Raw genomic sequence first — 60,948 nt, 5'->3', positions numbered from 1 at the left:
AAATATCTATTGAATTTCTTGCTTGAGACTTGCAACTTCTAATATTCTAACGATATATATCAAACATATTTGTTAGATTTCACTAATTGATGTTGCCATTATCTACTCAACAAATCTACTATATTTTCCATAACAACTAATACATAATATTGTACTATTTAATGTCTATTAATTATAGATTTCAAAGAATATACTCTCTACAATACCCTAACTATTTAACTATCTATAAATAACGACGCTAAGAATCATACTTCGAAATATTACAATATTTTCGAGGTAACAATAAAAATATATTTACCAATCTTTATATATAATTACGAGTTAAAAAATGAAATAACAATCCAAAAAACATAATAAAAAAACCTGACATATGTGACAGTTTGAAACAATTTATTTAATAAAAAACATATATAGTAAAATTATTACTTTTTAAAAGTGATAAACACACTTTATATATATTATAATATATTCCAATTTAGAATTGTAAACAAAATGTTTATATAAAAAAATGGAAACAAACATCCGCGCGGTTGCGCGGATCGAGATCTAGTCTATATTATTAAAACTGAAGTACCTTTTGGTACTGTTTGGAAACTTAGATAGTAGATTAAATGAAAGTTATTTGAAAACAAAGATAACATATTAAATACTTTTTTTTATTTACATATTTAGTCACTCTATTTATTTCTCATTTACATATTCTGTCGTTTGAAAACTTGGATAACAGATTAAATGAGAATTGTTTAGAAACACAGATAGCAGATTAAATATTTCTTTTTATTTACATATTTAGCCATTGCATTTCTTTCTTATTTATAAATCTGTCACTTCACTTAAAATCAAATTTTTTAATTAATTAATTACAATTAATTGTTATTTCTTTTTGTTGAAAATAAAAACACAAATTGTAATATATAGTATATATTAATCTGCTACAATACAATTTTTAAGAAAATCAAATATCATAAAATTAATAATAATTCATAAAAACCTACTGTAAAAAAAATTAAATCATTTTTAAATAAATAAACAAAAAATCAATAGGTTAATATATGAATATTACAATTACATCAAATTGCATCAAGTTATAAAATTATAAATATAATATTACGTACAGATAAAAAATTATTATCAAACATTTATATTATAATATAATATATTCTACTCTAAATATATTTTACAAAAAATAAAAATATAAATGGACATTTTATAAAATAAATAGTTTATAAATTTACATTGAACACAAATTAAATCCAACACCCGCGCGGAATGGTGAATATTTGAATTGAACGCAAATTAAAGATTAAAAACCCTAATCAGAGCTTTGCACGCCCTAAATTGACCAACACGCTCCCTCTTTTTGAGTTTGTGAATATCTGAATTGATGATTGGAGGAATGGTGAATTTGCAGCGTCTAAGGATGACGAGAAAGATCTTCACCTCTGCTCTTGGTTTAGCTTCCCTGGCCAGTGGTGCAGGAGTTACATCTCATAGTAATCTTCTTGCATCCTTAAACAACCATTATTCTCACAATGTCAACACTAATCTATTAGGGAGAAGAGTTTAGATAAGGATTACTTGCTTATACATAATGATATAACTATGTTTATCTGCTGTTTTATAGTACTTTAGGAGTATCTTTACGGTGTTCTCCCTTGTATAAATAGGCTCCTCAATGATCATGAATAAACAAGTTGTTTTGGTATCTAATTTTACATGGTATCAAAGCTATTCTGCAAAATCAGATAAATTTTTCTTTTCAGTCTCAAGGTGATACGACACCGAGACAAGCACACGTGTTGTGCCTAATTCACGATGGAAGTAGCCATCGTTTCTCCTTATACTTTACCTAACTCCAACAATCCAGGAGCACTTATTACTTCCGTTCTTCTCAATGGTGAAAACTACAACGAGTGGTCCACCGAGATGCTTAATGCTCTTCAAGCCAAGCGCAAGTCAGGTTTTGTCTAGGGCACTATCAAAAAGCCGGCTGATGATCATGCCGACTATGAAAATTGGATGACTGTCAACTCTATGATCATCGGCTGGATTCGAGTTTCCATCGAACCAAAAGTTAGGTCAACGGTGACTTTCATCGCTGATGCATCTCAATTGTGGAGCAATTTAAAGCAGCGTTTTTCAGTTCACAATAAAGTTCGACTTCATCAACTCAAAGGTCAAATATCAACGTGCAGACAAGAAGGCCAATATGTCTTAGACTATTTCGGCAGGTTGAGTTCTTTGTGGGAGGAATATGCTCTTCACAGACCTCTTTTGACTTGTTTGTGTGAGGTTGCAGAGACCTTGTCCAAAGAAAGAGAAGAAGACAAGGTTCATGACTTCTTGCTCGGACTTGATGATGCTAGATACGGGAGTCTCTGTACAACTATTATCGGTCTTGGTCCTTTGCCATCTCTAGAATAAGTATACTCTAAGGCAATTCGTGAAGAGCAACGGATACTATCCTCTCGAAGTCGAGAATCTCAACAGGACACTTTGGGGCTTACTACAAGTGCAAACTCCTCTGTTTTTCCAGAGTTCACACAAGAACAATGGCGAGCTCTCTCTCTCTCACTTAATTCAAGAAAAGTCAAACACCAGTAACAAGCTTTCTGGTAAGAAACGATAAAGTGATGTTATCCTCGACACATGAGCCTCTCACCACATGACCGGATACGTTTCCTTGTTAACTAACATTGTTTCCATATCTTTGTGTTCTATTGGATTTGCTGATGGCAGTAAAACGTTTACTGTTAGTATGGGCGATTTCCAATTGTCCTCAAAAGTTTCATTTAAAAATATGTTGCTTGTGCCATCTTTAAATTGCATACTTATCTCCGTTTCAAAGATTTTGAAGCAAACGGGATGCTTTGCGACATTTACTGATACAGTGTGTTTTACAGGACCGTTTTTTGAGGACTTTGATTGGAAGAGGTGAAGAGCTTGATGGGGTATACCTCCTAACTAAGGTCGCCACTGCCAAAGTTCACAGCGTCAACATCTCTGCGGATCAGGCTCTTTGGCACCAACGCTTAGGACATCCAAGCTTTACTGTTTTTTCGGCTTTACCTGTGCTTTCTTCTTCATCTAGTTCTGTTAACTCCAGTCTGTGTGACATATGTTTTCGAGCAAAACAAACTGGAGAGGTGTTTTTTTATTGCAATAATAAATCAAATGAATTTTTTTCTCTTATTCATTGTGATGTATGGGAACCTTATTGAATCCCTTCAACATGTGGAGCTGTCTATTTCCTTACCATTGTCGATGACCACTCAAGAGCAGTCTGGACTTACTTAATGCTCGCCAAGTCTGATGTTCGAACTATTCTGAAAAATTTCATCACTTACGCTGAGAAACAATTCAGTAAACCAGTCAAGTTAGTTCACAGCGACAATGGAACTGAATTCATGTGTCTATCTAATCACTTTCGTGAGCTTGGGATTATTCACCAAACTTCATGTGTCGCAACACCTCAACAAAATGGGCGTGTTGAAAAAAAGCACAGGCACATCCTCAATGTTGCTCGAGCACTCTTGTTTCAAGCGTCTCTACCTATCAAATTTTGGGGTGAAGCCATTCTTACTGCAGCTTACCTGATCAACCGTACTCCATCAAAACTCCATAAGAGTCTTTCTCCATACGATATTTTTCATGAACAAAAACCAGACTATGGACAACTCAAAGTCTTTGGGTCAGCTTGTTATGTTCATAAGACTTCACGCTCCAAAGATAAATTTGATTCACGCAGCCGCTTGTGCGTTTTTCTTGGCTACTCTCTTGGTAAGAAAAGATGGAAAGTCTTTGATTTGGAATATGAAGAGATGATTATCTAACGCGACGTTTTCTTTCGCGATGATTCACGTTTTCCATTCAGTGAGAAAGTGGCATTGCTTCCATCAACATCTAGTTCGACTCCACCTGATGATGACTGGGCTGTTACTCCGAGTGGGCTGTTACTCCGATTATTGTCGACAGGAGGAGCACATATACGACATCATCAGCAGTTGAAACCATGCCACAACCCACGGTTCTCGCTTCCTCTGCTCAAGAACCAGAGGTTTCTACGGATCAACCATTACATGTAGTTCAAACCACAGCACCTCCACATGAGATTTCAGTTACTCCAACTGATTCATCACCTAAGTCACCTCGTCGAGGACAAAGGGAACGGGTTCCCTCGGTCAAACTTTGAGACTATGTCCTTTATAATGTTCAAGCCTCTACTACCCATCACGCTCTTTCTCTCTCATGTTAGTCCTCGTCTACGGTCTCAGGTACTACACTTTACCCTTTATCAGATTTTATTTCTGATTCTAACTTCTCTCCAGGATATCAAGTTTTTCTTGATGCCATAACTGCTGGAATTGTACCTAAACATTTTAAGGAAGAAGCTCAGTACGATGTTTGGAATGATTCAGTGTACGAAGAAGTTGATGCTTTGGAAGAGCAACATACATAGGACATTACCACACTCCCTCCTGGTAAAATTGACATTCCAAGTCAGTGGGTCTACTGCATCAAATATAACGCCAATGATACTATCAAATGGCACAAGTCGCATCTTGTAGTGAATGGAAGCAAGCAAGTCGAAGGTAAGGATTACTCAGAGAATTTTGTTCCTGTTATCAAGATGACAACGATTTGATCTCTTCTATGACTTGTTGCATCAAAGAACTGGGAGGTCTTTCAGATATATGTTAACAACGCCTTCCTTCATGGTGACTTGGACAAAGAGATTTATATGTTGCTTCCTCCTGGCTTTCGTCACACGCATCCATGCAAGGTTTGTCGACTTCGGAAGTCTCTGTATGGTCTGAAACAAGCTCCCAGGTGTTGGTTTAAAAAGCTTTCAGACTCTCTCTTGCGGTTTGGTTGTTCAGTCCTATGGTGATTACTTGTTGTTCTCTTACGTGAAAAATGGCGTTGAGATGCATGTTCTCATCTACGTAGATGATCTTTTAATCTGCGGCAACAACAATCACATGCTTCAGAAATTTAAAGATTATCTCAGTTGTTGCTTCTCCATGAAAGATCTTGGAAAACTCAAATATTTCCATGGTCTCGAACTCAGCCGTGGACCAGATGGCTTCTTTATATCTCAATGCAAATACACACTCGACATTGTCAGTAAAACAGGTAATCTGGGTTGTAAACCAGCAATTACTCCTCTTGAACAAGGACATCAACTTGACAATCCTAAACTTCAGAGCCCTTTGCTTGCCTATCCGAAACTCTATCGTAGACTAGTCAGGCGGCTAATTTATCTTAGTCATACAAGATCTGAACTGAGCTATGCAATCCACATCTTAACTCAGTTCATGCACACTCCGAAAGAGGCTCACTGGGAGGCAGCACTTCGCGTGGTTAGGTTCATACAGGGATCCATTGGCCAAGGAATTCTTCTCAAATCAGATTTTGATCTTTCTATAACAGTCTACTGTGATGCCGATTGGTCCGGTTGTCCTCGTACTCGTCGGTCTCTGAGCACTTATGTTGTTCTGCTTGGAGGCTCACCTATTTCTTGGAGAACAAAGAAAAAAGATACTGTTTCTCATTCATCAGCCGAGGCAGAGTACATAGCCATGTCAGATGCACTTAAAGAAATCAAATGGCTGCGACGTCTTTTGAAGGATTGGGTATTAAACAACATGTGCCATCACGTTTCTTTTGTGATAGTAAAGCTGTAATACATATAGCTGCAAATTTTGTTTTTCACGAGCGCACAAAACATGTGGAAAATGACTGCCATGATGTTCGTGATGCTGTCAAAGCTAAGCTCATTGAGACAATACATGTTACAGCTCATTCTCAGGTCGTAGACCTTCTGACAAAATCTCTGGGTCGTGCTAAGTTTCAAGAGTTATCATCCAAATTGGGTGTTACGAATCTCCACACTCCAACTTGAGGGGGAGTATCAGAGAGAAGAGTTTAGATAAGGATTATTTCCTTATAAATAATGATATAACTATGATTATCTCTTGTTTTATAGCACTTTAGGAGTTATCTTTACAGTGTTGTACCTTGTATAAATAGACTCCTCAATGATCATGAATAAACAAGTTGTTTTGGTATCTAATTCTGCATAATCTCACAAGATGCTCCGCAACTACACCAAAAGATAAAACAAAAAGAGTGAAGAAGACAGCTAAAGCAGAGGAGAAGAACAAAATAGTCGCAGCAACAAAGAAATGTGCAGCAGTATTGGATCCCTGGATTCCTGAGGAAATCAAAAGCAGTTTCCATGTTTTACAAAGGGTCACTACTAAACCCTAATTCAACAAGCCCAGCTTGAAGCAAGATTTTTCATGTTTCCGTTTTTCTTAAGTTTCAATGGATTTTGAGATTCACCATCTTTCTTTATCGATGAATTGTGTAGGAGAGCTATATTTACGACGCTACCTTAAGTCAGACACTCAGACTCATCTTGGTGAAAACAAGAACAAATTCATAATCAAGCAAGTCCTAGGTATGTATATATTCTATTGTAAACCAGTGATAAACAAGGCCGGTCATGAGATTTAATGAGCAGTAAACATTTTAGGTAAAGCTTAATAAAATACATCTTTTATAATTTGGGGGCATTAGTCCTATGTATTTAAGCTATTAAAAGTTGGGGACCAAGATAAAGATGTTTCTCAGGACCAGCTCTGGTGATAATTAGCCAAGTAGGTTGCTTAATCTTTTGTGGTTTGTGCAGAGTCGGATCCCTACACAGTTTCATAATAAGCAAGCTTACTAATTATACCAGAGATGGGGAAGAGTTGGTGTGAAAGGCCAAACCAAACTATATGGCCCTTTTAATCAGGAAAGTTTTGCTCGTGTATCGTTTACTAACAAGTTCTATGAGAAGACAAAGACTAACTTTAAACCGTCGAATGTTCAGACGTAGTTCATTCCTTCTTCGATTTGTCCTAACCTCTATACACCGTTTATAACCGACTACAATAGCAGTGCGGGGGGAAATTTGAGTCTTTTTGGCGAATCATTAGAAGTTGATAAACCTTTGGAATGATCAAGACTTGATCCTCACGTCGCCAGTTTTGTATCTCTCATTTTTAATGACAACATGATGGTTAAACAAATGGCTGAAATAGGTTATGATGCCAATAAGTTGCCACTTGGTAAGCTAAGCAAGTCCACAATTCTAAAGGTATCTGAAATAACTGCTATACTAGTTGCTTTTGTTATATTGCATTTTTAGAAAAAAATAAATATTTTTCTGTTTACAATTTGGAGATTTTTAAAACCTATATATATTCGCTCTTTACAGTTTAAAAGCCAAAGCTAATGAACCGGCCCTCTTGAAGATAAATTACTACATAAAACAAAAATCGGATGATTAACTGCTCCTCTTGAAATAGGGTTATGAAATACTGAAGAGAATATCAAAAGTGATTGAAGGACAGCAAAACAAGATTATAAACGAGGAAACACAAGCTAGACTTGAAGAACTAAGCGGGTAAGGTGTTTTACATATTGATTCTGTCAGCATCTGTTTGCGGTTACATCCTTCTAACTTTTTTTTTCGCTGTACACATCCTTCTACCTTCTTTTGTGGTTACATTATTATTATTAATTCATGTGTTTACATTAACGGTGTTGTTGTTCCGCTTGGATGATGGTGTTGTTGTTCCACTTGGATGTCCCGTGTATCCAGTGGCGGAGCCACCCTGACCTGAGGGGGGTCATCTGACCCACATGAAATTTATAAAACTTAACTTATAGGCTGATAAACATTCATGTTCTCGTGATGATTTGGTAAAAATCCTCCCCTATGACCCCCATGTCTTGTGTTCAAACCTCACACATACCTTTTTAGTTAGTATAATATGAATAAATGACCCATGTAAAATTAATATCTAGCTCCGCCACTGCGTGTATCAGATGGATTGTAAGGTTTTCTTTTGTTTGTTTTCATAATTATAATTCAGGTTTTGTTTTTACCTTTACGCCAATAAAATTGTTTCATTTTGCTTACAGAGCACACCGAGTACATTGTTTATGATCTGAGACAGATTAGGATGCGTTATCTCGTCCATATCAGAACACAACCTGGAAACTATAAATATCCTATCATCATCTTCTTCTCTTTTTTTTTAATCATGTGATTATTCTTTTACAGGAAAGTCTACTAAGCAAAAAGAAAAAAAAAGAAACTCTACTATTAATTAAAGTCAAATTGTTTTTTGGTGGTCATCGTTTATAGGACAGCCATGATTATAGCTACGTATTAAAAGTATAAATTAATAATGGAATTTCCTTTTATATTAGTGAATCGGTATGGTTTAGTTGGATAAAGCTAATTTTTTTTTATAATGTCAGAATCGAAGCATGCCAATGCGCATCCTATAACCCCCTCCCAGTGTTTATTATGTTTACGTAGTTAATTAGCCTTTTTTCTTTTCTGACATCAAACGACTGATCTAATACTCAAATTTGAAGTGGTCTGGAGAATCAGATCGGAATAGAACAACCAATGTAATACATATTCCTATTGAAGGATTTCACTATCTTAGCTAATGAATCAAACAATACATTTTCAGATCAAGAAATAAAAACAATAGATAATTATGAGAATATGCTCTTCAGCTTCTGCAGCTCGTCCAATTCAGTTGAGAAGTTAGGCCATGTTCCTGGGTCTTGAATCATCGAGATTAGATCCTTACAATCTGTGCCAAAAGCTTAACACGTCGATAGCTGAAGCATGTGCTACATCGCACACGAGAGGGCCTCGAGCTTCGAGTGAAGTGGTGAGATTCTTCATCACTAGTTTCGTGCTCCCAATAGCTGAGTTGTTTCTCCTTAGGTCTTCCATGTTCATCCATAACCACTATAGTGTGCATCATGTGTCCATGATCCATCTATCATGCATCTCTCAGAATTTGTTAACTGCTCAAGGTTTTGTGCAACTACGTGTTCCTCTTGTTTGCTGTTTGTTTAGAACCAAACATAACATTCTGACTTAGCATGTCAGACGGTTTCCAAAGGATCTCTGAATATTCTTCTGAATAGTTTATTATTTTTTGCTTTCCAAATAAACCATATAATCCAAGGATATGGATCTTTATCCACCTCAAGATCTTCTATATCATTCTTTCTCTAAAAAAGATAGTCTATATTCATGTAGTGGCTCGTGTTGGGGAAAATTGATGACGGAGTTGGGGTTGCTGCATGTGCTCATGTTTGTAGCGCTGGGGGACACTCGAAGATGGCATGGTTTATAGTCTCATCATCTACTCCACATCTAGGACAATGGTTATTGCTTCGCATATGACGATGTGTTAGATTACTTGTTACTTACTGTTAGTTATCCAGAAATTGTTTGCGAGATATAATGTCTTAGTTTTGGTAGAACTTTTATTTTTCAAGCAAAAGCTTAGAGTTTTGTAATACTCGGTTCTCTCTGGGTTTCTACCATCTCTTTGTTAAGAATGTTCAATATCTTGATTAACAGTGTACATCCCATTTGGATATAATATACATTTGAATAGTTAGTTTCAACTTTTTTACCAATAATATACAATCAATAGGTCTAAATCATAAATATTATTATATACATGCGAACCCTGAGCTAAAACTTATGAAGCACCATATTTACGTGCCAAACTTTATACATAAATTTACAAAGATAAATTTTTTGTAGTGTTATAGGTTTAAATACAATTAAAAATTCATGCTTCATTCGGTCAAATATACTGGATCGAATTTGATTATTTAAATATAAAAAATAGTTTTACCATATATATATAAATAAATATTACACACGAAATTATATAGTATTATGAAAAAAATATTTAGAGGTCTAAGTTATGAGTTATGCACAGCATATTTATTCCGGAAAAGGAAAAAGAAAATGTCAACGGTCAAACCGTAAGAAGGTAAGGCCCCCCATGTCCATGTGCACTAATCGTTTTGTGTTCGTTTTCAAATCCTTGGAGAAGGATCGACATATATCAGCCGCCGATCACGTCCAAAAATATATTTTTGGCCACTTTGATTTTGGTTTTGATTCCCATTTTCTCTTCTCTAAGAAAATTGATTAACTTATAATGCGTTGTATTTTGGATTTCCATAACTATCTTGGAGTTCAGTATAATATATCAATTTATTAATTTTTATTCAAAATTGAAAGATACGAAAAATCTGAAATTTCGATGATTTTCAAATCCGACTTCTTATAAAATATTTACTAGTTATCCCTGATTCTCTCAATACATATTATTTTATTAGACAGTAGAATGATGTCTTTAAAAAACTTATAAATGTACATATCGCCCACTTGTCTATAATGTTCGCAAATCTTGTAATAATACAGCCAAATTGATATTGACCAGCTATTTTATTTTGAGTTTGTGTTCTTTTTAAAGTCGTGGTCGTCTCTCCAGACACAGTTTTACTGGTGCATGTATTAGCTAGCTCCTCACCAACCAATCTCGTTCTGACTTTCAAAACTTAATGTTTGCTTTCAATTTTAGTTTTCAGAAAGAATTACAAAATTTAACATGAGAAGATAGTAAAATTTCATTAAATAAAACTATTAGTTAATTTAATTACAATTTATGTTCTCTGAATTAAATATGGTTAGTCATTGAAAAAGAAAATAAAGATACTATTATTTTGTCAACATCCGCAAATTTTATTTAGATAAGTTGGAGCTTCATCACAAAAAGACAACCAATCATATCTTATATAATTTCTGATATTTATTTTAGAGATAAGTTTTGAGAGATTGTTTTCTTTTATATAATTTTATGTATATTTCATTTTCTGGTGTTCATATTTCAACGATTTTTTATTTTATGTTTTTGCTTTACAAAAATATATATAATGTTTAAAAATTCTCTGGAGACAAGCTCTAAAAACTGCAACATATTCTCCATATTATTTATATACTGTAAAGATTTTCTCTAAAGATAATCTCTGAGAAACTCTCACCTATTTAACTACATAAAAATCAAATCTATATGCATAAAACCAAAAGAAATTAATATTCACGTAGTTGGAAGCAATATAAATCGGAACTGATGGTGAGATTAACAAATTAGCAAAAACTTCCTTCATATGTAATTATCATTTTTTTTTTCAAAAAAAAAAACAATGTAATTATCAGCATATACGACTTTTTCATACGTCAACGAATTAACGTAAAAAAATTGCAATTGGTTACCTCTACCAAAAGGTTTGACTTTGAGTTCCCAATAATAGTAACCAGTACCAAGTATCAACGCGGTTTAGACAAGAAAACAATTCCCAGTTTCATTTCTTTAGTTGCACCCCATATATGTTCATTTGATTCCTAATTTTATAATCTGCATAATCAAAAGACGAGAGAAACCTAAAGTGACGAATGCTAATGGCGTTTTCTGCTTGTCTTCTCTTAGTTTTTCTCGAAATCTTCTCCGTTTTTTTCCTTAGTCTTGCCCAAGATCAGTCAGGTAAAAGCTAGTTATAACATCTTCATCAAACCGGGTATGGTTTACTAAACACACTCTTCTTTTCTTCTTCTGTAGGGTTCATCAGTCTGGACTGTGGTTCGCCGAGGGGAACGACTTTTCGTGAGGGAACAACAAACCTTACTTACATCTCGGATGCGAGTTTCATCAGTACCGGTGTTGGTAGAAGCATCAAACAAGCATACCGGACCCAGTTTCAGCAACAAGCCTGGTATAGATAATATTCTCAGTATCAATTAATTTTAATAGCTTGAAGCTCAAGCTACATATTCTTTACAAGTTATTTTTACTTACTTCACAAGGAACCTAAGGAGTTTTCCACAAGGCATAAGAAACTGCTATACCCTAAACCTAACCATAGGCGATGAGTATCTGATCAGAACAAACTTCTTACACGGCGGTTATGACGATAATCCCACCACGCAATTCGAGCTCCACCTCGGGCCTAACCTATGGACTACAGTTTCAACCACAAACGAGACCCAAGCATCAATCTTTGAGATGATTCATGTCTTGAAGGCCGACCGTTTACAAATCTGTTTGGTCAAAACAGGAGACTCAACGCCTTTTATCTCCGCTTTAGAGCTTCGTAAACTCAAGAACACTACTTACTTGTCTCGACAAGGATCTTTGCAGCTCTTCATCAGAGCAGACGTTGGTGCAACTCTTAACCAAGGCTACAGGTATATAAGTTCATGTCAGGTCAGACAACTTAAAAAATGGTACTAAATATGCTTTTTTTTCGTTTTAGGTACGGAATCGATGTGTTTGATCGTGTCTGGACACCGTATAACTTTGGAAACTGGTCACAGATTAGTACCAACCAGACAGTGAATGTCAACAATGACTACCAGCCACCAGAGATTGCTATGGTCACAGCCTCAGTTCCAACAGACCCGGACGCACCTATGAACATTTCCCTAGTTGGCGTGGACAGCACCGTGCAATTCTACGTTTTTATGCATTTTGCCGAGATTCAAGAGCTAAAGTCCAATGAAACAAGAGAGTTCAACATCATGTACAATGACAAGCATATCTACGGACCCTTCAGACCGCTTAACTTCACAACTTCTTCCGTATTTACCTCTAACGAAGTTGGTGCCGATGCGAATGGAAAGTACACGTTTTCGCTTCAAAGGACAGGAAACGCGACGTTGCCTCCTCTACTCAATGGCATGGAGGTTTATTTGGTTAACTTGCTTCCGGAGCAAGAAACCGATGGAAAAGAAGGTTGGTAACTAACTACTTTTGGATCTATATATATATATAGTTGATCAAGAACCAAAAATTTACATGAGAAGTTTATTTATCAGTTGATGCAATGATGAACATCAAGTCGGGTTACGGTGTGAACAAGATTGACTGGGAAGGAGATACTTGCGCGCCACGGGCTTATAGGTGGTCTGGTGTTAATTGCAGTTATATAGACAATGAGCAGCCTAAGATCATTTCTTTGTAAGCATAGAGTTTGCTCTCTTTATAGAACAGAGTTTGATTTGTTCTTAATATGATTTTTTTTTTTAGAAATGGTTTTAAGAATCTTTGATCTTTGAAAACAGGAACTTGTCTGCAAGTGGCTTGACTGGAGAGATATTGGAGTCCATATCAGACCTTACCAATTTAGAAGTTCTGTAAGTAGTTGTACTCAAGTCGCTTAGAAACTCCAGCCATGTTGTGATTTAAAGTCATATGTTTTAATATGTGATTGTTTTTTTTGGCTTTGATTTTCTTGCAGTGACTTGTCTAACAATACTTTGACTGGTTCGGTTCCAGAGTTTCTAGTGAACATGGAAACCTTAAAAGTCATGTAAGTTTAAGCACAAGGTGGCTCAAATCTAAAACTTGGTCAACAACCCATCCTCTCACTAGGAACCTAGATTCACAGCGTTGCAGTGCACCGACCCTAATCCCTCCATTATGAGTTCTCACTAACTCCATAATTAGGTTGTTGGTGGGCCTCGAACCCAGGGGCCTCGAACCCAGGTCCTCTTGGGTTCGAGTAACGCCAAGCGCATCAATAACCTACCGGTGGATGTGGAAGCAGTTCCTCCCACGGTGAGGGATTAGGGTCGGTGCGCTGCAACGCTGTGAAATCTGGGGTCCGCAAGACAGGTTGTCACATAAAAAGTCGACTTTTTTTGTGACAACCCGCCCCGTGGGAACTACCTGCCCCGCAGGCCCCAGGCTCACAGCGCTGCAGCGTACCGACCCCATCCTCTCTATTATGAGTTCTCACTAACTCCATAATTAGGTTGTTGGTGAGCCTCGAACCCACCTCTAACAACATTCTCACAGGACAAGCTGTCACCAATTGACCTGCAGATCAATTGGTGACAGCTTGTCCTGTGGGAATGCTGTTAAAGGGTGAGGTCCTGGATTCGAGGCTCACCAACAACCTAATTATGGACTTAGTGAGAACTCATAATAGAAGGATTGGGGTCTGGGGTCCACGGGACAGGTAGTTCCCACGGGACGGGTTGTCACAGAAACCAAACATATTGTAACCTCTGTTCACTCTGTTTCTCGCAGAAACCTATCAAACAATGAGCTAAATGGTTCAATCCCTGCAACTCTCCTTGATAAAGCACGAAGAGGAAGGATTTCACTAAGGTAATATATATATCCCTTGCGTGTGAGCCAAGTAAAAATATCATTAAATCCTTAGACCTTTCTAATCATTTTTTTTCCTTTCAATCACATATACGAAACTCTAGTCTCGAAGGAAACACCGGGCTCTGTTCGATCATTTCATGCTCCACCACCAAGAAGAAGAAGAAAAACACGGTTATTGCACCTGTTGCAGCCTCACTTGTTTCAGTCTTCCTCATTGCAGCTGGAATCGTTACTTTCCTTGTCCTCAAGAGGAAGAAGAGAGTCAAGCTTGGTCTTAACCCCAATTCAGGCACCGGTACAACACCGTTACATTCGAGGTCTCATGGCTATGAATCTCCAGTGATAGCCAAGAACCGCAAATTGACTTACATTGATGTTGTTAAGATTACCAACAACTTTGAGAGGGTTCTTGGTAGGGGAGGTTTTGGTGTGGTTTATTACGGAGTATTGGATAACCAACCTGTTGCTGTTAAGATGCTCACTGAGTCTACTGCACTTGGTTACAAACAGTTTAAAGCAGAGGTAATAATTAACATACTGAACCAATCTTTCTCTAAAACATTTTTAAAAAGGTGTTTTGATTTAATTCTTGGATATGTTTCTGTTTTGTGTATTTGTTAGGTTGAGTTGCTTCTTAGAGTTCATCACAAAGATCTCACATGTCTTGTTGGATATTGCGAAGAAGGCGATAAATTGTCTCTCATCTATGAGTTCATGGCGAATGGGGACTTGAAAGAGCATTTATCAGGTCTGGTTTTGTCATACAAAATGTTCTTAACGTTTTGGGGTCTCAAGATTCTGATCCTTTTGTTTCAAAATATGATTTTCAGGGAAGCGTGGACCGTCGATACTAACTTGGGAAGGAAGGCTTCGTATAGCAGCCGAGTCAGCTCAAGGATTGGAGTATTTACACAATGGATGCAAACCACAAATAGTTCACCGTGACATTAAGACAACTAACATCTTATTAAACGAGAAGCTCCAAGCTAAGCTAGCTGATTTCGGGCTTTCGCGGTCTTTCCCACTTGGAACTGAGACTCATGTCTCCACCGTAGTTGCAGGAACTCCTGGATACCTTGATCCTGAGTAAGTTTTAATCTCTACTCTCAACAAAGTTATTGATTTTTTTTTTTTTCTTGTTAAGTCTTTAAAATTGTGTGTTTGTCTTTCTTTGATTTTCAGGTACTACAGAACAAACTGGTTGACAGAGAAAAGCGATGTGTTCAGCTTCGGTGTTGTTCTACTTGAGCTAGTAACAAACCGACCGGTGATAGACCAGAAAAGGGAAAGGTCACACATAGGTGAATGGGTTGGTTTGATGCTATCAAGAGGAGACATTAATAGCATTGTGGATCCTAAGCTTCAAGGAGACTTTGATCCGAACACGGTATGGAAAGTTGTTGAGACCGCTATGACTTGTCTGAATCCGTCTTCTTCAAGGAGACCGACGATGACTCAAGTAGTAATGGAACTGAAAGAGTGTCTGAACATGGAGATGGCAAGAAACATGGGTAGTCGTATGACGGATTCGACTAACGATTCTTCTATCGAGCTGTCCATGAATATCACAACAGAGCTTAATCCTGGAGCTAGATAACTCAAGTCTGTATAAACAAATCTATTTGAGGCTGCAAGTTTCTTTGTACACACGTTTCTTTTGCTTTGTTTGTGATGAACAGTGTCAGCCTTAGTCGTACTCTGTTGCGCTTAATTGTTTATTTAAATATCATCGTTTAAAGAAAAAAAAATGTCATCGTCTTTATATAAATGAAGAAAGTAATTGTGAATTAGTTCTGATAACAAATACTGGTTTTTTTTTTTTGCAGTTGTAAGATCAAATTGGTTACTTCAGACAAACGTTTCTGAATTATTTTATCTAAACACAATGAAAATGCACCAAAAGATTGTTCTTTAAGCAAGCCTAGCGAGCCGTGGGGTTCACTTCAGTTCCAAATGTCATGGTCACTTCTCTTGAACCCCTGGATTCCATGTCACAACTCGTTCCTCCTCTCGAGTTTTCAAGTGTTAAACATTCGATTAGCTCAATAACAACTTGTGACATGGTCGGTCTACTCGCTGAAGAAGCATTGACACAAGCCATTGCTAGCTCAACAAATTTCCAAACAGAATCAGAGTGGTAATCGTCTTTAAGTCTTGGATCTATAATGCTTTTAATATCTCCTTTGGTGACCATTAATCCCACCCATTCTGCTATGTATGGTGTTTCACGACGCTGGTCAATCACTGGCAAATTTGTTATGATCTCCAATAAAACGACTCCGAAACTATAGACATCACTTTTTTCAGTCAGCCAATTTGTTTGGTAGTATCTGCAAGCGAGAATATACAGATATTGTCAGGATTTTTAATGATTTGAAGTAAAAGTAGAACACACATGTTTTCAAAATGATAGTTAAGTACTCTGGATCAAGGTAACCAAGAGTTCCTGCAACGACTGTGGATACATGGCTTTCTCCATCGTTTGGGAATGATTTAGAAAGCCCAAAGTCAGCAATTTTGGCTTGGAAGTGTTCGTCCAACAATATATTTGCTGTTTTCACATCTCTATGAACAATTGGTGGTCTGCATCCTTTATACAAATATTCCAATCCTAGTGCAACAATTTCATTTTTTGTTGTTGAAGTTTACCATATAAAAACTAAAGCTATTGAGAGGAAAAGGGTCATTAGACTTCTTCACGAACCTTGTGCAGCGTCTACAGCTATTTTTAGTCTGGTTCCCCACCTTAAAACAGAGGAGTGATGCTTCCCTAAGTTTTTTCATAAGGAATTAGTTTTTGTTCAATAAGGACATGTTATCATTGGATCCGCATGTGATTGGCTTACCTGACAAAAGCTCTTTCAAGTCTCCATTGGACATGTATTCGTATACGAGAACCAAGTCCTTCCCTTTTTCGCAATATCCAACTAGGCCTACCAAATTCTTGTGATGAACTCTCAGAAGAAGATCAACCTAATAAACCAACACGAAAGAAAAAAATACAAATAAGTGGTTCATATCCAACAAAACGTGGTAAAAGATTGTGTGTGTTTACGAGTACCTCTGCCTTGAATTGTTTGTGCCCCTGATCTGATCCCTGAGAGACTACTTTAACAGCAACTTGTTCTGTACCATTAACATATCCATGATAAACCATGCCGAATCCTCCTCTCCCAAGAATCCTTTCAAAGTTATTTGTCATTTCAGTAACCTCTGCGTAACTAAATCTTTTCTTTTTCGTTATTTTCGGTGGCTCCGGTCTTGGTGTTCTTCTACCCTTTTCTGCAACACAAAATATTAATATGATTTTTTTTGTTTGATATGTAGTGTTACTGTATACATGAAAATTAATAAATCTGTTATGAATACCTCTATTGTTTGATGATTTTTTCCTTTTGAGAACAAAGAATGTAACCAATGCACTTCCAATAATAACCATTGAAGCAACTGATGCAACAACTGGTACAATTATACCCTTTTTGGGATGCCCACTTTCTCTAGGTTTATTTACACATGAACTTTCTGTGCAATTAAGGTTAGGGTTGCCTTCAACACTGTGAATTATAAATGCTATTCAGTATAAAGTGTATGGTATTCAACTAATGAAGATAATAATATGAGAAGCTGCCTACTTCAGCTTCAGTCCTTTCTTTTGTAGAAGCTTTTGAGGAACTTGGCCACTAAGATTGTTTCCACTTAAGTTTCTGTTATGGTAGAAAATAAAACATAAAAGACAAGTAGGAAATTTATAAGATTGCTACCTAAAAGACCATTTTTTGCTTCATCTATACAGTCATATAAAGTACTTACATGATAAAAAGAGATTTCATGTCAGCTAGAAATTCAGGCACATCACCGTTCAAGCTGTTGTTTGATAAGTCTCTAGCATTTGATGAATACAAAATATCCATCACAGTAGAAAAACCAAAACATTGTGAATATTATTCATTTATGTTTGACACGTACAGTTCTTGTAGATTGGTTAGATTCTGAATGGCAGGCATAATTATATCGGTCAATCCACTTGAAGATAAGTTTCTAGTAATACATATATAATAAATTTAGAACAAAGAAATGACTTAACCATGATGAAAATATTGTAAGACCTTACAAGGAAGTGATTGTTGGTGGAGTGGAAGTATCTGTGTTGTTACAGTTTAGACCAGCCCACAAGAACTCTCTGGGGACACATGGATCTCCTTGCCAGCTAACTCTACTCAATCCGTAAGCACTTTGGATCTTACTGATAGCAACCACTGGAGGCATTACATAGTTAATGATATTAAGAACTGAAAATATGTAAGATCTCCAATTCATGTGTATCACAAATGTAAATTTTTGTACACACCTTCATCTTGGTTTGTTTCTGGCTGTGGAAGTTCAACAACAGTAAAAATCTCCATAGCATTGAGGAGAGGAGGAAGAGTTGAATTTGTTGTTTTCACCAGCTGCAAAAGGCAAGCCCCACTTTCGCATCTCAATGTGGATTCGGGTTGAGTTATCATAGTTACAATGCCTAACATTTTAGGACTAAAAGGTTTAGAAAATTCATTTCCATTGAGGAAAACGCTGAATTCTCTGGTCTCATTGGCTAACAAAGTTTGAATCTCTGCAAAGTGAAGGTAAATGTGAAACCGTGTTGTAGAATCCTCCATGTTCCAAGGAATATCCCACGTCCCATTATCATTTACATAGGTTGCAGCTGAGGCCATCGCACCTTGAGGCGGATCAAAACCATTAGAAGTGTTTACATTGAGTGTTGTAGTTATTAAATTCCAATCCTTCTTCACCAATGGGAACCACCTACGGTCATAGACATCATCAGGGTACCTGCCACAAATCTTGCATTGAAGATATAACAAAACCTCATGTGGTACTACTAATGTAAGTATCAAAAACAGATTCATTGTTTTGATTTTTCTTTTTCTTGTTTTATGACATTTCTCTATCTAGCTTTTTTTTTTTTAGAAAATAAACTGTATGAAAATCCAAGATAAAGAATCCTTGTCACAAGTCAAAGCTTAATTACCGTAAAATGCTACCAGAACCTTTAAGATAAGTTCTTGATAAGAACTGCAAGGAGCTCCCAGTGTCACTAATGTAGATATCACTTCTCAGTGGCCGTAGCTCCAAGGTTGATATCATCGGCGTAGTTGTTCCAGTCTTAACAAGACAGATCTGCAAAGAGCTTAACTTGGACATGTGAATAATCTCCCTATACTGACCACCTGGTACAGTAGCATTCAAATTCACAGTTGTCCACTTATTAGGGCCAAGAAACAGATCAAAGTTTGGGAGGGTTTGAAGACCATCATAATTTCCATAAAAGAAAGAAGCTCTAATAAGATATTTTGTTCCTTGCGTGACCTTCACGTTATAACAATTCCGTTGTCCTTCTGGAAAGTATCTCAGCGTTACAAACGCCTTTTCGAAGTTTCTCTCAAAATCCTTATCAACTCGACCGTTCTTTCCACTCTCGACGAAACTAGTATCTGAGGTGAATGTTAATCCAGTAGATGGATCGGTGTACGGAGAACCATCAGGTAACAAGCCACAATCCAAAGTGATGAATCCTAACAAGATCAGAGGAAGGCATAGTCTTAATCAATCTGAGACTTTGAAAGCAGAATACAAGATTTACAATACTTATACCTTTTTGATCCTGCGCTTGCACAAAATGTATAAGAGAAAATGTGATAATGAACACGTACAAAACTCCATGAAGATGCCTCTCCATTTTCTCAAATTCTTTGAGGAGTTTGATACCAACATCGTGTCAAGTTCCTGAAATATTAGTTTTCAGATAATCAAGTTGACATTGAAAAGTATTCTTGCTTAGAATAAACTAAACTCACAAAGTGTCAACTGCTAAATTAAAATAACAAAATTTTAAATTTTGTTTAAGTTTTTCTTAGTGGAGATGATGATATTATATAATCTGTATTAGCTTTGTATTTGTGATATGGTTATATAATACAATTATAGATTCTAATATTCTAGTATATATATACATAATGGAATATGAATGTTTTGATTAATATCAACAAAAGAATGACAAACGATTTCATACGTGGCAGATTTCTTTCAAACTTAATTTGGGACGTCGACTCACGAAATCCATTTTTATCCATACCATTTGATCTTTTGAGAATCAAAGTGTTGTTTATAACTATGGTATCACCATACTTGAAACTTGAATCTTTGTTTCCTTTTCATGGTTGAACATTTACTTTAATCTGAAACAAGAAATCAAAACGTTTTAGTCATGATAATTAAAGCAAATAATTATCTTTAACCAAGTCTAAGCATTAGCACATTTTTGACTAATTTTATAACAAAAGTCAAGATACCAAGGCCAAATCTTTAAAGTCTAAACCATTAAAGAAATTAATATTGCAAAAAGATCAAAGCAGCAAACAAAGATGCTCTTCCAATAATCTGCTAAATTATGCAAAGATTGAACGATAACAATACTTGCTAAATTATATAACGTCTGTAATTTAAATCCAATTAAATTCTGAATTTCAAAAAATGAACAATTTAACACAAAAATCTATGCAAGCTATAGAGGAAATCTGAACGCAAGGATTAAATAATAAACTGCAACCGGCAAAAAAAAATGAATCTTAATTCCCTGCAGTTAAACAATCAGATAAAAATAAAAATAAAACAAGAAAAAATATATTTCTTTTTTCTTTCCGGATCAATTAGAAGAATAATGAACACTTTCATTATAATGACTTTTCCAATTCATGTTCAGAATATAGATCAACATATTCTTAAAAAAAACTTTTAACACATATCAGTATTGTTAATGCAAAAGGATAAACAATATTTAAAGATTTAAAAAATAAAACCTTATTTTACTATTTCAGTGCAACTGATACTTTTAAAAATAATAAGAACATAAAGTTAAAACTACAATACCGAAATAAACTGATAAAAAAGAATTGTAGAGTTGAGATGATAGATTTGTTTCCTTAAATTTTTAAAGGCCTCGTAGTGAAACGGTTTCGTAGTGCTCAGATTCCCATGATACGACTACAATGTTTTTTTCTTCCAACACCAAAGATAGAATCTACAGACCCCTTTTATGTGTTGTACTCTAAGACACAACAAAAAACTAAAAGAATAAAATCATATGGAAGATTTGGTATGAGTTGATAACTTAGTGTCCTTAGAATGAAAAGAAAGTGGCTCATATGGTCAACATGAACCATAAATTGGAGATTTGAGAATGGATTCTCACATTAATCATTTTGAAAAATATTAAGACTTATGTTACAAAGAAATCATATCTGATTATATGTATGCTTAATTGTTCATAATAATGATACTAATATCATAAACTAAAATAAATATTCTTTTTACTTTGTCAACAAAATATAAAGTAGAATTTGAAAAAAAAAAGAATAATCTTTTGGCCCATAAGCCATTAACCAAATCCCGAAACCTGAAACTCGGGTTCGATCCAATATCTCTTTTTTACAAATGTCATTTTAAGTTTTACAAGAAATTTATTTTAAACTTTCATTTCTCATTCAAACCAACTCAGGTTTTGACATATGGTTATACTACTTCATAATGTCTAACATTCAGTTATTCCGACGAACGTCTTCACTCATAAACTTACCGAGAAATGGTCATAAACTATTTTGTCAAAAAAGAGTTCCAATAGCAAATTTGTCCTCCTATAGTCTCCTCACGTTTATTTTTAATGCCTATAAGTTGCAATGACTTTAGGAATTGAAAGTTAAACCTAGATTAGAGTGGGAATCTCCCCCAACCAAACTAAACCAAATCACATTAATATAGCATATAATTTTGCATATTCCATATATATTAATTGAGGATCATTTAAAAAGTTGTAACCTTAATTTTATACTAATTAAAAAGAGACTCTTCTTAGGTGTCACTTAATTAGGATTATAATTTAGCTTACGTGTCACCTTAAAAATCAATTGAAAAAATATCGGTCCAAATCCAATTACTAGAAAACATTATATTAACCCAAAATATAAGAAGTGTGTACTTTTTCCTTAAATAAAAGCTACAGAACTACCTAATATCATTAACATATATATGGTAATTAATGCCTATGAATATAAAGATTTGATAACAATTTTTGCATCCTTCTTCATTTTTTTTAATTTTATATAATAAAAAAAATATATTTTTTCTAGTATGTTATATTTGAATTTTTTAAAACGACTTTAAATTAAAAAAATGAGGAAACCTTCTATGTTAAATTTTAATTTTTTTAAAACGACTTTAAATTACAAAAATGAGGAAACCTTATATTTTATATTTTTCTTATATGTTAGATTTTTTCTTATATGTTATATTTTGAATTTTTTAAAACGACTTTAAATTACAAAAATATAAGTTTTTCTTAAGCATACGACTACAAGAATTAAAATGACATGTATCAATTCGATGGTTGATCTGAAACCTTTCAAAACCATATGGAAGATAAATGTCAAAATATTTCAACTGTGGAAACAATACTGTTCACTTTTTTCAAAAATGTGTTCGGTGGGAAAAATAAGTTTTGTGTCATAATTTGTTTAATGTCTAATCCGATCAATCCATAATACATTAATTATATTTTAGTTCCACAAATTTTAATAAAAATTGATCCCGTCCATCTGAAAAATATATATTAACAACAAAAAACATTGTATATGTATAAATAAAATAATCAAATATATAAAAATATTGTCGATAATATATACAAATAAACTCACTCTGTGCAAGGTACATATTTTATCATAGTCTAATCTATTAAAAGAGGAGTACACATTTGACTTATACCTCAGTTTTGCAAATTATTTACAGTTCCATGCCGTTGAGATATTAACTAAACCTATATTTAAGGAGATTTTGTCTTTTACTGTTTAATTAATGCATTAGTTAAATTAATCTATTTTAATTAAAAAAAATTCCACGGCTCCATTAATATTAAAATATTAACAACTATAAAATTAAATGAAAATTATGGAAAATATATGTAATATTATACATAGATATATATATATATATATATATATATAATATTAACAATTATAAAATTTAATGATAATCACTATACACAAATCAATTTTTCCAAAATCATAATGTTAACTTACGGATCAGTCAGGTTTAAATTTCAAAAATTAATGTATAATATCTATCAAAAAAATAACACTACTTAATTGCAATATTAGATCCTATTATTTCTATATAAAAATTATATAATTAATGAGTAATATTTATTGTAACAATAAAGATTTGGAAACTAAAACATACAAAACAATAATTATCTTACATGTTACTAAATCACATAACTAGTTACCACAATTATTCATTCCCTTTGACTTTTCCCTTGACCTGCGGACAAACAACATAATTTTTTTTTAAAGTTTAAGCTAAAAATATATCCATAATTGACAGCTTTTATACGAAATTTAGATCATAAATATGTACTATCAATTTATTTCATATATTTTCGCTGACCAATATTACCTTTAATACAAACTTAAGCTTATTTATAAATTTTTTATCAGTTACATCAAATTTTATAGTTTCATTTTATTTTCTTACTGATTTAAATCTTAATTTTTATATGTTCCAAATTTGATAGAAATTTAACAATCATTTTATTTTCATAAAAAAATTTATAACTAGTGTACCATTTAAAAATAGCATACTAACTCATAATTGTCTATTTTCCATACTTTTCATTTTAATTTTTTTTCCGCTATATATCTTAGACATGGATCTAATTATAAAAATGCTGGATTTATACTCAACATTGGTAATACATTTTATGTTAAAACACAAAAAAACAAATTACACGGTTTTATAGAACTACATTTACAAATATAATATTATGTACAAACAAAAATTAAAATGTAAAATTAAATATTCATGCGGTCGCACGGGTCAACGTCTATATACTATCTAATTATATAAAGATTGTTTTTTCAAAGTTGCTAATTAACATGATCGCGACATGTGTCAATAAATTTTTTAAGATTGTGACATGTGTCAAAAATATGATATCCTTTTTTCTAAGATTTAAGAATATGATATATTATTATAAAAATATCTTTTTACAATTTTTTTTAAGATTTTGGAAAAGAACAATTACTATTACATAACTTTTACAATTATATATTGTTAAAATTATGGGATAGTAATTTTTATTTTTATTTTAAATCCTAAACAAGTAAATAATTATAAAAGATTATTTGAAAGTAAATTTGTTTTTCCAAATATTTAGTTTTCTTTTTAAAAAATATTAACTAAAAAATTTTAAAAAACGAATTATCAAAATCCTACAAATACAAGAAATTATTTAATAAATATCATAAAGTAAAACTAACTATAAAATAAGTCATATTTATTTTTTAAAAGTCTAAAGAAAGAAAATTTTAAAAAGAATTACTATTATTTTACTATAAATAGCAAACTTTTCTTTTTAATGGGTAATTGTATATTAAAAAATTATAAACCAAAAAATAGCTACAAATATTTCACAACTATATTTAGTTTTAAATTTCCACATATTACTTTCACAAAACGAAATATTATTTACGAGAAAAGTATTACCTAAGTATTTTATTTTAATTTCTTGATAAAACTCATATTTTTATAATCTTATTACATTTTATGATGCTAACGTAATTTTTTCCAACTATGATGTGTTGTCATACATGAGTATGTGTGAATATGAAAAATATTAAAAATATGTGTTTGTACGTATAAGACAAAATAAACAATCAGTTAAATTTTTTTTTATTAAATATAAATTAGTTGTACAAAAAAATTAAACAAAAACGAATTACACTATCCAACCAATACAAGAAAACGTTTAATGGAAAATATTAAAGAAAAATAATTATAAAATAAGTAAGTTTCCTTTTTTAAATTCTAAATAAAATATAATTGTAAAAGCAATATTATTTTTCTTATAAATAACTAACTTTCCTTTTTCATAGGTAATTTTGTGTTAAAAAAAATTATACACCAAAATAAATTCAAATATTTCACCCGATATGATTGTTACATGTGCCAATAAAACAATTATATGCTAATGTGTCAATAAAAATCTGCCGAAAATAACTTTCTCTTTCCTAAAATCTTAAATAAAAGAGATTTGTGACATAATTATTCCTTTTCTAATTTTGACCAAATAAGATTTTTTTTTCTTCTTTTAAAAAAGAATCTTTACAAAATATAATTGTAAAAGACTATTTAATAGTAATTTTCACTTTTAAAATTTAATGATAAACATAATACTAAAAATTATTTAATTAACAAAGAAAAATAGTTACAATATTAGTGATATTGAAAAAACGAATTTTGAAAATAGCAACTGCTAAAAATAGTTAATTAACTGAAAATAATTATTTGACAGTAATTTTATTTTTATAAATCCCAAAAAAGAAATTAAATTTTAAAATATTATTTAAAGTTAATTTTCTTTTCTAAAGCCCTAAAAAACTGTAAGAGAATATTTGATATATTTTTAAAATATCATAAACAGAAGAGTTTTGTATCATATTTTTAAGTTCTAACCAACATAAAATTGTAAAAATTTATTTCGTAATGTTTTTAAGAGAAAATTTGATGATGAACATGATACTAAAAATTACTCAATCTGTTTAAAATTAGTTTAGATATGAATTGTATAAATAGTATTTTTTAAACTTATTTAATAGTAACTAGAAATAATTATTTGATAACAATTGTTTTTTCTAAAATTTTAAACAGAAGACAATTGTAAAAATTTATATGATAGTAATTTTCCTTTCCTAAAATCTTAAAACAAAAACGTAAAAGAGTATTTGATATATATAAATATATTTGATTGTAAATGAAAAGGATCCCTTTAAAAATATCTAAACAAAAATAAATTGTAAAATTATGTGATAGTATTAAAAAAAACATTCGATGACAAGTATGATGTTAAAACTATTAATTAACAATAATAAAAAATTAGGATGTTTTCATGATTGCAATTTATATATGTTTTTTCATACGAAAATTATACACATGTTTGATATATATTTTCATGTTTGGTCATAAGAAATAGATTATTAGTATTATTGTCACTGAAGTGATTTTTATATGCATGTTGTTAAAAAACATCTAGTTTAATCGCCATCTTATTACATTTTTTTTACTATGTAATATTTTTCTACTTTATTTTTAATTAAAATGTTGTTATGAAAATATATCATTAAGAAATAATAAATTAAGAAAATTATTACGTATCAGATAAGTTTAATAAAATATTAAATTATTAAATAAGAAAGTGTATGATGTTGTCATTAACTCGATTGGCCTTATTTAACTTTCAATTTTTTATATTCTAATTCTTAATTCGGGTTGGATTGGATTTAAAGTTATAGGTATGAGTGTTTTCTCTAGCACTTAGTAGAAAATTGATAAAAATTCACATATGTACTATGATTATAAAATACTAATATTAATTGTAATTTATATGTAAAACTGAGTTTTTAATTATAAAATAAGTCTCAGACATCATATTCAAAAATAATCCTAAAAGTATAATAAAGTTATTTTTTTCTTTATTAAATTAAAACATCCAACAAAACCCGTTGCAACGCACGGGCTCATATCTAGTTTTTAATAAAGTCACTTTAAAATTTTACTATAAAAGATTGTTGGGCCCACATATAAATATTTATTGTTTTTCATTCTATCATTAATTATGTATACTATACAATACTTTACATGAATCCTATTATTACGTTTCATTTTATGTAATACAATTTTTCTCAAAAAATATTTTATCACCCAACGATATGATTGTTGTACAATAACATTATACACCATATCTTACACTTTATAATGAACCTACAATATTTAGACACGGGTTATTAAAATGAGTTAAGCATATATAATACAACTTATTATACCATGTCATCTAACGTTATATGGTTCCAAATATTTATAAAATCAAATTTGATAAAAGAAAACATTTTAGCAAACCATTGATTAAAAACAAAACTATATATTACATAAAATTAAATTTTATTAAAGTATTTATGATAAAAAATTGTTGTTTAATATAAATTTAAAATATATTAAAATTCCTATAAATCTATACTATTAAAATAGTCAAAAATTTGTCAAGTATATCTTAAGTCTCAACAACTCAACAAATACAACTATTATAAAATGTACACAAAATATAACAAGAGAGTAGGTCTCGACATTCGTGTCTTTGAATCGGCTACAAATAGGTTATTTTCGGGTCTGGATCCTAGACATATGAACCTAACTAGGTATTTGAATATTTCTGGTTTGGTTCAGTTACTTTGGGGTCCAATGGGTTCGAGTTCATAATTCAAATACCTATAAAAACCTATAATTTTTGGGGACGTAACGAGTCTGAATCAGTTCAGGTATTTAGGACCCAAAAAGACCTGAAATACCCAAAAACTCAAATGCACAAAAATATTCAAATACCCAAAAAGACCCAAAATTTTATCCGAAATATGATCCAAGGAACCGATAAATACCCAAAATATATTTTAAAATTTAAAATTTTATCCAAAACCTGAAAAACTATAACCAAAAACCTGAACTCAAAACTTAAAAAATATTCATAATGCCAAAAATATATGAAGTACCCTATTATACTTAATATACACAAAATATTTCAGGTATTTTTGGCACCGAACGGGCCTGTAAGACTCTAACTTGAACAGAGACCCAACGGTCCAAAAAATATTCAATAGGCACTTTACGCTTGACCCGGATCCGAACAGAACCGGTATATTCAATTCAGTCTTGGTTTAGTTTTTTGGATCCGGGTAAAATGTCTAGGCTTAAGAGAGAGTTACATAAGAGTGTACATATAAATCTCAATAAACTAATTCATAGCTTATACAGTCTTTTTCAAAGTATTCTTTTTGATATAACATGACTTTGTAACATAATTATGCACAACAATCCCATAATACTATTCATATCAAAATTTGTTTAAAATAAACAAAAACATATGCGTTTTTGAAGCGCATACCAAAATCTAGTACCAAAATCTTGTAAGTTAATAAAACTAATGCATACTTATTAAATTTTCGTTTACAAGGTTTCTCAAAGACAGTTTAACACTGGATAGGTTTCAAACTAAGTTTATGTGTTTATATTTCAAAACATGAGAAACACAAATAACAATAAACTCTTAACCGTAAACCTTAAACCTTAAACCCTAAACCCTAAACCGCATCCCTTAACTCTAAACCCTAATGTCTAGATTAATTAACCGTAGGGGTATAAGTGTATAGTTACGTCTTTTGATAAAACATTTAAGTCTATTTTGGTCATTTTTATTTTTAAAGTCTATATTTGTGACAAAAACGTTTTTAGGTCTATCGTAAAGAATTTCTCAATCTATTTTGAGCCATAAAATATTATTTAACTATAACAATTATATATAACCTAATATAATCAAATTAATACTGAACCAACGAAATATTCAATACAAAAAAAATCACATATTTATTGAAAAAAAAATATAATATTATTTAAAATAATCATATTTAAATAAAATGCAAAATTCTAAAAAAACTACATATAATTTTAAATTGAAATATGACATAAACCAAGTACTATGATATGATATGATTACTTTGTAAATATTAATATTTGTGCATGAGCAAAGGAAAATCATCTAGTACATCATATATGTATATGTGTATGCACCATCATAACGAAGACCTTATATGATGAGTTAAAGAAAAAAAAAACCTTATATGATTGAACTAGCGTTGACCTTGACTTTGTTTACGCTCTCTTGTTTGGTGTTTTATATGTTCATATCAAATTTAAGAACTGCAACAGTGGCTCATAGTTTATAATTTAACTGGTGGTTCTGGTTGTCGTTTGAATCTTTGAAACCGGAACATGTCATCTACTAATAAACCAACAATTGGAAGACTTTTACGGATGACTTTCGGTGGTCTATTTGTGTGGGTCAGTCGATTTTTTTTCGACTAAATCAGCATCTGATGTATATGCTTAACTGGTTTGTGCTTTGTAAGGAGAGTCACGAGAGGGTAAATAGCAATCCTCATTGATGAATCCTAAGTACTCGTTTCCTCTGGTTTCTCTGTTTATGTCTTGATAATATATGTTTACTTTGCTACTCTGTTGTGAAACAGAGACCTTATCTATTCTACTTCTTTTTGTGAATTTTTGTATGGCTCTTTAACCTTGATCTCCTTAGATAACATTTAACTTCTTCTTCAAGAACAAGAGTAACATTCTATTTGTCAAACAACAAACTTATTATGAATTGACACATAACGGTAAAAAAGCGACTGTAAACTTTTTAGTCACAAAGTATCCATAACAGAAGTTAAATAAAGGTGACATCCGACACAGAGATATGGAGATAGTTCCGTAGTAAAAAAACATATAATCTACCTAGCCCTTGGGCTCACTTCAGTACCAAAAGTCAAGCTCACTTCTATAGAACTCTTCGAGTCCATGTCCCTACTGGCACCTCCCCTTGAATTTTCAGCTGCAAGACATTCATTCAGTCCGATAACAACTTGCGACATCGTAGGTCTTCTCGCTGAAGAAGGATTTAGACAAGACATTGCTAGTTCAACAACTTTCCACACAGAACCAGAATCATAATCTCCATTTAGAGTTGGATCCATAATGCTTATGATGTCTCCTTTTGTAAGCATTAACCCCACCCATTCTGCTATATGTGGCTTTTCACGGCTTTGGTCTATCACAGGTTGGTTTGTGATGATCTCCAACAATACTATCCCAAAACTATAAACATCACTCTTTTCTGTCAGCCAATTTGTTCTGTAGTATCTGCAGGACAAGATATACAATGAATTTTTCATATTTTTTCATACGAAAGAGAATAGAATTTCTTAGTCGATAGTACTTACTCAGGATCAAGATATCCAGGAGTTCCAGCAACAACTGTCGACACATGAGTTTCACCTTCGATTGGGAATGATCTTGAAAGACCAAAATCAGCAAGCTTGGCCTCAAAGTGTTCACTCAACAATATATTTGTGGTTTTGACATCTCTATGAACCATTGGTGGTTTGCATCCATTATGTAAGTACTCAAGTCCTAAGCCACAACAATCATTTTTAGTTAGGCTCTCAAAAAATATAAACATGAATTAGAAAAAAACTTAAGGTGGGTAATGTTTAAACTAACCTTGTGCCGATTCAGAAACTATTTTAAGTCGAGTTCCCCAATTCAAAATAAAACGGTTACGTGTTCCTGTATTTGAAATAACAGATTGATATCAAAGTCTTATGTTACACGCAACGCATAAAACTAAAACAAGACATTTTGTTATTGTTTTACCTGACATATGTTCCTTTAAATCTCCATTGGACATGTATTCATAGATAAGAGCCATGTTCTCTCCTTCGTCGCAATACCCAACAAGATTGACCAAGTTCTTGTGATGAACTCTAAGAAGAAGTTCGACCTAAACACCAAGCCATGATTCACAAGCTCAAGTTTAAAATATTGTTGAATCATTAAATGTTTTAGTACGAGATACTGATGACTGTGAAAATTTACCTCAGCTTTGAACTGTTTATACCCTTGAGATGATGAATGGGAAAGTATCTTAACTGCTACTTGTTTTGTACCATTCACAAAACCATAATATACAATTCCGAACCCTCCTTTCCCAAGGATTCTTTGGAAGTTATTTGTCATTGCAATAACTTCTGAGTAACTAAACCTTTTATTTTCTGTCATAATTGCCGGTTCTGATGATCTACCATCTGACGCTTGAATATATGAGGGTTGTGGCCCTTAAGGTTGCAAGGAAAAATAAATTAGTCAAGACTTAGTGAAACTTGAGATGTATGTTTGTTGTGATATTATTCTTGACTTTATTTATTAGTACCTTCAAATTTTGATGCTTTTTTCTTTCTGAGAACAAGGAACATGACGAATGCCCCTATAATAACAGCTACTGAAGCAATTGATGCAACCACTGGTACAATGATACTCTTTTTCTTATGTCCATCCTTTCTTTTGTTCACACATGAACCAGCTGTGCAAAGAAGATGAGGGTTTCCTTCAACACTACCAAATATGAGTGTTATTAAGATACCAAATAGTATATTAACGGGCTGGTAAGTATCGGAAACAAAAAAAAAACTTACTTTAACTTCATTCCTTTCTTCTGAAGAAGTGAGGGAGGGACCGATCCAGTTAAGTTATTACCACTTAAGTCTCTGTTAGAAAAGATTATGCGTCAAAACAAAAGCAATCATGTTTAGGAGAAAGCTTAGCAAAAAAAACGTCAAAACAATAGTGTCTCTATGAGAAACTTACATGACCAAGAGTGATTTTATGTCAGCTAGAAATTTAGGTATTTCTCCAGTCAAATTGTTATTTGACAAGTCCCTACAGTTAACAATTGATACATATTAACCTATCAAATATGATCCATTTCCAAAGGCTAAGTAATTTTTTAGGCTTGGACAGCCGTGCAGATATACATACAATTTTTCAAGGTGGGTAAGATTTTGAATGGCTTGTGTGATGATCCCGGTTAATCCACTTGTAGATAAGTCTCTGGAGAAATTAAATGTGAGATTTCTAATTCGATAATTACATGATTAAGAAATTAAGGTAAAGTAAATGATTCATCTTACAAGGAAGTGATTATTGGTGGAGTCGAAATATCTGAGTTATTGCAGTTAAGACCATCCCACAAAAATTGTTTGGGTACACATGGATCTCCTTGCCAGCTGATTTTATTTAATCCATAAATATCTTGAACATTCTTGATACCAGCAACTACAATTGTAAAGCTTGATGGTTTCATAAATCAAAACAAAACACAAATATTTGTCCATAATTTCAGGAATGTAAATGGACATACCTTCATCTTCATTTGTCTCCATTTGCGGGAAATCAATCACGGTGAAAGCCTCGATGGCATTCAGGAGAGGCGGAAGAGTTGATTTGGACGTCTTCAGAAGCTGCAAAAGGCATGCCCCTCCATCGCATTGCTCTGGTGTTATGTCGAATATGGTTTGGGTCTTTAGCGGCTTAGGACTATATGGTCCATATGAAATTTTCCCATTCATTGTTATATTGAATTCTCTTGTATCGTTGGCCCTTAGGGTCTGAAGCTCGGCAAAGTGCATGTAGGAGTAAAACTTCGTAGTAGATGGCTCTATAGTCCATGTAATGTTTAATGTCGCGTTAGGGTTTAGGGGCGTTACTCCCGTTGACATTACACCTTTTGGCAGTTCATAAAGATTACTAGAATTTACATTCAAATTTGTAGTTACTTGTGTCCATGAGTTCGCCACGAACATCGGGTACCATTTACGATCATAAACATCATCCGGGTACCTGTCACAATATTGAATTGCAATACATTATTAAACTAACACGAAGGTTTTCAATCATTCAAGTGAAAAAATATTAACATGTAAAACTGAAATATTTTTTGTTTATCAAAAAATAAAAAATTTCGTTATTAAATTTTGCGATTATAAATGGAAAACGCAAAATGCAAACGATGTTTTTGCTTTTTAAGAATGGTTTCGCGTGTGCTAAGTTTTTAATTAAAAGAGTAAATACTGTGGGTTTGTTTGAAAAAAATACATACACTATTTAAACATATAAACGTAAATATATATGCAATTTTTTTTTAAAAAGTTGAAAATGTTTTAAGCAATCACAAACACCAATCAAGGAATATGTTTATGTTATGTGAAAGTTTTAACTTGTTCTTACCGTATATTACGATCCGAGTTGCTAAGATACCTCCTGAATTCGTATTTGAGTGAGCCGCTTTGAGTAACGTACATATCTTTCTTCAGTGGTCGTAGCTCCAAGACATTTATAAAGGGTATACTAATTCCTGTCTTAACAAGACATACCTGTAAAGAGTTGGTTTGCGTCACATGAATGATCTCCTCTATAGTATCATTACTGCTCATTGTTGTCCATAAGTTCGGACCCAAGTAAAGGTCAAAGTTTGGATCGACATTAAGACCATCATAATTTCCATATACGAATGTGGCCTTAATCAGATACTTGGTGTCCCGGGTGACATTTAGATTGTAGCAGTTTCGTAATCCGTCTGGAAAATATCTTAGTTTCAAAATCGGCTTAGTGTAGTCCGGTTCAAACTCCTTGGCGATTCTACTAGTTTTTCCACTCTTAACTAAATCGGCATCTGATGTATATGCTAAACCGGTTGGGAGTGAGTTGTAAGGAGACTCACGAAGGGGTAAACCGCAATCCACATTAATGAATCCTAATGAGATAATAGATGAAAAAATGTCTTATAATCTAAAGAGAACCGTTGACGAAAACACAAATATATCATATACTTTAAAATACAACAGTTCTGTACGTACCGGTGGGATCTTGAGCTTGAACAAGCTGAACTATCAGCACAAAACTGGAAATGAACATACAACGTCTCTCCATTTTTCTCCTTACTGTCCAAAGGAGAGATCCTTTTATTTTAATATATCAAGCTATGCATTTGAGCTTATGATTATATAAGCCACTTCTTAAAAGTCCTAAGTCAACTAAGATTAATGATGTGGGTCAAATAATAATATGTTTTCACGGTTCTTTTTTTTTTAACATGTTTTCACGGTTCATCTAATCTATTAAAACTGAAGTACAAGTTTAAATTAACCCTTAATTTATTTTGATAATTACAAGCCATGCCATTCCTATATTAATGTTTAAAAATGTTTAATCAATATTTTGTTTCCTGTCACCTAATCAAAATCAGATCCACTCAGTTAACTCGCAGATTTTGTTCCTAATTAATAGGTAAATTTTAATTCATTGGTTAATCACCTAATTGCATCTATTTAATTCATTGGTTACAGTTGGAGTTTGCAAATCTAGAACATCAGTTGCTTTGATCGTTTATTTCTTTTCTATATATTTATGAACATAATTTATGTGTCCATCTTTTTTTGTAAGACACCATGGATAAATGAACATATGATATTCCATAAATTATAAAAATTCTAGATTAACTATATATGAAAGATATTCAACGTAAATTTTTTTTAATTAAAACTAAACCTTAAAAGAACAAAATTAAAGTACTAAAACTTATTTTTAAATTACGTGTATGTTGTATAATATATGTGAGAGCATAGTATAACTGTATATGATTTTTTCATTTTGTGTTAAAATCTATATTATTAAATTTGAAGTACATATTGAGATTGTTTGGCAATATAGATAGTAGTTAAAAAATAGTAATTTTTAAAAATATGGATAGCAGTAAGTTATGAAAAAAAATAATGGGTTTATGCTACTAACAAAATTGGAAGTCCATTACATTATATTAAAAAGTAATAGGTCTATGTTACTTGATATATATATTCAAATCAAAATAATAATTTAAAATGTATTTATATCAAAAATTCATTCAAAAGAATATATATATATATATATATATATATATTGAAAATTTGATTTTTACTAACATATTTTCCAATCACTATTATAAAAATGTTTTCAATATATATAAGAAAAATACAATACAAAGCTCAATTTCAAACACCAACTTAAATTATGGTTTTTATATTTCACATTAACTTTTAAAATATAATATATGTGATTATTTATATGATTGTACGTATAAAATACTATTAATTATAAGAAAGCTTATTTCATGGTACGTATAAAATACGATTAATTATATGATAACACATATTTTGTAACATATGATGACACATATATGATATATATATAATAGTGATTAGGGGTGCGCATTCGGGTTCGTTTTCGTTTTCGGGTTTTTTTGGGATTTCGTGTTCAGTTCAGATATTTGAGGATTTAGTTCGGATTTGGATAACCAATTTAAATAGGTTTGGTTTAAATATTTGGATAGAGAATTAATAATTATTTAAGTATTTTGGGAGTTTTGAGTATATTTTAACAATTTAAGATATTTACGTTTGATTATTTGTATATATTTTCAAGCATTTAAGCGAACTTAAAAGTATCATATATATTCTGGATGTTTTTATATATATTAAATCTAAAAATAATTAATATATATAAGTATATAAATCTATTTTGGATACCCAAAATACTTCGGTTCAGATCGGATTAGATTTCAGTTCTTCAAATACCAAAATTTTGAATAATTCGGATATTTAATCAATTCCGGTTCGAATTTAGTACTACTTATTCGGATTGGGATCGGTTCAATTTTTCGAATTTGAATTTTTTGTCCAACCCTAAATAATGACATAAAAATCAAATAGATTTTGGACGTGCGGGTCAAAATCTAGTAATGATTTTATAAGTCAAGTACTTGAGAAAAGGAGACGTTGTAATCGTTTACCCGGTGTTTCAAAAAAAAAAAGTCAAGTACTTGTGAAGAAAATGACAAGAGCTTTACAAAACCGTTGACTGGCTCAATTCAGAAGAACACGCTGTAATCTTAGTCGACGTGGAAAAACGAGAAATAATTAAAGGAGACGTGCAACAAACTACAACCTTCTTCTCGTTGACTTTGACTTTTGTATAGCTGCACTTAATTGGTTGATCTGTCTCTTTGGTCTTTATCGTTCACTAATTAAAACTCCACCTTCAAATGTCAATGCTCACAAATAATTGAGTTAATGTATTAATATATATATTCTTTTTTGTATGCCAATTGTCAAAGTAACAACCTCCAATGATTTTGGTTGGCCGTAGTTTTTTAATCTGTAGAATCCCAAATTGAGCTGTTAGTTGCTTGATATTAAATCTTCATATTGAGCTCTGTGTTTTTTTTTCTATGAATATCTCTAAATAATTATATGGAACTAGGAGTTTCCGTTCGCCATGTGGAGAAATAATAATTTTAAATATAGTTTTAATTTTTAAAATATTAGTTTACATTTTGACATTATTAATTTTATATTTTAACTTCATTGATTTGAAAAAAAAAACTATAAATATATTTTTGTAACCTTGTTTCATTTTATTTAGTTTGACTATTTATGTTTAATTTAATTTTAATTTTGTATAAAGTTAGGATTCCATTTTTTAAAAATCATTTTATTTAATTATTATTTATTTAAATATATCTCTTATTCCTTATTTTATATACGTCTTTATTCAAATACTTAAATTCTAATTTGTGGATTTTTTTTGGTTTTAGTTAAATAAGTTAAAATGGTGAAAATCAATATGTTAATTAACCTAATAAACTGATAAATTTAAATAAAATTTATTCATTTAACTATCATTATTTTTTTTATTAGTATTGCTTTATTTTTTGTGTTTGTTAATGTACACTTACAATTACTTTTGATTATATATATACACAAAATGTGATATATAAGTTAATGTAAAAAATACGTGTACTTATATTTAGTTTATTTTTATTAATTTTGTATATATATATTATTTTGATGGTAATATATGAGTTATTAGTAATTAATATATTTCAAAAGTTTTCCTAAAAATAAATATTTATGTAGAAAGTTTACTTTAATGATGAAAAGATTTATTAGTTGTTTCTGTATTTAGAAAACTTTTCATGGAAATATAAATATTTATAAAGAAAATTATATATGTCATAATGCCATGTCATATTTTTCTTAAGTCATGTCATCTTTTTTACTGTTGATAATGACTGTTGTGATGACACATATATAAATCACTTCACAAATAATGTATATATATTCGATTTTCCTCAGAATTATCTAGACAAGTTATATTTTTCAAGAAATTTCTTTTAAAAAATTGCTTAAGAAAAATTGTTTCTCCTATGACTCTTTGGGGCGTAAACTACTTTTAACAAATATTAAACAAACTCTAATAAAACACCAAAACATTAATGTTGATGTGATTTATCTCCAATGAAACATTAAAAATGACATCATCCATCAAAATATTTTTTATATATATTTCAACAAATAAAATAACTAAATGAGTATTATCAAAGGGGGATTTTCATTTTTACCACTTTCTTGTTACTATTATTCATGTTTACCACAAGTAAAAAGACATATTTAAAAATATCTTATTCATTAAGAGGTAAAAGACACTTACACCCTTGTTATATATATATATATATTAATAAATAATTATTTAAATAAATAAAACATTTTTTTATGTATTCGAATTATACTTTCTCAAATTCGAACTGTTTTATAAATTTGTTTTTTGAATGTTTTTTCCAAAAAGTTTTTCAAAATTTCTTTTTGTAAAATCAAAAATTATTTTTGAAACTATTTTAAAATTTTTAAATATATTTAAAGTATTTATTTATATATTTATTAGAATCATAAATTTCACATTCCAAAAACCCTTCCCACCCCTCAACACTAAACTCTAAGTCTAGATTAGTTAACCATGGGGTTATAAATGTTTTTCCTTATTATCAGTTACACCAAACTGTAACGATTAAAAGTTCATTTATGGGAAATTTTCATTTTTACCAATTTCTTGGTACCATTATTCATTTTTACCGCCACTAAAAAAACATTTTCAAAAATATTTTCATTATTAAGTAACAAAAGACTCTTATACCCGTATATATATATATATATATATATATATATATATATATATATGTTTTTATGTTTTCGAATTATAATTTTTCAAATTTGAACTTTATATAATTTTTTAAAAAACTTTTTCAAATTTTTTTTCAGAATTTATTTTGAAAATCGAAAACTATTGTCGAATCTATTTTTTTTAAATTTTAAGTAATTATTTATATATTTATTAAAATCTTAGATTTCATATTCCAAAAATTCTAGAGTCAATTAGCTAAAAAACCACAAAGAAGTTAGAAATTAAGTAAATGCACATGATGTGATAAGTTATGTGTCTATGAACAAAGATACCATAGTGTGGGGTTTAGGGTATTGAGTTAATTATGGGAAAAGTTGTGTATATGGGATGCAATTTCACAAAATTCTATCTAACCACTCAACTCTAAACCCTAAGTCTTGATTAGTTAATCCTAGGGTTATAAATTTATTTTACCCTTCATTAAAAGTTAGAGTAAAAGTGGTTAGTGTAAACATCAAAAGTGATACTATAAATGTGGTATTTTTGGTAATTTCTCTTCATTTATAATGTACTTGTAAAAAATAAAAAAAATTTATTTTCTACTAATATTTTACATAAAATAACTAAATATAATTTACTATAAAAATTTTACATTTCTAAATAAACAATGTAATATAAAATTACAAAACTTTGACATAGAAATATAATAAAATGATAATTCGTGATTTAAAAATAATAAATAATTTAAAAATATTAAAATTAAAAGTTAATTATATATATAATAATGTTTTCGTGTAGAATTTGGTGTTATAGTTAGAATTGAAAGAATAGAGTTGAACACCAGGTCCAAAACACCAAATTTAATGCTATTTTAATATTGTACTAGATTTTGACCCGCCCTTCAAAGGGCGGGTATATTTTTTTGTTTTTTTTTGTTTTGAGAAATTTAAATTTTATATTTGTGTAATATGAATTTTATTTAATATATTTTTGATAACTATATTATATATGTCAAGTTGCATAACTATACACTCGTGTCATATGCATTTCATTAATTGTTTTTAAACTTTATTCTTAAAAATTGCAACATATTATATTTTCTTATTAGTTACCTAACATAATTAGTCAAGAATATTCGTATTCAAAAAATTTGACTCAGAATCGACTTGAAAATCAAGTCTTATATTCTATTGAACATAGCCTATGTACTCGAACAATTCTTAAAATGTTATATCTGAAAAGCAATATCAAATCCAAGCCGCACCGAAGACCGAACAAATTTTTGAAAAATGTGTAAAAATAAAATTTTAATATAATCTATTAAATATATACAGATATATGTAAAATGTCAATATGGTCTTAACTAACTTTAAGTAAAATCACATTTAATAAATATTTTTTAATCGAATAACATATTTAAAACCCGTTAAACTAAATGAGTTTATATGAATATTTATTTTTATTAAAAGTCCACCTAAATCCGTTAAACCCTATTTTAATATCATGTACTTTGTTAATTGATAAACTTAATGTATGTGTAAAACATTTAAAATTTAAATAAATTAATGTCTTGTTTAATAAATCACAATTTCTTAGGCTGAGATGTAAGTTATGTTAATTTACTATGATAATGATTTTTGAAAAAATTGGTGTTCAGTTGTATTGTTGCTATAAAACATATGTTAAATATGATTACAGACTTTAAGTTGAAAAGCTTTTATATACTTTGTTGATAAAGTTTTTTTTATTAAATGCTTTTATATCGATGTAAACAGATTTGAATCATACATGGCTGGAACTGAATAGAGTAATATATAAAAATTCGCTTCAAATATTTTAATATATAAGATTAAATTTTTTGTCAACTAATATAAATTATAGGGCAATTCTATCAAATAGCTATGTTTAAGTTCTTGTCATAAAAATAGTTCTAAAAATGACCAAAATAACCTTTTTTATTTCAAAAGTTTTAATATTTGTTTATTTTTTATTTTTTTAATTTGAAATCCTATTTTCAAAAGGACAGAACTTAGGTTCACCCCCTAGGGTGAACCTATAAATTCACCCCACCATTTAGGACCAATCAAATTTCCACATAGATTATTAATTAAAAAATACTAAATTAAATAAAAAATAGCTACAAAAAATAAAAAGACTAATTTTAACGACGCTAACGCTTCCACCTAAACCCTAAATCTTAAATTCTAAACCCTATACCCTAAATTTTAAACCCAAATCCAAACCCCTAAACCCAAACCCTATACCCTAATCATAGATTCTAAACCCAAATTATATACCATAAACCCAAAAACTAGACTATAAACCTAAACTCTATACCCTAAACCCAAGTCCTAGACCCTAAACCCAAACCATAAACCTTAAATCCAAATTATATACCCTAAACCCAAAATTTTAACCATAAGTCCAAACGGTAAATCCTAAACCCAAACCGTAAATCCTAAACCCAAAACCTATACCCTAAACCCAAATCCTAGACCTAAAACCCAAAGGGTAAACCCTAAACCCAAACCCCAAACTTAGATTCTATAGGATTTGAGTTAAGGTTTACGGTTTAGGTTTAGGATCTAAGACTTGGGTTTAGGGTATAGGGTTTATGTTTATAGTCTATTTTTTGGGTTTAAATTATATAATTTGGGTTTAGGGTCTAGGATTAGGGTTTAGGGTATAGCGTTTGGGTTTTGGGTCTAGGATTAGGGTATAGGGTTTGGGTTTAGGGTCTAGGATTAGGGTTTAGGGTATAGGTTTTGGTTTAGGGGTTTGGATTCGGGTTTAGAATTCCGGGTATAGGGTTTAGAATTTAAAATTTAGGGTTTAGGGTTTCGCTGGAAGCGTTAACGTCGGTAAAATTAGCGTTCTTATTTTTTGTAGCTATTTATTGTTTAATTTAATATTTTTTAATTAATAATCTATGTGGAAATTTGGTTGGTCCTAAAGGGTGTGGTGAATTTAAAGGTTCACCCAAGGGGGTGAACCTAAGTTCTGTCATTCTCAAAACCCCACCCTTTAACTTTAAACCCTAAGTCTAGATTAGTTAACCATATGGTAAAATATATTTTTTATCTTTTAATAAAACTTATTTTAGTCATTTTCTTTATTGATAACTATTTTTGTAACAAAAACTTGAAAAATGTTATTCTAGGAAATTTCTCTAAATTATATATACCATTATTATTAGGCTTGTGTAAAACTGTAAAAAATAAAAAGCAGTTTTAATATTTTTATTTTCGGAACAAACCAATATTTTTCAACAGAAACAAATCAAATTTATTTGATATAATTTGTAATTTTGTATTTTGCTTGTGTTTTAATCTATTCTTATTTTTTTTACATGGGTAAAGATATTAGATGATAAGAAACTCGTTGTCAATCATATTATTTGGGTCGGTCAGTGAAGAATAAGATTACTTAGCATTAATTATTAAATATATATTTGTCGACCAAATATTATGCATTTATTTCTTCTACACACAGATATTATGTACCGTTAACTATAATATGTATATTAGAGAAGTGGATCCGAGAACTTTGGAATCACAACGGAGGTTACAAAATATTTATGTAAACGTTATGCTCAAACTATTACGAAGTGGTAGTTACTTTGGAAAAAAAAAATATCACGTGGTGGTTACTTTCAAAAATTAAAAGGGCATTGCAGTTATCATATAAAAAATATGTATTGTTGAAATAATTGTTGGACTCTATTTTTATCAATGGGTCACACTGCTGTTTTAATAGAATAGATTTGGTGTTATGATTGGTGTTACCCAAATCCCCTATATAGTAATCATCATAGAGCATTACAACATATTTTTGTAGTCACGTATCATCACCTAAGATGATTCTTAAAATTTTTAGAAAAATAAATTGGTCCATATAAATATGTATTATATTTTTATTAAATTAATTATCAAATTGATTAGTAGTGTGAAAAAAAAATATTCTCAATTCTTTCTTTAAATAAAAACTACAAAATTACCTAATGTGATTAACATATATATGATAGTTAACGATTATGAATAATACATATTTGGTAACATCTTTTGTATCCTCTCTCTTTTTGTTTAATTTTTTTTATTTTTAAAAAAATTAAACAATCACATTAAGCATTTAATAAAAAAATTATATTTTGAATTTTTTAAAATGATTATAAATTATTAAAAATTGTAAAGGTCGCGCATTAAAATTTTTGTGAGCAATGGTTTAAATCTTTTTGTTCAAGCAATATACAAATGACCATAAATCGTATGAATATGAAGTCTTATTGATAAATATTCGTATTATATATATATATATTAATATCATTTAAATTAAATTATATACTATATAAAAATATATACATATGTTAGTTTCAAAAAATTTCATTGAAAAAATAATGAGATCTTAATATTTTGAAATTTTTATTGAAATATCTCACATTAAAATATATGTGATTAATTGTTTAAATTTTTGTTACAGCAAATATACAAATGTTAATAAAATAACATGAGTATGAAGTGTCAATGATAAATATTTATATTAAAATATACTATATATCTATATAAATATCACTAAATTTTAAGTATATACCTATTAATTAAATAAAATTATTGTTTTGATTTATTTACCAAAAACATGATTGGAAATAAACAAAAAAATATGAAACTAACATATGTATATATTTTTATATAGTATATAATTTAATTTAAATGATATACTATAATGTATATATTTTTACATATACAAATTTTTTTTTAAATATGTAGTTTCTAATATGTTATATGATCCTTACAATCCGAGAAATACATTTATTCAAATAGAAGTGATTTTTAATATTGGAAGCATTATATATATATATATGTTATTTAATTCAGATTAAATAATTTAGTCTTGGTTTACATTTCTAAAACAATATTAATAAAATATCATGACAAGATTTCAATCACCTCCTTTTGAGTTTGTTCTAGAAATAGATGATTTTGTTGTTCTAGAACTAGATGATTTTTTTTTTGCTGTCAAAAAAAAAAAAGAACTAGATGATTTTTAGACCGAATTGGTGAATATATACTACAAAGACATTTACATTTCGAGTCTGTATTATATTCTATAACAACTTGATATATTAGATTTGAAGACTAACCTATGAATAGAGTGCCAGTGATTTTCTTCAAATTTTTTATTCTTAGATATGTATATAGTGGAACTAATTTTTACAGATGACCATCTTTTTAAATTGACACTTATGTAATTCACCGAATTCACATAAGAAGTTAAAAAAGAAAGAAAACTTATATCGGTGAAACAGAACGAGAACGAAAGTACAATTTCATAGATGTAGAAAATGAAATCATTTATGGAGAATCAATAGTAAACAAATCAAGAACAGAAAACCTAATCTCCTTTCATCATTTCACAATTGATGTTGCCTTTCTGGTTTTGGTGATTTGTGTCAGCCGCAAAACTTATTTTTTAGTGCATATAAGATCTTAATAATAATTAAAATGAGCAACATTTGTTTCATCATTTTTATAATCGATAAAAATTGTAGTTTTGCAAAATGTTAAAATCATTTAATGAATAAATATTAGTATAAAGATTCACTCCGCACAATAGTTCGGGTTATCATCAGTATAAGTTAGTAATAAAACAGAACAAAGTATCATAATAGAGCATCATGGTCTTAATCATTGGTTCTTCCATAGTACGCTTGTGTGTAAAAAAAAAAAAATATATATATATATATATATATATATATATATTTATGGAGCTGAGCAGGGAGAGTGAGAGAGATAGAAGCCAAATGTTTCTTGCCATGTGTGTGTGGCTCTTTCAAGCAGAACATTTAGCATACATCTGAACTAATGTTTCTAAATGTTCAAAAAAGCGTGGAACCCTTTAGACTAATGGTTTAAGTAAATGTTCATAAATATTTTTACATCAGGAGGTCTAAGGTTCAAACTCCAGAACATTGATTTCATATAGCGGCCCAGAATGTCGTAGTCAGGCGTATAATATTTCTCATCGTTAGAGCAGTTCAGAGTGGCGCAGTTAAATATATAATATTTCTCAGGATGGCTTAGAGTGGTGCAGTCAAAAGTAATATTTATCATCTATACAATACTAAAAGGAATATATGAGCCTCATTTAGGCCATCCACGTAGGATGAAAAAATCGACCAATAGGAACCCTGCATTCAGACACGTCATCACAGCTTTGGTATCTATAATGTTTTTCATTTGGGCTTTCGGAATAGTTGGCCCAGAGCCAGGCGTGACCACGATTCTTTATCTTTAATGCCGACATCATGTTAACCCTAATTTCATCTTCTTAGCGGTACACCAAAACTGAGTAACCGATTCACCACGATCTGTGTTGAAGTCATAAACTTAACATTTAATCTCAGTACTTCTCATTACATCACAAACCTTTGATCTCTTCGGATTCTTCACGATTGGAGCTTATAAATAGGCGTTTATGCGAACTGGGTCGTGGTGGGATCGGAGTGGTTTACAAGACGAGTCTCCAGGAAGGGCGTCCTGTGGCAGTCAAGAAACTGACCGACTCGGGTCTGATCAAGTCGCAGGAGGAGTTCGAGAGAGAGATGAGAAAACTCGGCAAACTGATGCATAAGAATATCATTAAGATCAAAGGGTACTACTGGACGCAATCTCTGCAGCTCCTGAGCTATGAGTTTGTCTCAGGGGAAGCTTATACAGACATCTCCATGGGGACGAGTGCGTTTGCTTGACTTGGCGTGAATGATTCAGCATCATTCTTGGGATAGCGATAGGTCTTGCTTATCTGCACAGGAGTAACATCGCTCACTACAATCTGAAAGCAACGAACGTGCTCATAGACGCAGCTACATGAGAGGCCAAAGTCGCTGACTTTGGGTTGGCTAGGCTATTTGCCTTGGCGCTGGACAGGTGTGTCTTGAGCGGAAAGGTAAAGAGCACGTTGGGGTACACAGCCCTGAAGTTTGCATGCCGGACGGTCAAGATAACAGAGAAGTGCGATGTGTACGGGTTTGGGATCTTGGTGCTGGAGGTGGTAACGGGGAAGAGGCCGGTGGAGTATGCGGAGGACGACGTGATGGTGCTGAGTGAGACGGTGAGAGAGGGGTTAGAGGAAGGGAGAGTGGAGGAATTCGTTGACGGTAGGCTGAGAGCGAACTTTCCGGCGGAGGAGGCAATACCAGTGCTAAAACTAGGGTTGGTATGTGGGTCCTAAGTGCCCTCGAATAGGCCGGAGATGGAAGAAGTGGTGAAGATAGTAGAGCTCATACAGTGTCCCTCTCAGGAGTTTGACTGACGACGACAAAATGGAACAATATTTCTTTATTCCTTCTTCAGTTTTAATATGTATAAAAGTTCCATCTTCTTCTAAAGAAAGGTTTTGTTTTATTATGAGTTTATCATGCTAGCTGAGCTCAGTTCAAGGAATCTTTCACACTTGGGGGGTTTCATTGTAATCAAAATGTTGAAGGTTGTTTTTGGTTCATAAAGTAGATCAAAATGTTTGAGGTTTCTCTGTTTGTTATGCCCTTTCTATCATTCCCACATTTTTATTTGAATCTTTGAACATACATTAACATATTCAGAAGATGAGGAAAATAAGCGTAATGGAGAATACATAGTACATTTGAAAATCTTGATTTTGAAGGGATGTACAGTCGGTCAGCAAAATGATAAAGCAAAAATAAAAGGGAAATAGAGAAATCCACCACCACCACCATTGTGAAGTGAGAGACCCCAAGGTCCAAAGCTTAAATTCCATGCATAAGCTTTTTCTGTAATGCTTTCATTATTATAGAGTTTCGAGAGCTCCCACACACGTACTCATTTCTTTTCACCTTTTTTTTGTGACGCTCTTCTTTTCACCTTTATTATAGATAAATAATTTACGGTTATGATGAAGTGCTCACTTAGCGAATGAATGCTATAAAATATAGTACTCATTTTCATTTTAACACAGACTGCTGCAAGTAAGTGTTATAAACTTATAATCTAAAGTAAGTTTTCCGAGCAATTTTTCATATTAAATAAGTTCAAACTAATATGAACATTATTTATTTTACACTATTACTTAAAATATTTCTGAATTAAAAGAAAACTTTTCCACTTTGATTATATGTTTTTTTCTTAACACTTTAATTATATGTTTGTTTTCAAATAATATATATTCTTCTTCTTCGTATACTTCCAAATAGTTACTCGAAATTTGCATTTGTCAAAAATTTAACAATATATGATGTACACAGTACAAATCCAAATGATTAAGAAGTATATAGTTAAGTTTCAAGGGCGTTAACACTTAAAAATAAAAACTCTCACCTTTAAGCAAACGGCAACGATATGAATTGAAATACCTTAAATATTTTTTTGTGAGATCATAGATCTAAGTGTTAAATTATAATATAAAAATCTTATAATATTAAAAATGTTATAAAATTAACAAATATTACGTGTGAAACGCGAAAAATGAGTTATCAAAACATATAACATATACAAATGCATAATTATAATATTAAAATTTTGAATGACGAAAAATTATAATTTTTGGTATTACAGTTTAAAGAATACATATAATTTTAAAATTAATTAAATATTTTGAAATATTTAATAAAATTTATGATATATTTAAGTTACTAACCCGCCCGTAGGGCGGACCAAACCCTAGTTATTGTAATAACAAAATTAAACAGACGTTAAGAAATGTTCAAAAAGCAATACTTTTAAATTTTATTGAATCTCCATAGACTACATCAAATTATGGATAATGGTTCATTGCATGCATATATATATATGTAAACATATGAACCATCATGTTTACAATAGTTCTAAAAAAATTGGTCCATACTGAACAATAATTCACACCCTTTAACTAGATACTAGATTGTGATCCATGTACCCACACATGTTTTTCATTTTTAATGCAATAACCTTTATAAATGATCGAAGTTTTTAATGTGTAACATGTGTTTGTTATTCATATTTTCTTCAGATGTTGAACCAATTTAAGTGATATATTTTTCTTGACAAATCTTTTATTTTCTTGATCTAAATTTTTTTAAATAATTGTATGTTTTAACTATTGAACCTAAATTATTCTTTTGACACTTGCTTTCAATCACATCATTATTTTTAATAAATTTATTTTTATTAATTTTGGTTCCGTTTATAAATTATTTATTTGTAGATATAAAATTTGAGATGTGTTATCAATTTTATTTTTGATTTTAATGTATAATATAGTTTTCTTAGTTTTATGTTACTTTAAATGTTTTTATTTTTTTTTAACTTTTATAGAAGTATATATTTATCGAAACCAAAATTTGAGATGAGTTAATGTTTTTTCTGGTGTAGATGATAACAATATATAATTTACATTATTGTTTTATTAATTTGTACTATGATTATATAATAATAGGGTTGGACCTGCCCGTAGCAAATGAATGATATCATGCAAATATATTTTAAATTTTAATTTATTTTTAGCTTCTTTTAATTATAATTTTCACTATTTTTATTCCAAATTTTAGTATTTTTATAGAAAATATATATTTGTCAGTATGTGAATGACTATATAATTTCTAGGGATAAACTCACCCTACGTTCGGGTATGTGAATGACTGAATAATTTCAAAAATATCCTAAATTGTAATGAAAATTTGTAAATGTAATTTTTTAACAATTGAAAATATTTAATTTTAAGAAAGAAAAAAAGTAGAACTCAAGGAACAGTCAAATGAATCAACTAAAATATCAAAGATTCAATAGATGTGGGTCGATGCTTTAAAAAAAATGCCATAGCAGTTGGTTCAGATAAAGGCTACAGTGTTAGATGATTGCCTCCAAACAATGTCACTACGGTTAAGCTACACATAGTGAGAGACTTATTAGATGATTAAGCTAGCATTGAAGCTTTTATAGTTATAAGTACGACCACAGAATTTAATATAATACTTTCAAGAGAGTGCCGCTAAGTGTGTGATGATTTCGATTATTGAACTCTTTCATCTTCATGATGCAATAGGGACAAACAAACTAATCAACTTTGGTGAAAAATATACACACTACCTAGTCACAACTCACAAAATCTATTTGCATTAAACCACAAACCTAACAGCTAAAACTAATGACATGTTCAAGATGCTGTACCTGAATACATTGCTCCATGACAACTTCATTCATCTAAAAATAATTTTAAAATCAGCCAAAAACCATTAGTTCATGAAGCATTCCGTCAAAGCAACAATATGAAATTCATTTTCATACAGACCATATTAGAATCAAACAATTTCCATTTGCTATCACATCAGCAAAAAAAGACCTCGGAGCCAGACAAAAATGTCAAGTTAAGTTGCATAGCTTATTTCATTGTTAAGTACCTAACAGCAACATCTTATACAGTTAACCTCCGAGGACCCACACAAATCTACTATACATAAGCTATAAATCATATGCTATAATGGATTGGGTAAAATTAAAACAAAAGTGTGAGGCTTGTGTCTCTTGGACCATCTGGTGGGCTGCTTATGGGCTTCGGTTTTAGACCTGAAACAAGACATAAAGAATATGGGTTAAGTCTAAGTATTCCTTATAGCTTTAGGATATATGTTATTTCTTATACAACAAGGATTAACATGATTAGGTCTAGTATAAATAGAGGTCTCTACTCAAAGTTGTAAGAATACAGAAACATAAAACTCTCTAAAGCATAGAACACGCAACTAGTGCGAAGCTTGTAACGTTTTCGATTCATAGTGATATAGAGTTTGTCTCCGGTTTGAAGAGGACTCGCCCAACATATTGTTGTGTCGATTTACTTGTTACAAGAAACAGCCAAGGTCGTTTCTCTACAAGTGGTATCAGAGCTTAGGCTAACAGAGATCCTAGTTACAGAGATTCGAGGGCAAGATTCAATAAACAAGCAAGGAGAATTCTTATCTGGTGCGGAGAAGAAGACTCAGCTCGTTGGTGATTGAAGCTTGAAAGACTACGGCGTGTTACAGCAACCTGCAAACAAAGGAAAATAAGTTTACGGGTTATAAGAAAGATGGAAGCAATTTCAAAGAAATTTGAAGTGGAAAAATTCGATGGCAAAGGTGATTTTGGTCTATGGAAATATAAGATGCTGTGTCAGCTAGAGATCTTTGGTTTGGGGTCTGTTCTTAAGGAGAAAACTCCTTCTACGGATGTTGAAGGTGAAGAACAGAAAGATGAAAAACCTGATCCTAAGGAGCAAGACCGGGAATTGCGTACAAAGAATCTGATCAGTTTGTGTCTATCTGACCTTATTCTGCGCAAGGTTATGCAAGAGCCTACAGCACTGGCTATGTGGAAGGCTCTAGAAGCTGAGTATCAGACCAAGACATTACCAAATCGAATCTACATGAAGCAGAGATATGCAGGTTTTAGAATGGAAGAGCACAAGTCCATTGAGGAAAATATGGATGTGTTTCTGAAACTTGTGGCTGATCTAGCAAGTCTGGATATTAAGATCAGTGAAGAAGATCAAGCAATTCAGATCTTAACCAGCTTGCCCAAGCAATACGAGTCTCTCGTTGATGCATTAAAATACGGCAGCGGCAAAGAAATTTTAACGGTTCGTGATGTTACAAGCTCAGCTTATTCTAAGGAAGTAGAATTAAGAGAGAAGGGACTTCTCAACAAGTCCAAAAGTAACTCGGAGGGGCTGTTTGCTGGCGACAACAGAGGCAGAGGGGAGAAGAAGATCTAAAAGCAATAACAGATCAAAATCAAGACCTAAGTTCTCTAAAGAATGTTGGACGTGTGGCAAGGAAGTACATTTTAAAAAGCAGTGTCCAGAAAGAAAGAAGCCATCAAATTCGGTCAACATAGCAGAAGAGAAGGTGGAACCATCGGTATTAGTGGCTAGCCAGCAAGCTACTAAGGACGAGTGGGTACTTGATTCTGGCTGTACATTCCATATCACCCCAAATAAAGATGTCTTATTTGATCTTGAAGACATAGAAGGAGGAAAGGTTTTGATGGGAAATAACACTATCAGCGAGATTAAAGGGATCGGGAAAATCAGGATCATGAATGATGATGGATCAAGCGTGATTCTCACTGATGTTCGTTACATGCCTACAATGGGCAGAAACCTTATCTCCTACGGTTTATTGGAAAAGATGGGATGCAGATACGAAGGCAAAGACTTCATGGTGCAGTTTTACAAAGGAGATAAGAAGGTTATTTCTGGAAAATACTGTGATGGTCTGTACTACTTACAAGGGACAGTATTGGATGGTGAAGCTGCAGTCGCAAGGCCTGATATCGATTTGACTAAAAAGTGGCACTCTAGGCTTGGACATATGAGTCTAAAGGGCATGAATATTTTAGTCAAGGACGGATATTTAAACGAAAAGGATGTGAAGACGTTAGAGTTTTGCGAGAATTGCGTTTTGGGCAAAGCACACAAGCTAAGCTTTCCAAAAGGCAAGCACACGACTAAGGAAGTCCTAGAGTACATCCATTCAGATTTATGGGGTTCACCTTCGGTGGTAGAGAGTCTCGGAGGATGTTTCTATTTTGTTACATTCATTGATGATTTTTCTAGGAAAGTTTGGATCTATTTCCTAAAATCAAAAAATGAAGTGTTTCAAAACTTCAGGGAATGGAAAACATGCGTGGAGACTGAGACAGGAAAGAAGGTGAAGTGTCTTAGGACAGATAACGGATTAGAGTTCTGCAATACACAGATGGACACATTGTGTAAGGAAGCAGGGATTAAAAGACACAGAACATGCGTCTATACTCCACAGCAAAACGGAGTATCAGAACGCATGAACCGTACGATTATGGAGAAGGTGAGATGTATGTTGACAGAGGCAGGCTTAGAGCAAAAGTTCTGGGCAGAAGCGGCTTCTACAGCTGTCTACTTAATAAACCGATCTCCCAGTACAGCTATTAACTTCAAACTACCGACAGAGGTGTGGTCTGGAACCAAAACAGACTTAAATCATCTAAGGAAGTTCGGATGTACAGCTTATGTTCACGTGACTCAAGCCAAAACCAGTCCAAGAGCGATGAAAGGAGTTTTCATGGGATATCCAGACGGGACTAAAGGTTATCGAGTTTGGTTACCAGAAGAACTAAGATGTACAGTAAGCAGAAACGTGATTTTCAATGAGGAAGAGATGTTTAAAGACATTAAAGGAATCAGCGAGAAGAAGAGGAAAACGAAAAAGGTAACGTTCAATCCTGTGCTGATTCAAGGACCTTCAAACACAACTACAGACACTGAAACAGAGGATACAGTTCAAGGTGGAGTTTCTCCAGCATCAGAAAACTCGGAACCTGAATCCGCAAGCTCAGAAAGTGAAGAAGAAGTTGTGGGAGCTCAACAGGAAAATCTAGACAACTACATTCTTGCTAGAGATAGAATCAGGAGGGAAGTAAAGAAACCTTCTAGGTTTGATGATTCAGATTGCGTGGCTTATGCTCTAGCTACAGCAGAAGAAATAAATAAGGATGAGCCTAAATCCTATTTGGAAGCAAGAAGAAGTAAGAGCTGGAAGTTATGGAACGAGGGAATGCAAGAAGAGATGGATTCGTTGGAGAAAAATCAGACTTGGAAGCTGGTTGAGAAACCAGAGAAAAAGAAGATTATTGGCAGCAAGTGGGTTTTCAAGCTGAAAGAAGGCATTCCTGGAGTAGAGAAGCCGAGATACAAAGCTAGATTAGTAGCTAAAGGGTTTTCACAAGTTGAAGGGATCGACTACACAGAGGTGTTTGCACCAGTGGTGAAACACGTGTCGATTAGAATTATGCTGTCACTTGTTGCAAATTATGATCTTGATTTGGAACAACTAGACGTGAAAACGGCTTTCCTGTACGGAACGTTAGACGAGGAGATATATATGGCACAGCCAGAAGGTTTCGTTGAGGAGGGAAAAGAAGATCAAGTTTGTCTCCTGTTGAAATCACTTTACGGATTAAAACAATCACCAAGACAGTGGAATAGGAGATTTGATAGTTTCATGAAGCAACAAGGCTTCGAAAGAAGTGCATATGATCCTTGTGTCTACATGAAAGGTTCAGACTTATCTCATATGGTTTATCTCTTGATCTATGTTGATGACATGCTCATAGCATCTAAGGATTCTAAAGAAATTAAAAGAATCAAAGATAGCTTGAAGAGAGAGTTTGAGATGAAGGACCTTGGAGCAGCTTCAAGAATACTTGGAATGGATATTATTAGAGACAGGAAGAAAGGAACTCTAAAACTATCACAAGGGAAGTATCTACAGAAGGTGCTGGAAACTTTTAACATGGCAGAGAGCAAAGCTGTGGTTACTCCTATCGGACCACAATTCAAGCTTAAAAGTTTGACACAAAAAGAAGAGCACGAGGAAGCAAGGTTCATGAATGTGATTCCATACGTATCAGCCGTTGGAAGTTTAATGTATGCAATGGTGGGATCTAGACCAGACTTATGTTTTGCAGTGGGCTTAATCAGCTGTTATATGAGCAAGCCAGGAAGAATACACTGGGAAGCTGTTAAGTGGGTGATGAGATATCTTAAAGGAGCTCTAGATTCGGATCTATTGTTTACTAAAGGAGAAGATTTCAAAGTACGAGGATTCTGTGACGCAGACTACGCAACCGATTTGGACAGAAGAAGATCCGTGACAGGATATGTGTTTCAAGTCGGAGGCAACACAATAAGCTGGAGATCAGGTCTCCAACATATTGTCGCACTATCAACGACAGAATCAGAATACATGGCATTAGCCGAAGCTTTTAAAGAAGCATTATGGCTTAAGGGGTTTGTTAGTGAATTGGGATTCAAGCAAGATGATGTGAGAGTGTTTTCAGATTCACAGAGTGCTATACACTTAGCTAAGAATGGAGGATTCCATGAAAGGACTAAGCATATAGATACTAGACTACACTTTATGAGAGACGTAATTGAGGCTGGCGATGTTACGGTTCACAAGATTCACACATCTATCAACCCTGCAGATTTTCTAACTAAGTGTGTACCTGGACAGAAGTTCGAGACATGCTTGGAGATCCTCAAGGTTCTGCCTTAGAAGGTCTCGCGTGGCTGAGGTGACAATGCTGTCGAGTTGATCACCTCGCGGAAAAGCCACAAAAGAAAATATCAGTTTCAGGAAAAGTAAACTGATGGTTCGACAGGGTTATTAAAAAGCTCGGGAAGAAGATGAATTTGAGTATAGAAGATTACCTTTGAAGAATGATGGGTGTAGACAGAAGCTGTCTATGCAAGGAATCTGCAAAAAATTATTCAAGAAATACTAGTCAAAGAATTTTTTATGCAGAGGTTAAGCTTCAAAAGAAGTTGGAAAAAAAAATCATTGTAAAGAGAAGAATCAGAAACCTGAAGACGTGGGGTTGTAGCAAGGAAACGCCTGCAACACAGTTGTGAACAAAAGTTATTTATTCACAAGTTCAAAAGCTCTTAAAAGAATTGAAGCAACAATTCTATTTGATTACCTAACGGAAGTAACGATGGTGAAGAGACGTCAACACCATGACCATGAGCTGTAAACGTTAAAACAAGGAGATATGTTTTAATAATTCAGCAAAAGGAATCTTTCATTACAGGTTTCAAAGTGAGCTTGAGACACGTTCTTAAGGAAGTCAAAACAAAAGGAGTTACCTTTTTTGGTCTTTGACGAGTTATGGTTCAGTTTCAAAAAGGTAGCGTGAGGAGAATTGGAGTGACCTTGTCAGTTGATAATCACAAAGCTACAACAGATTCATCAAGGCACGAGCTGGAAATTGAAATCAAAAGGTTAGGGTTTGTTCAAATGTCTAAGGAAACAGACAGAAGAAGAACGAACAGAACCTGAGATTTCAAAGGCGGTGGAAGAAATCGCCGGTGAAGACGAGCGGCGGTGAAGTCGGGATCTTGTCTTGGTCACGGGGAATCGAAGGAGAGAGAGATTACAGCAGGGGCGAGATAGAGAGAAGCAAGGATCGGAGAGAAGCATGCATCTCCGGTGACGACGGCGTCGAGGAACAGACGATCGTCCGAGAAGACGAAGCGGTGAGCTCGTCGAAGCTTCTGGTCGCCAAAGGAGAGAGAGAGAGAGACGGAGAAGTCGATGAGTGAGGCCAAAGAGTCAAGGTGGAGAATGTGAGGCTTGTGTCTCTTGGGCCATCTGGTGGGCTGCTTATGGGCTTCGGTTTTAGACCTGAAACAAGACATAAAGAATATGGGTTAAGTCTAAGTATTCCTTATAGCTTTAGGATATATGTTATTCCTTATACAACAAGGATTAACATGATTAGGTCTAGTATAAATAGAGGTCTCTACTCAAAGTTGTAAGAATACAGAAACATAAAACTCTCTAAAGCATAGAACACGCAACTAGTGCGAAGCTTGTAACGTTTTCGATTCATAGTGATATAGAGTTTGTCTCCGGTTTGGAGAGGACTCGCCCAACATATTGTTGTGTCGATTTACTTGTTACAAGAAACAGCCAAGGTCGTTTCTCTACAAAAAGCCAATAAACACATATTCAATTTCGAAAGCAATGTGTTTACCCTCAGCATCGTTCCTGTAATAAGTGAAGCTTAAAGTTAGTTGTTGTCAAGGCAGCCCATAGGAGTCGAACCTAGCAATGCCAATCATGTTCTATAGATTAGTGGAGTTAAAGCAAAAGTAGATTAACAGTCCTCTTCTTCGAACTCGCGGCTTTGTGATCAAAAACGTGTCAGCAGTGCAATTATCATGATAAAAGTATTTGCACAATGTACATATCTGCGAAGAAAATGATTCCAAACCGAAAGAAACCAACTTAACAAAATCCTGAATATGCTTCTAAGGGTTTATAAACTGATGACAATACACTTGACTAAGTTCTCTGGCGATTTAATGAGTGTCGTCCTATCATATTTCGCTTACCAGTAGAAGAACTCTCTTAGCTAGACACATTTAAACTTGAGAATCAAACAAACCTAGAAGCTGTCTGAAGCAGAATAGAAAGCATGGATCGTATCCATCGTCTGTGTGGTCTCTCAACAACAGCTTCTACAGGATCAGAGCCAGTCGATACCCAGCTTCTTGCCCTGCCTTATCCTCTGTGTTTCTCGAGATTGTGTTTTTGGCGTCGTGACCAACTGCATAAGGTAAAGCTTCCAAATCTGCAGGCATCAAGGCTTTGCAACCATTCAGAACATCACTGTCTTTGATTTCTTGCATGTGAGACACATCTTCACTGAAGTTGCGCACTTGTACTACTATATGGCTATATATCAATTGTTCAAGGGTACCAGCACACTGCATTTTTTCACCAGTAAACAATGTCAAATACAAATGAATGCATGTGTAGGGAACTCTCAAGTCTCATAAGACAAAAGAGGTATAGCTCTAAGTGCCACAATGGCTAAATCAGTTTTTCCATAAGTTGATAATGAAACTGATCTAGAAGTCGTGATCCTCGCAACGAAGAACACCAAGCCAACATAAATTTTTAGAAAAGAGATTCTTGGATGCTTATAGAGATTAACACACTAATCTTAACTTCACTAAAACTAATCAAACAATCGCCTTCACCGGAAGATATAGAATCACAGAGGCGACACATGTTCGGTGGTAGGAGATGATTGAAGGCAGCGCTGGTTGAAGATTAGTTTCTCACAAAAGTAAAAATTATAACACTGCTACTGGGATTACTTTATCTCGTCATCACCTGCTACTTCAATCACTTTCACATCTTCATCTTTCTTTACAACCTACATAAAAAAAAAGAATTCTGAAATGTTTCAGGAAAAAAAAAAGAAGAAAGGTGTGACTTTTACTCAGCCATACAAAGATCAAGTTCCGATAAGGTTAATGATAAGACGAAAACCCACAAGAATCAAATCAAACAACAGTTTCAGCTCTTCCAGAGCCCTAAGCATATCAACTTTGTTCTCCCTCCTCTTGTGAATTTCAATATACACAAAAACTCAGTGAGCAAGCAAATCATAAAGATCAATGCTTACTGTGTGGAAACTCGACATCAGAATCATCGTTTGCAAGATTTTCAAACCGAGAAGAAGAATTCAAACTTTATATTCTTGTGCACCGTCAATCAATAATAAAAACTCAACATCTATGCAAACGAAGTGATGAGAATTGTTTGTCATCTGCATTCCATTTATAGATTAGAAAAAGCGTAATTAGAGAGGAGATGGGGAATGGAAATTAATGACCACGTAATGGGAGCTATGCTTGAAAGACATAACTGAGTATAGTAATTACATAGTGTTAAAGCAAAGAAGAAGCGTTTCAATGAGGTTTCACTCAGTCGGTTGAGTTGCAGATAGCTGAAACGACGATAATGGTGTGAGGTAGGGGAAGAAGTAGCTCTGGCAACATTATCAGCCACAAAATTTGGTCCTTAAGGGGACGAGACCCACAAAAACAGAAGTCGTTAAATAAGAGGCGTTTTGGCTTGGTCCTTGTGCAGTGTTTAAGAATCTATATTTGATGGCCCATTTACCCTGTCGTAAATCAATAAACTTGCTTAGGATTAGGATTGGCACGTATGTCGACTCCTCCTCCCTCTATTTAATGACGTGTTAGAAAGAGGAAGAAGAGAATATCTTCTTTATAGCATAAGATAATTCGATCTTAATATATATAAATTTTTCATATATTTTTTATACTGTAATCTTAATTTTGTTTTATTTTTATATCAATTTTATATTAATTTTAATGAACAAGATTTTATATTCAAGGTTGGCTTGGCACAAAGTTTGATGAGTAGTGTGATAGTACTAAACTAATGTTAATATTATATGTGAATGTGTCATGTTTTAGTACAGTAAACTTCGGTTAGTCAATGCGAAAGCATGTGTAAATGACATGTTTATATGGCCGGTTAATATATGTTATACATGTAATCAATGTCAAAATCCAGCTAATATATGTGTATATTACACAAAATCTACAAATAATGTATGTTCCTAATGTTTTATGCTATTTTAAATGACAAAAAATAATTAATGATAAAATATATAAGTAGTTATTATCTTAATGGCATAGATTGTAAATATTAACATAAATTAATGGTTAATTCTAACATATACTTCAGTTTTAATAGATTACTAGAGATTGATCTACGCACCCGTACGGGTATTGTTTTTTATATTTTTATATATTGATAAAAAAAAATTCATAATTAATGTTATATAAATTTTAGATGGGTTGTAATATAACTAATTGTATTCAAAATACTTGAACCAAATTGAGTAATACGGTTATTTTTGGTACAAATATCCAAACTCGGTTCATATACATCAGAACCGAACCCATCCAGACCTAGAAAGATCCAACTCAAAGCCCACACCTAAATTTATAATTTTCATGCGGGACTAATTTCAAAAAAAAAACGATACCCGAAAAGAACAATCCGTAGCCAATGTTCATGCCTAACCGATTTTATAAACTAATAAAAAAATTATTTTTATGTGTTTTGCTAAATTAAGTGAAATAAAATTAGTTTTTTATTTGCTGTAAAAAAATGAGTTTTTTATTTAGTAAAATAACTATATGGAGGAAAAAAATACGTTACAATAAATGTAATACATTTTTATTATTTTGATTTAAGTTATTATTTTATTCATAAAGACATGTATTTGAATCATGTTTTTGGCTACGTAATTTTCCACCGATTGAAATTAAAAAAAATATTTTTGTAAAACAAAGTAAACAGAATGTTTAACCATATACAAATATCCAGTTATTTTATATTTTGTATTTTATAATTGACACAAAGTTAATGTTGATTAACTAATAAATAAAAATATGCACTATTATTATTATTAGGATAATGTAATGTATTTGTTAATGCAATATAATTAATGAAATTGTTAAACTAGTGAAATATGAAAAGAAAATTAATGTAATTATATTATGAAATTACTTAAAGGACACTATACTTCTTTTTTATATTGCTATCCATGTTTTCAAACAATTCTCATTTATACTGTTATTCATGTTTCCAAACAACGCCAAAAAATACTTCAATTTTAATAATATAGATTTGTACTGTTATCCATGTTTTCAAATAACACCAAAACATACTTCAATTTTAATAATATAGATAGCTATATAAAGAACAAAACTTAGGTTCACCCTTTAAGGTGAACCAAAAAAATATTAAATACATTTTTTAAAAGCCAAAAAAGCTTTAAAAATAAAATAACGTCAATTTTAACGACGCTAACGCCAACAAATAAATCCTAAATCCAAATTCTATACCCTAAACCCAAACTGTAACTCTAAACCCAAACCCTATATCCTAAACCCTAAATCCTAGACCGTAAACCCTAGACTCTATATCCTAAATCCAAACCCTAGACCCTAAAACTAAACCATATACTCTGAAATCAAACCATAGACTCTAAATCTAAACTGTAAATTCTAAACGTAAATCCTATACCCTAAATATTTGGATTAATGTTGATGTTATTCCTCTAGAGTTTAAGGTTATGATTTAAGGTTTGGATTTAAAGTCTAGGATTTGGGTTCATGGTATAGGGTTGGGTTTAGAATCTAGGGTATATGGTATATGGTTTGGGTTTAGGATCTAGAGTTTGGGTTTATGGTATAGGGTTTGAGTTTAGGATATATTGTTTGGGTTTAGGGTATAGAGTTTGGATTTAGGGTTACGGTTTGGATTTAGGGTTTAGCTTGTGGTGTTAGCGTCGTTAAAATTGAAGTTTTTTAAAACTATTTTGGTTTATTTAAAAAATATTAAATATTTTTTATTCATTAATCTACGCGGTATTTTGTTTGGTTATTAAAGTTGAGGTGAATTTAAAGGTTCAGCCTAAGGGATTAACCTAAGTTTTGTTCATATATATATCTTGAACTAATCAGTGGTGACTTGAAAGCAAGATATGAACTAGTCAAAAATAGGTGATATCTATATATATATAAAAGGGTTTGCTTCTCTCCTATGCTGCCACCTAGGATTCCAGCTAGAAAAGTCGTTTCCTAAAGATCTGACACGTGTCCATTGCCTTTAAACACACCGTTTCATTAAGTAATGTATTCAGGTTATTTCGGCTTCTTCTTTACGCATACATTTCAATGTGTACTTGGGCTAAGAAATCAGAAGGGTCTGTATTTAGAAGTACATGCAGCCCGAAAGCCCAATAAAGTGTATCCTAATTGTGTCGACAATAAAAAATGGAAATTTTAGGATCGGCCTCTACTTTGTTCTATGGCGTCTTCTTATCTTCCTCACTATCTCTGAAACCGCACGAGTTATGTGATTAATCATATTAATTCAATCAACCAGGACGGGGTCTTGAATGTGTGATTTACATCAGTGAGGCGGTGTATTGCGAGTATAAATTGGTCAGTATTTCTGCTCTCGAAATCATCATCTCTTATATATCTCTTTTAGTACATTTATATTCCGTGATATGGCTAATTTGAGAGTTTTTCTCCGAATTGAAGTCCGGCAGGTGTTCCTCTGTTGTCGAGGTTAAGTTGATGTGGTTCTGGAAGGCGTGGTGGGGAGATGTAAATGTAAGTTTATTCTTCAGATCTTGATTGTTGTGTATTCAAATAATTCCGGTGAGCTGCTTTCTGTTTATTGATACTGACTTCAATTGACCACCGTTTCAGGCTATTATTTTGCAAACCACCATTAAACTCTGACACTAAATGAATATCCGTAACTGAAGAATTTTTTTTCTAGGTGTTGAACATCAGAGAGGAGATTAACAATATAGTTCGGATTAAGAGTTATCAAAATTTTGATTTATGTGTCTCCAAACTAATAATTTGATTAATAAACAAATGGTTCTGTTTTCCAGGGAGAATCGTGTCTCAAGACGTTTCTCTTCGATGGTCTTGATGGACTTGAGGAAGGCCGCTTAAAGGCTTCCTCTTCGTATTCTCATGGTACAAGTGAACGGGCGATGATGAATCACTGGAGAGTCTGCATGACAGAGTTTAATTTCTAAAGTGAGTATTCTCTTTTCATATCTACAAACATCGACATTAGGATCTATAAATGTTTTATAATCTGTAATTCTTGATTATGAATTGGCTTCTGGTGTTAAAGGTTGGGAACGGATCTGAATTCTTAAGAGTATATCAACAAGGATTTGTATGTGTAACCCTTATTGAATCTTGAGCTATAGTCTATTGCTTTCTGACAAGTCTAGCCATAAAGACAATACCATTTTGATGTTATTCTTTTCATACTCATGTATGATATCATCAGGTGACTGGAGACATACACGAAGAAGTTGAGAGTTATAACCGCTTGCTTGACAAAGTGGTAGACTGGTAGTTCACAATGGAAGAAGACTCACGAGCCTGCACAGAAAACTGCTGTCGTTGTGACAATCCTATTGAAATTAGAGCCACATGTGTTCCCAATACAATCATGGATGAGATGGGTTTAGGTTGTTTCTCCATTTGGCTGAGTTTCCTCCCATTAAATATGTGCGGTAATTGATCTGAAATTATGTGAACTTTACAGGAACATTGGAGAAAACGAGCGCTCTGGCTGATGTCATATAAGTTCCTGGAGGCACTTGCTGTTATTTTTAGAAAATATTTAATAAATTTGTTATGTAATATTGGAATCTTTTGATTGTTCCATTACTTATTTATTGTTAATAAAATGACAAGTTTATAGAGGAACACATAATCCTATAAAAAAATATTTAATGAAATCATATATTTTACACCGTGCGAGTTCCAGCACTGGCTTATTTTTAAGTTTATATAAAAACACGTACAAATCACATAGATAAAATGTTGCTTAGTCACATATTTTACACCATGTGTGTTCCAGCACTTGCTTAGTCACAGATTTTTTTTTTTTTTTTTGGTAAAATGTTAAGCTTACCATTTTCTGAATATTTTACAATGTTGTTGTTAAACAACTTATTACAAAATAAAGAAACACACACACAACCACAACCCAGCTTAAAGAAAAGAGAAAGAGCCTCAAGGAGGCCTAATATATGATAAGTAAAATAGTAGCAGAGAGGTGGAAGAAGATCTTGCCGGGTACAATAAGAGGCGGTCACACATCATCCTGTCAAGGGATGAACTGATGACTGCTGCTGGCGTTGATGTAGCGGTGAACACTCGGGCATTGCGCTCCTTCCAGATGACGTACACTGCCGACTGAAAGTAGAGCTTCATGACTGAGGAGGCAAGAGCAATTGATGAAGCACGAGGCTGATTGATCCAAGCTGCGACAGAGTGTGGATCCATAGGGGGATTTGACCAACAGAATGTTAATTTTCATGCATATATTTTATATGCACCTGATGTTTAAATAAACTCTCTTTCAAAAAAAATACATTGATTTAATTTAATTTAATTT

General features: G+C 32.3%; 4 protein-coding genes and 2 long non-coding RNA genes across 8 annotated transcripts; 4 read left to right on the top strand and 2 right to left on the bottom strand.

Annotated features, from left to right (window-relative positions):
• The first annotated feature begins 7,874 nt into the window (after positions 1-7,874).
• LOC103868543 (LRR receptor-like serine/threonine-protein kinase IOS1) lies at positions 7,875-15,856 on the top strand. Its single transcript, XM_009146627.2, has 13 exons — positions 7,875-7,891; positions 7,981-11,435; positions 11,511-11,664; positions 11,756-12,136; positions 12,205-12,683; positions 12,767-12,908; positions 13,013-13,084; positions 13,189-13,260; positions 13,983-14,063; positions 14,168-14,588; positions 14,688-14,814; positions 14,897-15,152; positions 15,249-15,856. The coding sequence occupies exons 2-13, from the start codon at positions 11,348-11,350 to the stop codon at positions 15,661-15,663; spliced, it is 2,688 nt and encodes an 895-aa protein (XP_009144875.1). The 5' UTR covers positions 7,875-7,891; positions 7,981-11,347; the 3' UTR covers positions 15,664-15,856.
• Positions 15,857-15,876: 20 nt separating this feature from the next.
• On the bottom strand, positions 15,877-25,440 carry LOC103868542 (probable LRR receptor-like serine/threonine-protein kinase At1g51820). The gene is made up of 12 exons (XM_033291012.1): positions 19,719-25,440; positions 19,096-19,639; positions 18,415-18,896; positions 18,178-18,322; positions 18,033-18,104; positions 17,877-17,948; positions 17,699-17,770; positions 17,128-17,620; positions 16,913-17,039; positions 16,771-16,836; positions 16,488-16,677; positions 15,877-16,396 (listed from the first exon to the last, which is right to left on the bottom strand). Exons 1-12 carry the CDS (start codon positions 19,801-19,803, stop codon positions 15,988-15,990), a joined length of 2,757 nt encoding a protein of 918 aa, XP_033146903.1. The 5' UTR covers positions 19,804-25,440; the 3' UTR covers positions 15,877-15,987.
• A 3,885-nt stretch (positions 25,441-29,325) lies between these two features.
• LOC103868540 (probable LRR receptor-like serine/threonine-protein kinase At1g51820) lies at positions 29,326-34,560 on the bottom strand. Its single transcript, XM_009146625.3, has 13 exons — positions 33,467-34,560; positions 32,838-33,363; positions 31,972-32,450; positions 31,742-31,886; positions 31,590-31,661; positions 31,419-31,490; positions 31,247-31,318; positions 30,985-31,166; positions 30,651-30,889; positions 30,429-30,555; positions 30,276-30,341; positions 29,996-30,185; positions 29,326-29,915 (listed from the first exon to the last, which is right to left on the bottom strand). The coding sequence occupies exons 1-13, from the start codon at positions 33,537-33,539 to the stop codon at positions 29,507-29,509; spliced, it is 2,652 nt and encodes an 883-aa protein (XP_009144873.1). The 5' UTR covers positions 33,540-34,560; the 3' UTR covers positions 29,326-29,506.
• A 9,200-nt stretch (positions 34,561-43,760) lies between these two features.
• Positions 43,761-44,828, top strand: LOC103868634 (leucine-rich repeat receptor-like protein kinase PXC2). The gene is made up of 3 exons (XM_009146716.2): positions 43,761-43,814; positions 44,002-44,336; positions 44,525-44,828. The coding sequence occupies exons 1-3, from the start codon at positions 43,761-43,763 to the stop codon at positions 44,826-44,828; spliced, it is 693 nt and encodes a 230-aa protein (XP_009144964.1).
• Positions 44,829-53,085: 8,257 nt separating this feature from the next.
• LOC117133904 lies at positions 53,086-53,286 on the top strand. Its single transcript, XR_004457962.1, has 2 exons — positions 53,086-53,136; positions 53,249-53,286. It is a non-coding gene; the product is annotated as an uncharacterized LOC117133904 (long non-coding RNA).
• A 5,483-nt stretch (positions 53,287-58,769) lies between these two features.
• On the top strand, positions 58,770-60,256 carry LOC103868537. Of its 3 annotated transcripts, none has more exons than XR_632938.3 (5): positions 58,770-58,952; positions 59,055-59,126; positions 59,417-59,567; positions 59,668-59,712; positions 59,830-60,256. It is a non-coding gene; the product is annotated as an uncharacterized LOC103868537 (long non-coding RNA). The 3 variants fall into 3 exon arrangements; XR_632939.3 differs by lacking the exon at positions 59,668-59,712 and having other exon boundaries at positions 58,771-58,952; positions 59,830-60,013; positions 60,091-60,256; XR_632937.3 differs by lacking the exon at positions 59,668-59,712 and having other exon boundaries at positions 58,771-58,952.
• Positions 60,257-60,948: the final 692 nt, after the last annotated feature.

Source organism: Brassica rapa, chromosome A05, assembly GCF_000309985.2.
Source record: "Brassica rapa cultivar Chiifu-401-42 chromosome A05, CAAS_Brap_v3.01, whole genome shotgun sequence".
Classification (NCBI taxonomy): Eukaryota; Viridiplantae; Streptophyta; class Magnoliopsida; order Brassicales; family Brassicaceae; genus Brassica; species Brassica rapa.
Note: the sequence above shows the minus strand (reverse complement) of the source record. Positions and strands in the feature narration are given on the sequence as shown.

Bases quoted from the DNA above. Each gene is read 5' to 3' on its own strand.
- LOC103868543 (XM_009146627.2), top strand. From the start codon at position 11,348: ATGCTAATGGCGTTTTCTGCTTGTCTTCTCTTAGTTTTTCTCGAAATC. The intron at 13,085-13,188 runs GTAAGTAGTTGT...ATTTTCTTGCAG, and splicing joins CTTACCAATTTAGAAGTTCT to TGACTTGTCTAACAATACTT. The intron at 15,153-15,248 runs GTAAGTTTTAAT...TTTGATTTTCAG, and splicing joins CCTGGATACCTTGATCCTGA to GTACTACAGAACAAACTGGT.
- LOC103868542 (XM_033291012.1), bottom strand. From the start codon at position 19,803: ATGGAGAGGCATCTTCATGGAGTTTTGTACGTGTTCATTATCACATTT. The intron at 19,640-19,718 runs GTATAAGTATTG...TGATCTTGTTAG, and splicing joins GCAAGCGCAGGATCAAAAAG to GATTCATCACTTTGGATTGT. The intron at 16,397-16,487 runs GTACTTAACTAT...TCTCGCTTGCAG, and splicing joins CTTGGTTACCTTGATCCAGA to ATACTACCAAACAAATTGGC.
- LOC103868540 (XM_009146625.3), bottom strand. From the start codon at position 33,539: ATGGAGAGACGTTGTATGTTCATTTCCAGTTTTGTGCTGATAGTTCAG. The intron at 31,491-31,589 runs GTATGTATATCT...TGTTAACTGTAG, and splicing joins CTTACCCACCTTGAAAAATT to GGACTTGTCAAATAACAATT. The intron at 31,167-31,246 runs GTAAGTTTTTTT...CATATTTGGTAG, and splicing joins AAGAAAGGAATGAAGTTAAA to TGTTGAAGGAAACCCTCATC.
- LOC103868634 (XM_009146716.2), top strand. From the start codon at position 43,761: ATGAAAAAATCGACCAATAGGAACCCTGCATTCAGACACGTCATCACA. The intron at 43,815-44,001 runs GTATCTATAATG...ATTTAATCTCAG, and splicing joins GACACGTCATCACAGCTTTG to TACTTCTCATTACATCACAA. The intron at 44,337-44,524 runs GTTTGCTTGACT...GGCGCTGGACAG, and splicing joins ATCTCCATGGGGACGAGTGC to GTGTGTCTTGAGCGGAAAGG.